The 72,089-nt window shown below is 38.4% G+C and overlaps 3 protein-coding genes across 3 annotated transcripts; all 3 read left to right on the top strand.

The window, feature by feature from the left end:
• Positions 1–17,996: 17,996 nt before the first annotated feature.
• LOC147523301 (uncharacterized) lies at positions 17,997–18,683 on the top strand. The gene has a single exon (XM_086570437.1). It carries the CDS (start codon positions 17,997–17,999, stop codon positions 18,681–18,683), a length of 687 nt encoding a protein of 228 aa, XP_086426563.1.
• A 1,623-nt stretch (positions 18,684–20,306) lies between these two features.
• Positions 20,307–20,957, top strand: LOC147523300 (uncharacterized). The gene has a single exon (XM_086570425.1). The coding sequence runs from the start codon at positions 20,307–20,309 to the stop codon at positions 20,955–20,957; it is 651 nt and encodes a 216-aa protein (XP_086426551.1).
• Positions 20,958–53,988: 33,031 nt separating this feature from the next.
• On the top strand, positions 53,989–54,591 carry LOC147523299 (uncharacterized). Its single transcript, XM_086570406.1, has one exon. It carries the CDS (start codon positions 53,989–53,991, stop codon positions 54,589–54,591), a length of 603 nt encoding a protein of 200 aa, XP_086426532.1.
• The last annotated feature ends 17,498 nt before the right edge of the window (positions 54,592–72,089 follow it).

The raw sequence follows: 72,089 nt of genomic DNA, 5'->3' as shown, positions 1-72,089 counted from the left end.
ATCATGAATATTTTTAAAAATCTACATATCAATATTCCTTTTCTAAGTGCAATTAAACAAATACCTTCATATGCTAAATTTATAAAAGACCTAGTGAAGAAGAAAACAAATATTCCTAAGGACACTTTTATTGTACAAAGTTGTTCATCCTTTCTACAGAACAAAGCCGTAGTAAAACATAAGGACCCTGGTAGTCCTACAATTACGTGTAGAATAGGAGACGACTACACTGATCAAGCATTATTGGATTCAGGTGCTAGTGTGAATTTGTTACCTTACTCAGTTTATAAATAGCTAGGGTTAAAAAACTTGAAACCAACAAATGTTAGACTACAGTTAATGATAGATCTATTAAGATTCCACGAGGAGTAATAGAGGATGTGATTATCAAGGTCTCTAATTTTTATTACCCCGTTGATTTTATAGTTCTTGACATTTTACCTACAAATGGAAACCAAATTCCTATCATCTTGGGTAGACCATTCTTAGCTACAGTAGAAGCTTTAATTAATTGTAGGAATGGGAACATGTCTATCACTTTCAGGAATATGAGAGTAAATGTAAACATATTTACACTATTTAGAAACCCTGACGATGATACGGAAAAGATGGATGATCTATGTGTAGTACACACAATAACTAATAAATGTTTTAGAAACACTCACCACAAAGATCCATTTTTATCATGTGTATCACAATTAGGCACAAATTATAACAAGGATAGTGTTATACACCAGACTAATGCATTGCTAGATGCAACCCATCCACTAGACACTGGCCAACCTCATGAAAAAATATAAGACATTCGAGCATCTTTATGTCAAGCTACTTTTAATCGTAGATGCATCAAAGATTTAATTAAGATGGCTCGCCCTCTACTAAAATGTATAGGCCACGCATGGAAAAGAAGAAAGATAAAAAGAGCAAAAATTGGATTACAAACACGTTTTAAGTCTAGGGAATCGACTATAAAAGACCCACAAATTTATAAAATTACCTAAGCTAGTTAGGGGGTAACCTTAAGTTTCCCCCGCGGTTACCGGGCGACATTAAACGAAGCTTATGGGAGGCAAACCCAAGTAGTTTAAATAGATAGTAGCTCATGACAAGGAAATCGAAAAAAAAAAATAATAAAATAAAATAGATGCGTGCACTGAACTTTTGTCTTTGAAAATATAAAGCTAAAGAATTCGGTGAGTTGATGATTCTTTAGCTTTTTATATATCTAACTGTGAGTAGTTTTCTCTAAATCCAATTCAAACAATGATAGAGGATTATGGAAGTCCCAATATAACCAGGATAACTAACCCAATTCATGCAAGGAAAAAGAGGGAGAGTGCGATAGATTTTGGAATTTGAGTTCAAATAGGAGTTAGAATTTGTCCAGCGTCAGGAAGCTGTAGCTTTACGATTAGGACTAGTAGAGACGTGGAGCACTTCTAAAACTTCCCCTATAAAGCTATATTTTGTAACGTCTCCTGAATTCATTACTTCAACACTTTTTACATCTCTGTATTCTCTATCTCATCACCATAAAAAGTTCAGGGAAGGAGCTTGAAGTATCAAGAGTACGGAGAATTAATCTATTTTTAGTCATTATGGTATAGTATTGGGAAAAGGGTACGCAGAAATTAATTTTATTTCCTACATACTATCATGGGATTAGTTGTTTTTAATTTCTTAGAATATTAATAATTATATATTGAGTGATATTTTTATGCATGAGTATTAAATTTATATGAGTTTAGACCTGCTATGTTGTGTGTATGTGTTATTGTGTGCTACTTAGACTAAGACTAGTACTACATGAATTGCTCAACTGAAGTAGAATCCTTGTATGCTTCGAACACAATTCCTAGTAAAAATACCCATATAAGTTCAATTTGGGCCTAAAAACTAAAGCAAAGCCAAACCGAACCAAAGAAGGGTCGATATATCATTCTATCTTCTGCTCATCTTCTACCTCTAGCATAAAACACCACCACCATAACTCATCACCTCCGTCTCCTACCTACAGCCGCACCCTTACCGCTCCCTCATCGTCATCACCACTCCACCTGACCAAAAAAGCTATAGCCACGAGTTCTAGCCTGACCTCGGGGTTCAAATCAGCAAGGTCTGCCCCAAATCAATGCACTCTATACCAGTTTCTATTACTCACCACTCACTACATCCTCACCCCCATTCAATAGAAATAAGGTTCTGATCTTTTGTAAATGTGAGAGATAGGAAAACATGAGGTGGTGTCAGGTGGTTTCGGTTGTAAGGAATGGTAAATTATTGGTATTTGGTTTAAGCTTGAGAGAGAGATTGGAGAGAAAGAAGATTTCAAATTTGACGACTTATTAGCCAACATTTTTTCTCTTTAACGATCAAATGGCTTAAGTGTTCACCGTCTCTTTGGTTCTATTGTGGTTCTTTTCTTTGTATTCGGTTTGAATTCGGTTTTCTATCTGTTTAAAGTTGTAAAAACGATCATGTGATAAAGAATTGGTATTTGGTTAGGTTGAGCGAAACAGGAGAGAAACAGTCCTAAATTATGAACTTAATAACTTTCCGATTGATCAGGCGCTTAAGTATTCAGTCTTAAATTTCACCATTGTGGTTCTGTTGTACAAACAGTTGCACATGGCAGTTAAATGAAAAATTCATACATAACTCTGTTAAGGAGAGTTGTTTGATAACAATGCCATAAACGAATTTTTTTTAAACAAGAATGCGAAAATCGGGGTTGGGACTGTCTCTTTTATTCTAAGGGTAATAAGTATCATGAACGTTTTGTTCGACGTTTTTACGACTGCATAATCGATTACGAGTGGCCTGGGAAAATGGAGTTGAATTGGGACAATGAATCTGAGCCTATTATCATAACTGATTTTCTAGTAAAGAAATTTGGACTCTCGCAGTTCTGCATTTTCTTAATAATTATTTTTGATCACTCGTGCATATGGAGGTAAAATAGAAAACTTATCTGAGAGAGATTTCCTTGTGAGTGTATGAAATGGTGAGATTTGAAGTCAAAATACTAATCAAAAGGTGAGGTAGTTTATTATTTAATTAGTATTGTTAGCTTTGAACACTTCTCTAGTATACCACATATTTGCTAAGAGACTAGCAAAATGCTAGTTGGGGGTTGTGAGAAGTACTCAAAAGTAATGATTTATAACCCTAATTATGTGTATGTTAGTCTCCATTTTATATTTAAATATTCTAATATGATGCAATTTAAGTTTTTGTAGGTCAAAGAACCTAAATATGAAATATGGAGGGAAAAGAAGTCAAACAAGTCAAAAAAGAGTCACTGGGAATTACAACTAAAGGCCTAGGGCAAAAACGTCATATTTGTCTCCATAAGTGTCAAGCCTAATGGGACTCTAAAAGAGGATAATAATTGAGTTAGAAGAGTCTTCAATCTGATCTCAAAGCTTTAATTTCAACTTCATAGAAAGATGAGATCAACATGGAAAAGAAGTCAGAGTTTCACAAGAATTAGGAAACTGAAAGCTGTCAGAAGCTGCAGCTTGGGAAATAGCCTGCAGGGCAAAGTGAGCCACGTCCAACTTTGGTCCAACCGAATTTAACTTTTCAAGGATTGCTTCTAGAAAGATTACAGAGAGTTTGACACCAAATAAACATAGGATTCGGATCTCTATCCAGACGAGCATGTAAGCCAATATATAAGGCACAAAAACCTCAGTTTACATGATCTAGGAAATTTAGTGTTTTGCATCTTAGATCTAGAATTAAGAGAGAAGAAAGTTCAGATCTTTTCACCATTAATAGTTATAAAGATTATTCATTTTCATATTGTGTTCATAGCATAGTATGAGGGGCTAATCTCCCTTCTCTTGGGAGGGAGATGAGGCTTTTTAAATTATGTTTTTTTAGTTTAGTTCTTCTTCTATCATGTTTTAGTTTAAATCCCTCATTGAGTTTCTTCTTATTCATCCATTGATCTAACGCTCCTGTGGAGGTTAGGAGGTCTTAGGGTAATTCATGATTGTGTAGAGCCAAATACCACAAACCCTAGATTCTTTTCTTTTAGTTTTTAGTGTTCTAGTGTGATGATTGGATTCTTTATGTCACCTCAATTAGTTGTATGGTTAATGCCACATGTGGATTTTCCATGGCACCTAGAGTTGTATATTGAATGTCACTTAAAGCACAATTTGGTTAGATAGAAGATATCATTAGAGATTGAAGAAGTATTTAATGGAAAGATAAAAAGTATGTTGAAAGCCACATATTATCATCATGGTTATGAGCATAAGGTTTGTAGGTATGGTGAGTTTCTATTGGTGATTTATATTAAGCATAATGGGTAGATCTATTAGACTAATTCTATGATTTTGGTGGATTCATCTCTTCCAAGATATTCTCTCTCTTGATTCATATTCATATATTTAATTTAGTTTAGTTTATGCATAGTTTAAATCTCAAATCAAATCAACCATATATTAATTATTACTTAGCCACATCTTTTACTAGCATCCATTAGAGTAATTTAGATTAGAAATTTCTATCATCATCACTTAATTATTTAGAGTAGGATTGATACCTTGCTAGCCACTATACTAATCAATATTTAATAGGCTAAGTAAGATTTGCAAAAGATACGTAACACAAACAAGGACATATAAATAATTACGTGTTGCGAGCTTTTTCAGTTGCTATTTTGGTTTCTTTCACATTACTAAGAAGAAAACCCCCATCTACGGTGTTTCGCTATCTGTTCGGTCGAGTGGCTCCTGTTTCCTTTCTTTCACAAAGAGATATGAGTGACCTACTGAAATAGAATGCTACTTATATATGCACCCTCTACCACGAGTTATGGAGCTTAAGAAATCTTACTAGCCCCCTTCCCTTGGCTGGTCCCATCACCTGAAATTGCGTTGCTCCCAGATGAGAAGAAGAAAGCCCAAGGAACTGCCATTAATATGAATGAGAAGGAGCAGTGTTTACCATGTGCCAAGTTTTATTAGAATATGTCATTATTAGAATATGTCATATATGTAAAGTCCCACGTTTTTATAAGTATGGACATCCATATATAGTAGTTTCCATTCTCATGTTTTGGGTTACTTCACACCCAAAATAGGTTAGTATAAATATGTAACTCTCAGATAACTCAATCACTTTAAACCCTCATCAATTTCTCTCTCTCTCTATCAATCTATATTATTCTCCATTGTTCTTCTTCTTGGTTTCTCTCAATATATCAATGTCATAACTCTCCTAGCATCACCACTAAAATGTAATTTAACAAGTTTCACTTAATTCATATAGCATGTGGGAAAATTGGAATACATCTTTTCCTTTATTACTTTAGTGATAGAACAGGTAGCCCTGCAACTAGTTTCACGATCAAAGTTGATGCCAATTTAATCAGAACTTCGCTACCACTACCACATTATAAGAATCTTTTTCTTTCTATTTTTGAGTCCATCCCATGAATTTGGAGTGAGAAATTTATTTACAAAATGAGCGTCCTAACTCCTCAAATCCTAATGAGGTAAGATTGGGTTGGGTGCTGGATAACACAAAGTTGCTGCATATAGGAAGAGAGAGACCGGGATTCGTTCTTCTCAGCCAAAAAAGCGAAACACCATAGATGGGGTTTTTCTTCTTAGTAATCGGGCTCGCTACGTCGACATACTAAATTGACATACGCATTCTAAAAGCATATTTGCATATTGAACTAATGGCTAATTTTTGGTAGAGATGACCTACCTACTATAGATAGTATCTCCACAAAAAATCACCTCAATCGGATATGTCTAGTCTTGTCAAAAGAGTGTTAAAATTCTGGACCGTCAGATAAATTTCTAATTTGAACTCAATTTTTGGTAGGGTTTGAAATATTCAAAGGAGCTGATTTTTTGTGGAGATGATCTCCATGTTATAGAGATCACATCCCCAGAAAACTAGTTTTTAGTTCATTATGTAGATATGTAGGACTGCGTATGTCAATTTTGTATGTCAACATAACGAGCCTGTATATATATATATATATATATATCGGGCCGGCTACATTGACATACATAATTGACATACGCAATCCTACCTACCTACACAATGAGGAGAGCTGATTTTATATATATATATATATATATATATATATATATATATATATATATATATAAAGCTCTACCCTCTTCAATTGAGGAAGCGTTTCTAGAGTGTCCACATATCAAGGCTAATTACGAAAAATCAGGAGGAAAAAATTGTGAAAACTAAGAGTCTCACGAAATTAAAAATAAAACCCAAAACCTATTTCTTCTCCGCTCACTCATTCACTCATGGAAATCAACAATATTTCTTTAACTTTACAATAGAGCCCGTGTTAGAAGTAATTATTAAGCCAGATTCTTTCAGTGATAATGCGGTTCATTGTGCATGATAACGTGGTTAAAGACCATACGTTTCATGAGATGTAATAAGTTGCATTAGTGTAGGAGTTAAACATTAATGGGGATGTTGCAATAAGCAACATATAAATAAGGAATGTAATCACATTTCTAATCATCAAATGAATTAAACAATTCTTTCTTTCACCATTAGTAATCATTATTTGTTAGTTTGCATTTAAGAGAATAAGTTTCTTCTCTTGATCATTTGTCATCATTTTGTTGTCTAGTTACCCTTGTCGATAACATAGTGGTATTGGAGCCTTGTTAAGATAAAGGGCTAATTCCAACAACAATATGTTACAACCCCAACTCCCAAAGTTAGTGAGAAGAATTATAGTCAGTGGAGCATACAAATGAAGGGCTTATATGTGTCTCAAGATTTGTGGGAAATTGTCGAGTCTGGTTTTGTAGAGCCAGAGAGTCAAGCAAATCTCACGTAAAAGAACTCATTGAGTTGAAAGAAAGGCGAAAGAAAGACAAAAAGGCATTGTTATTTATCTACCAAGTTGTGGATGAAGTTATCTTCGAAAGAATCTCAGCTGCTACATCGTCAAAGCAAGCATGGGATATTCTTCATACTTCCTACAAAGGTGAGGAGAAAGTGAAAATGGCAAGACTACAAACTCTGCGTGGCGAGTTTGATATGTTGCAGATGAAGGAGTCTAAATCAGTTGAAGATTACTTCAACCATGTAATCTCTCTTGTTAATCAATTGAGATTAAATGGAGAAAATATTGAAGATCAAAGGGTTTCTGAAAAAATCCTTAGAAGCATGACCTGCAAGTATGAATACATTATGGTGGCGATAGAAGAATCTAAAGACTTGTCTACCTTGTCTTTGGATGGTCTTATTGGCTCTTTTCAATCTCGTGAGTTACAATTGAAGCAGTTTGACTCTTTTCCAGTTGAGCAAGCATTTCAATCACAAACTTCTTTTAGAGGGAGTTCTAGAGGAAGAAAAGGAGGATATAATCGTGGAAGAGGAAGGAGTTCTCATCAGAGTCATGAAAAAGGAGAACGAGAATCTTATTCTCAAGGCAGTACAAACAATTCTCATGGTAATACAAGAAACTACAGTCCTACGAGAGGACGAGGTAATAGAGGAAAAGGAATAGGACAATGCTATTCTCTAGTTGATGTCCAATGCTACAATTGAAATCGGTATGGACATACCAAGGCGTATTGCAAAGAGAATATGGAGGATGAAGGAAAAATTGAGTCCGATTTCATGCATCGAGCAGAGAAGGTGATGATATGGTTTTCGTTGCTCGCAAACCAAGTGGAGATGTTCGAGCTAACATTTGGTATCTTGACAGTGGTTACAGTAACCACATGACTAGAAACAAAGACGTGTTTGTCAATTTTGACAACATAGTCCAGTCTGAAGTTAGAATTGGTGATGATCGAAAGCTCTTAGCGAAAGGTTGTGGAGATGTTCTCTATCATGTTCTCTTTCTCTCTAAGAAAGGAGAACAGAAGAGAATATCAAATGTTCTCTATGTCCCAGAGTTGAATCACAATCTACTTAGTGTTGGCCAGCTCATTCGAAAGGGCCATGAAGTTCTTTTCAAGGGTAATCGGTGTGAAATTAGAAACAGGAACAACTATCTAATTACTAGGCTACAGATGTCCCAAAACAATATGTTCGCCTTGAACATTCAATATGATTCTTATTTGGTATGCTTAAGTGCGCTCATGAAGAACCCTTCGTGGCTATGGCATCTTCGATTTGGACACTTGAGTTTCAGCACTTTGTCATTAATGAACACAAAACATATGGTGAGAGGTATGCCTATGATTGATCGACAGTCGCAAGTATGTGAAGGATGTGTACTTGGAAAGCATCACAGAGGTTCTTTTCCTAAAGGGAAAGCCTGGCGAGTGTCTCATTTGCTAGAGCTAGTACACACTAATTTGTGTGGACCCATGAATATAATATCCTTAGTAGGTAACCGCTACTTTCTTACTTTAATTGATGACTACAGTAGAAAGATTTGGGTATACTTTCTCAAACAGAAATCTGAAGCATTTGGGTACTTCAAGACTTTTAAGGCTTTGGTTGAAAAGCAAAGTGGTTTCATGCTAAAGACTTTGCATTCCGATCAAGGTGGGGAGTTTACTTCAAATGAGTTTGAAGATTTTTGAAAGAAAACGGCATTCATCATCAAGTCACTGCTCGGTATACCCCACAACAAAATGGAGTGGTGGAACAGAAAAACATGACGATTATGGAACATGCTAGGAGTATGTTAAAAGCTAAGAGGATGCCTATTAAGTTTTGGGCTAAAGCTGTTGCATGTGTTATCTATCTCTTGAATCGCGGCCCATCAAAAAACATTCAAGATATGACTCCTCAAGAAGCTTGAAGTGGTTTCAAGCCATGTGTTAGCCACATGAGAATTTTTGGCAGCATTGCCTACTCTCACATTCCAGATGAGGTAAGGAAAAAGTTGGATGACAAGTCAGAGAAATGCATCCTAGTTGGATATAGTGAGAAGGCCAAAGCATACTAATTATTCAACCCAGTGACAAACAAAATTATTGTTAGTCAAGATGTGACATTCAGTGAAGAAGAATCATGGAGCTGGAAGGAAGGTGAAAAGCATAATGCAATTTTGCTTGATGTGGAGCCAGAAAAGCAAAGAGAAGCTATGACTCCTCAACCATTTACAAGTCCTCCATCTTCACCTTCATTATCTCCAGCGTCATCATCTTCGTCATCAGATGATGAGTGTCTTGAAAATATAGAGGAGGAGGGAGAAGAAAATATGCCAAGGAAGACTAACCGTCCACATCAGCCGTCTAAAAGGTATCCGTCAAGTGAATACGTTAAAATTACTTATGGTGGTATGAACTTTGCTTTGTTCGTAGATACCAATCCAATTACTTTTGAGGAGGCCAGAAAAGATGAAAGGTGGATTAAGGTTATGGACCAAGAGATTGAGTCCATTGAGAAAAACAAGACTTGGGAGTTAGTTAAACTTCCATAAGGCAAGAAGACCATTGGCGTGAAGTGGGTCTACAAGACCAAGTTGAATACGGATGTTAGTGTTGAAAAGTATAAAGCTCGATTGGTAGCCAAGGGTTACAAGCATAAGCAAGGAATTGACTACAATGAAGTATTTGCCCCCGTTGCGCATTTTGATATGATCCATATGGTGTTAGCACTAGCCACTCAGAATCAGTGGAAAGTCTATCAGATGGATGTGAACTCAGCATTTTTGCATGGTGTTTTGCATGAAGAAGTTTATGTTGATCAACCTCCTGGTTATGTGAAGAAAAATGAAGAAGTTAAGGTGTGCCGACTGAAGAAAGCCTTGTACGGCTAAATCAAGCACCAAGGTCCTAGTATAGTGAAATCGACAAGTATTTTCAGGAGAATGGGTTTCTCAAATGCCCATATGAACACACTCTCTACACCAAGAAGAATTCACAGGGTGAGATTCTCATTGCATGCATATATGTTGATGATTTGGTCTTTACTGGTGATGGTGTTCTCATGTTTGAAGATTTCAAAAAGTCCATGATGCAAAAGTTTGAGATGACAGACTTGGGCTTACTTCATTTCTTTCTCGGAATTGAAGTAGAACATAAGGAAGATGGTATTACTGTTTCTCAGAAGAAATATGTAATGGAACTGCTGGAAAGGTTTAGAATGGAGAATGCTACACCAATTAGCACTCCAATTGAAGCCGGTTTGAAGCTGAGTAAAAGTGATGGAAAGTTAATGGTGAATCCAACATTTTATCAAAGTCTTGTCAAAGGTCTTATGTATCTGACCACAACTAGACCAGATCTCACATATTCAGTAAGCTTTCTTAGCCAATTCATGGAGGCCCCTAGAGATGTTCATTGGGAGTTTGGAAAAAGAATTGTGAGGTATGTGAAAGGAACAGTAAATCATGGTCTCCATTATTTCAGTGTTGAAAATCCAAAGTTGGTTAGATATTGTGATAGTGATTGGGCTGGAAATGTTGACGATTGCAAGAGAACATCCAGGTATGTCTTTAACATCGGATCTAGTGTTGTTTCGTGGTCTTCAAAGAAGCAACAAGTTGTGGCACTCTCTACAGCCGAGTCTGAGTATATTGCTCTTGCTTCAGCCGGTTGTCAAGCAAACTGGCTAAGATGGATTCTGGAGGAAGTGAACCTGAAGCAAGCAGAAGCTACGGAAATATTGTGCGACAACAAAGCTACTATTTCCCTCTCCAAGAATCCAATGTTTCATGCAAGAAGTAAGCACATAAGGATGATGTGGTTCTTTTAGTGATTATTAAGCCAGATTCTTTGAGAAGTAATTATTAAGCCATATTCTTTTAGTGATGATGCGGTTCATTTGTGCATGGTATCGTGGTTAAAGACCATACGTTTCATGAGATGTAATAAGTTGCATTAATGTAGGAGTTAAACATTAATGGGGATGTTGCAATAAGCAACATATAAATAGGGAATGTAATCACATTTCTAATCATCGAATGAATTAAACAATTCTTTCTTTCACCATTAGTAATCATTATTTGTTAGTTTGCATTTAAGAGAACAAGTTTCTTCTCTTGATCATTTGTCATCATTTTGTTGTCTAGTTACCCTTGTCGGTAACACCCAATATATCCAATTGATTATGCTCGCGCTCATGATAGGAATTCAGTTTATAGCATGAGGTTCCTTATCTAAAAGCAATTCCTACTTTCAGGTAGTAGTGATCGAATCGGTATCTTGAACTGTAAGCTCTGCTTTCTCGATAATGTGTGTAGATTATGTCAAAGTCAGGGCAAAAGTCTAAGTTGATGATGAAGCCGAGACATCTTCCCAGAGAGATTGGAAATTCATCCTACTATCTATAATATAAGACAATAGGCGAGACGTCCGGACCATTCACGAATTTGATTGATAGGACGGGGAACTAAAGGTACGGATCCCCAAGGTATCTAGACAATGTGATGCAACAAGAGGTAGACAAAATAAATATTAGACAGTCTACTAAGGTAAATCTTTTCTTATAAGTATAACTCCCCCAAGTAAGGATAGATAGTGAAACCTTGAGGTTTAGGACTCACTTTGAACTTCCTTCCCTCTAGATAGATAGGTCAAATCCTTCCTCCATTCTTTTTCCTTATTTATTCAATTTTGTGTAAGCCAAGCTTTTGCTATTTATTTTTTCACAATTGTGATTAATGCTTCCCGGATCGGATGCTTGAAATTCCAGATTTATGGCTTGCTCCAGAATGCTTATTTCCCCAGGTACCATCTGACTCAAGGTTTAGCCCAAAAAAAGAGGGAAGGAGGGATTATTTTTGTTCTAGACTGACATCATCTTTGTTTTTGTCTTAGGAGGTCATTTTTGTTGAACATCATTCCATCCCGCAAGAGAGCCACCCTTAACCATATTTTGAAACACATAAAAAAAATTACTTCTGGGACCATGATATGCACCACCAGGGGTTGTTTTTTCGAAAGGAGTTTAACTCCTAGTTCTTCCAGCAACAATAGTTCTTGAAGCTTCAAGCAATGAAACAACCTCTGGCAACCATGGTTGATATTTCAAAGTTAACACCAACATATATACAGATTCATTATTGTAAGTTCTTGCATCCTCTTACAAACTTGATGAGTTCTTCCTTGCTCTTACAATTTTTTTTTTCTTTGCTCATTAGTTTTGGGATATCTGTTTTGACGCCAACTGGCTTTAAATAAATAATTGGGGTTTATCCCATCTAGTGGATAGTTGATTTCTCTAATTAGTGGATACATTTAGATGATGACAATTAGGTTACATTATGTTCAACAAGATTATTGAATAACAACATGTTAGCAAGTTGTACGTTACAATGTACGGTTTTATTTTTTCCCAAACTCATTAAGTTATTTTCTGCTCATTCAACTAGTTTTTTCATGAAAAATGACTATACCTAGGTAGTTTCTCTATACCTAGTAAATTGGTTGAGTAGTTCATATTTGTTTTTACCATTTTTTAGTTTATGGGTTCTTTTTTTTTACCCAAATGTCTATCTGTGAGATCTTCTCAGTGTAGAACTTTAAAAGAAATTAGGCCCATAGAAACGAAGCATTCAATATTTCAAATTAGATAGACTTAATAATAGTACTATAACATATGATCTCCAAGTTATGTCAATGTAACTACATGATAATGCATCCTTTTTGTGAGTGGATTTAGACGTAGTAGGATAAGTTTGCTATTTGATGTAATTGCACTCTAAATGTGGTGATTATTATTATTATGACAACATTTTGGTTAATCGTGGCTCTTTTTTATTTTGTGTAGCATGATTATTTATCGATCAAGAAGATTGATTAATCTACTTAATAGTTGTTCTTATGTCTCCGTGATGGAATTGGAAGTGTGGACAAGCTAAGGGCAAGAAAACAACTCATGTTGGTGGCACCAATTTTTTTTTTTTTTTTTTTTTTTTCAAATGAAAATTTTATTAATAATGAGAACAAGTTTTACAAATAATTAGGATAGGCGTGCAACAAGTTTTATTACTAATGAGAAGAAGTTTTTGTTTTTTTGTTCTTTTTTTCCCCATCTTCACTGAAAAGTGAAAATTTGTTTCTTCATATTGAATAAATAAAGAGAAGAAAACACACATCTCTCTCATGTGCTCCTGCCTTCTTCACGTTAAGGTATATCTCTATTTTGCGTTAGGAAATCAAAATAATATTTTGTGGGAATTTTGTGGGATTAAGGTTTGTTTTGATGTTGAGGTTTTTTCATCCCCTAAGCTAGCCTTACATGCTATTTTGTACTCATTTTCTATCTTCAATGGATCCATCTATTTTGCATTTGGGATTCAATGGTAATAAATTTTTAATGTTTTACGACTATTGTATGCTTGTATTGCTCTTACTGTCATCAGCTACACAAGTGACAAGAAAGGAAGTACTGCTGTGTTTTTGTACACCCAAGACTTGAAGTTGTTAGCTATCATAGTCGGGCCTGCAATGGAGTTAACTAATAACACATGTGAAATGCTCGGCATCCTGAGAATTATATAGGATGCCAAGTTTATCCAAGAGTGTCTAGGATCGTAAAGTCCTCCCTCAATTCTAGTTGGCACGGACAACAAAAGATGTGCTGAATTTGTGAACGGATTAGCAAAAGAAAATAATTCTAAACACTAGAGAAACATAGAGAGGAATAGATTGCTTATCAACGAGTATATTGGGGGGTTTTTCATGTTGTTCAAGTTAGGAGTGCTGAAGTTTGGCAAGCAAATTAATTATCTATGTAAAAACTATAGAGTTTTTTTAGATGGTGATGTACATAGATGGATATAGGGGGGTGCGTGTGGGGGCAGTCGCACCCCTTGAGATTAGAAAAACTCCACTACCACATAACTAATTGCCTAGAAAAATCTTCAAACTATAATGACTCCCCCTTCCCCTCCAATATATTTTTAACAAACTTCCACTACCGCACTCCCAAAAATTTCACAACTATAGTGAGAATATAATTAACAAAACAAATAGTATGAAAAAAAAAACTAATAAAAAATATTCCAATAAGCCAACGTTTTTTTTATTTCTCTTTTTGCCCTTACAAAATTATCATTTATTATTTATTTTGAGTCCAAAACCATTAAAGTGGGACAAATGTATCTATAAATGTTTGATGGGTTAATGAGACTAAAACAAATACCCAAATACCCAAAACCCTTCCCCAACAGAAGTCTCAGGTTCCCAACACAAAACAAATAAAAAACATCTTCTAATTCAACTGACACTTTACCTTCTGCCTCTGCTATACTAACCTAGAAGTGCCACATTGAGACAAATACATCTTTGAGATTGCAAAATAAGTACACAATGCGACAGTTTGAATCAACAATGGATTTAGGCAATGATGTGTAAGGCATGCATGTGGGACGCAAATAGCCTAGGAGATTCAAGCTTAGAAAGATCGGGAATTTGGTTTTTTGCATATAATTGGAGTTCAAGAAAAGGTGCAAAGAGATTGAAGTAGTTCCTTGCACTCATAAATTGATTCTCCTTTATTCTCTGCTAAGTCTATTTCTCTGCTAAGTCTATTGCTTGAATTTTAGATGTAGTGATAAGCACCCAAAAGTGTATTATGAAACCCCGTTGAGACATATAAATTTGGTTAACTATGTGTTTAATAATCATGAAATAAATATGTTTTCATACTTTTGCAGGTATTCCCAGTAAACATGGAAATATGGTTTAAACCTGCAATAAAGCACGAGGAACGACATATATATATATGAATTCTTTTCAAATCTGCGATAGAAGCATCAAACTTCCGAAGCTCCTACCTCTTGAACCAGGACTCCGAATGCGACAAGTGAGCTGCTCAGACAATCAGGGCGATGAACTCTACGCACAGGCGGGAAGTTGTAAAATTGCCCAAAGACCGGACCGCCACTGGACTACAGATAGGACCCACTTTGTGGGCCCACAAGATTGGATGAGTCATCAATCATGGAGCATGCCAAGACAAAAATGACAAATTATTGGTGCAAAGTTGACACTTTGCATGTAATTAATTAGATTATGTGTTAATAGTGAAAAAAAAGGCAAGGTGTCACTTTGTTTTAATGTGGTGGATAAAAATGAAGTAAATGTGGTTTGATGTTTCACATGGGAGGAAATGAAATGTCTCTCAAATGGAGAAGAAAACAAAACAAGGGGGGGACACTCCATTTACTCCCTTGACTTATTTTCCTTACCTTGTATTATTTTAGTTCCTTAGCCATTTTTAGTTTTTAGTTTTTGTTTTTGTAAGAAAGCTTGTAATAGTTTTTAATGGAGAAAACCTTAGTTTTCTTCTAGAAAATAAAAAGCAAGTGAGTTTAATTGGTTTTTCTTCTTCTTCTTTCTCTCTCTTTTTGTTCTTCTAGCTTGTAATTCATCATCCCAAGGATCATGAGCTAACTTCTCTTTTGGGGAGTTAATCCATCTCATGTGAGGGAGAATATTTGTGGTTGGCTTGGCGGGGTTGTTAGGAAGAACAACTAGACACGCATCTTATCCCAAAATGATAGTTGGTGTAGTGTCTAGTTAGGAATCAAAGTAATGAGCTTAGAGATAAGTCATTGCTTGGTTCCACTTGCTAGCATGTATGAACTCTTTAATGAGCCATACATGCTAGGGATCAAGTTTTCTTCCATTAGGGCTTGTCTATGAGTCTAGGAAGAATCAAATGAACTTGTTCAAATCAACAACTAAATGTTATTTTCACATGAGGAGGATTAGCTCTCCACCTTTTCTTTAGTAAATTGAATTTTGTATTAATTGCATGATTTCAAATCTTAATGTTTTTTCTTTAATGTTGTATAGGAAATAAACCTAGCAGTAGTAGGAAACTTACTCACTAGTTCCCTAAGAGTAACAACCAATTTGTAGCTGTCCTGGACTTTAGGTTGGTTCAATCCTTATTCAAACTTTACTTAAAACGAAGATCGCGTGAGTAAGGAACTTTGAGTTCGCTTGCGATCAAATTAGAGAGTCAAATCTCTAACGAGTAAAAAAAGCTAATATCAAAATGGGTTGCTGCCATTCTAAAGACCCAAGGACTGTGCTTGCAAACCTGGAATTGCTCAAGGGGAAACCCCCACTCATCCTTTTTCATATATTTCTTTTTCTTATGTTTTCTTCGTTTTTTTTTTTAAAAAAAATTCCCGCATTTTTGCTACTGATAAACATTCTGGTTTTGGTTGAACTAACAGGTTCCAAATGCTAGGACCTGGAAACTAGGCTACAACAATCACTAAGCTTTACCGCGGAAACATTTGGTCCATTTGTGCACGTTTCTTTTATTTGGTGGACTTGCGGGAAGCTTGCAGGTTCCAAATTTTAAATATTTTTGCATGCTTCACATGTATGTAGTTATTATGTTGTAGTTAATGGACTATATTTTGCGTATTAGGTTAGTAATATGTGTAGCGACCCAGTTTATGAGGGCCGAGGGTCTGGCGGGTAATGGAGCCAGGAAGAGGACGGGGTGTGGGACGACGAACATGCTATTTAAGACCGTGGACATGGAAGCCAAGTATGGAGGCCGAGAACCGAGGACCCGATGAATGAGAGATGGCGCTTGAAGGCTAGCTGACATGGAATTGAACCATCTGGACACGTGCCTAGCAGAAATAAGGGCGAAACCCTAACGTCGTACGGGAACTTAACACATGGAAATCCATAGACCGCAAGATGAATGGACAGATGGAGGGCCCAAGGGAGAGTAGGGGAATTATAAATAGAATAGTAGAGGAGGAGAAGAGATAGGTCACAACATTTGGCGCCGTCTGTGGGGAGAGAAAAGAAAGAGAGAGTGAAAAATAGTGAGATGGCAACAAAAAGAAGAGTGGGGCGACCAAAAAAGGCGACAGTCGCCGAGACGGACGTGGAGTCAATAAGGAACGAAGGGGAGGAGCAGGATAGGGAAGAGACAGTAATGTCTGGAGCTGAGAAAACAAGGTTGTTGCATGAGGAAATATCGAGGTTGAGGGAGAGAGAAACAATAGAGGAGTCGGAAAGGGAGTTATCTAGAGTAGGGAAAAAGGAGGAAGGGGGAACTGATGCGGAAGAACAAACGGGGGTGGGGCTCACTAAGGAACAAGTCAAGGAAATGATAGCCAGCGATCTGAAGGCTAGCTTGGGACAGACCAAGGGAGTAGGAGGTACGGCGAGTCAGGTGGTGGCGGGGTTGAATCGCAACCCACTGGCAGATTTGATATGGAAGTCGGAAGTGCCGAAGAGGTTCAACCAGCCAAGGTTTGAGAGGTATGATGGAATGGGAGACCCAGCTGACCACATTCATCATTTCCGGCAGCAGATGTCGTTGTGGTAGGAGCCGCGGTACGACGGACTAAGATGTATGATGTTCCCGGCAAGCTTAAAAGGGGGAGCATCCGATTAGTATTACAGGTTACCTTCTAAGAGTATTAATAACTTTCAGGAGTTGGAGCAGGCGTTCATTGATCACTTCATACACCAAAAGAAGCATGTGGTGGACATCGCGGCCTTGTTCAACGTAAGGCAGAGGTCTGCGGAGTCAGTGAGAGATTTCTTGTGTAGATTCAAGGCGGAGACTTTGAAAGTGGAGAATCTAGACGAAAGGATGGTGGTGATAGCTTTCGAGAGAGGGTTGCTCCGGGAACAAGGGTACATGAGTCGGTAGCAAAGAATGAGATAGCAACACTATAGGACTTGTATCCGAGGGTGGAAAAGTACATCGTCTGAGGACACCATGCGAAGGAGGTGAGAAGGCCGGGGAAAGGCGGTGTTATCGTTGGACAAAGCCGGAGGGCGCCGGCAATATGAACCCTCCGACAAAGGGGCAGCTGGTATTTATCGAAGGGGCCGCCCGGAGGGGCGAGAGAAGAGGCTAGGAGGGAGAGTCGAGACAAAAAGCCCTATCGCGAGGAAGAGCAAGTGCCACTGAATAAGTCGTTGAGTGAAATATTACCGTTGATTCAGAATTTGCAGGGGTATGAGGGTCCGCAAACCAAGCCAGTGGAGGTACAAGGCAGACCTTATTGTGCTTATCATCAAATACACAATCATGAGACGAACGGCTGCTATGCGTTAAGGTGGTTAATTCAAAGGATGATAGGAAAGGGATTATTGAAGGAGTTTGTAGCGAAAGGGGAAAAAGGGGAGCAGGCGCCTACCCAGGGGAGGATACTGGGAACGATCAACGTGATCTTCAATGGAGAGATATTGAGCCACAATGCACACCGCGACAGAATAAGGCGAGCGGCAAGTGTACAGCAAGTACATGAGACAGCAGGGCAGTCGCGGGCGGATTACTGGGTCGCGAAAGGAAGGAAGAGTATAACGTTCACCGACGCGGACCTCCGAGCCATCGACTCCCCGCATGAGGACGCGTTGGTGGTCACGGTGACTATGGGAAATTACATAGTAAAGAGGGTGTTGGTGGACTGCGGCAGTGCTGTGGATTTACTATTTAGAGGGGCAATGGAAGAAATGAAGATAGAAAGGAAGCAGCTGAAACCCTCACCAACAAATTTGTATGGGTTCAACGGGAGCATGATGGAACCCTTGGGGGAGCTCTTGCTCCTAGTGACTGCGGGACCTGTTACGGTGTTTTCAAGGTTCAAGGTGGTGGATGCCGACTCGCAGCACAACGCCATCCTAGGGAGGAGGTGGATTCACGAGATGAAAGCAGTTCCCTCCACTTACTACCAAGTGATTCGGTTCCCTACCCCTGCCGGGGTACAAAGGTCCGCGGGGATCAGGTGTCGGCAAAAAATAGCCACCAGAGTACAATGAAGAGATTGATCCGCGGGTCAGAGGAAGAGACCTCGCGGTCCAGGAAGAGGCAGGCATAGCAATTACAGTGCCCCGTCGGGGAGGGATCGGCGGAGTTAATAGAAGGAACGAAGACCTTGGATGAGTTAGAGGTAGTAAACTTGGGGGAGAACGGTGAAGAGAAGTTCACATCAGTGGGGTCCAGTCTATCTGAGGAATGGAAGAGCAAATTAGTACGGTTCTTGTCTGCTAACCAAGATGTGTTTGCCTGGATGATCGAGGAAGTCACTGGATTGGACCCGGAGTTCGCATGTCATAAGTTACATATGAGGGGGGACACGAAACCAGTAAGACAGAAGATGCGAGGGATTAGACCGAGGTACGCCGAAGGAATTCGCGAGGAGGTCGCGAGGTTGAAAGGGGCAGGTATAATACAAGAGGTGTCATTTACCGACTGGTTGTCAAATGTGGTAGCGGTACCTAAGAAGAATGGCAAGGTGCGGATAAAGCGCCGACTTCACGGACGTGAATTCAAAATGTCCCAAAGATAGCTACCCCATGCCGAGAGTAGACGAGCTGGTAGATACTGCGCAGGGTTTAAAGTGTTTTCTTTCATGGACGCGTCAATGGGATATAACCAGGTGGCCATGTATGGGCCAGATCAGGAAAAGACAGCCTTCGTGGTGGAAGGTGGGACATACCGTTACACAAGAATGCCGTTTGGATTGAAGGACACCGGGGCCACATTTCAGTGGCTTGGGGAGAAAATGTTCGAAAGCAAGATCCGAAAGGGGATTGAGATTTACATAGACGACATGGTGGAAAAGAGCATGTCGGAGGAAGAGCATCTAGAGGGTTTGAAAGAGACATTTAAAATACTGCGGTTATACAATTTAAAACTTAATCCAGAGAAATGTACGTTCGGCGTCACTACGGGGAAGTTCCTAGGATACATAGTTACTCACCGGGGAATAGAAGCCAACCCCAAGCAGATAAGGGCCCTAGTGGAGATGTCGTCGCCTCAGGATGTCAAGGAGGTGCAAAGACTTACGGGAAGGGTCGCGGCTTTGAATAGATTCATCTCGAAGTCATCAGATAAGTGTAGGCCGTTGTATCGGTTGCTGAGAAACACGTGGGATTTCGAATGGACCCCGGAGTGCGAGAAGGCGTTCCAAGAGTTAAAGGGTTATTTAGGTAAGGCCCCTATGCTGTCGCGACCGGAACAGGGGGAGAAGTTGTACTTATATTTGGGGGTCACGGAGTACGCCATTAGCTCGGTACTAGTCAGAATTGTGGGTAAATTGGAAAAGCCGGTGTACTTCCAAAGTAAAACACTGCTGGAAGCCGAGACCAGATATAGTAGAATAGAGAAATATGCCTTGGCATTGGTGTTCTCGGCCCCGGTTGAAAAACCGAGGCGACTTTTGGTGGTGACAAATTTGCCGCTAAAGCAAGCAGTGGTGGTGAAACAAATTTGCACGCGATACGATTAAATGAAGCATTGAAAGTCGGAGGAAGTCGGGGAAGGATGCTTGAAATGGGCCGAAAGGATCATGGAACAGGATTGGTTGGACCCACGGAAAGGAATGGATGGAGATAGAATTAACCATGAAGGCTGGGGTTCGCGGAAAACATCAAATAACCATGGGCCGGGTTGCGGCATCAAATAAAGAGGAGGAAGTAATAAAAGTAATAGTGGGCATGAGAATGGTAGAAGAGGTGGGGGTGAAAGAATTGACAGTGTATTCCAACTCAAATTTGGTAGTGTGTCAGGCAAACGGAGGGTTTGTAGCGCGGTGCCCACGCATGGCAAGATATTTGGAAGTGCTGCAAAAGAGGGCTGCCGGGTTTGCGAAGGTTAAGTTCATACACTTGGGACGCGGTGAAAACAGACATGCCGATGCCCTAGCATACGTGGCGGCCGCAATCCCTAAATCGGAAGAGAGGGTGATAAAGGTAAAGCGATTGGAGAAACCTAGTACAGAGGAGGGGGAAGAAAGAGTGGCGGAGATATGTCAGGCAGAGGAGGAAGAAGGGGGATGGATTATACCCATCAAGAGTTTTTTGTCGGGGGACGTAGTGAAAGATAAAGGGGAGAAAAGGAGACTGGAGCAGACGTCTCGGAGATACGTGCTCATAGAGGGGGAGCTATATCGAAGGAATTTCAGTGGGCCTTTGTTAAAGTGTCTCGGGCCGAAGTTAGCCATAGAAGTGCTAGCGGAGTTGCATGGGGGAGACTGCGGAAGTCACTCAGCGGGCAGAACAACAGCGCACAAATTGATATCACAGGGCTAGCTTTTGGCCACACATGAAAAGGGATGCCGTGGACTATGCTAAACGATGTGAGAAGTGCCAGAAGTTCGCTCAGATGATCTTTGCACCAGCGGAACCATTACATAGTGTGTCAAGTCCGTAGCCTTTTGTGATGTAGGCAATGGATATAGTGGGTCCGCTGCCCATGGCTACCGGCAAAAGGAGATTCATGTTGGCGGCCACAAATTATTTCACCAAATGGATTGAGGCAGTGGCCCTACAACAGGTCAAGGAAACTCATGTGATCAAGTTCTTGTGGGAGAATATCATCTGTAGATTTGGGTTGCCATATAATATCATAGCAGACAATGGAACCCAGTTCACCGGGTCCAAGGTGAAGGCGTTCTTGCAAGCATACAAGGTGAAGCAGGGGTTCTCAGCCCTATACAATCCAGAAGGCAATGGGCAGGCAGAGCCTTCCAACAAGGCCATTATGAACAATCTCAAAAAGAAGCTAGAGGATAAGAAAGGAGTGTGGGCAGATGAGCTGAGTCATGTTCTATGGGCATACAGGACCATGCCTCGAACATCAACGAGGGAAACTCCCTTCTCTTTGGCTTACAGGGTAGAGGTCGTGATTCCCACGGAAATGGTAGCAGCCACAACGAGGACAAGGGCGGTGGAGACGGGGCTGAACGAGGGCATACTGGCAGCGGATATGGCTTTAGCAGAAGAGAGAAGAGATGAGGCGCGAATCAGACTAGAGGAATATCACCGCAGCCCTCAGAGACGTTATAACAAGATAGTGAAGCCGCGACAGTTCAGGGTAGGGGATGCCGTATTGTGACGGGTGACGCAGAGTACCAAGAGAGAGAATGACGGAAAGCTCGGGCCGAACTGGGAGGGGCCCTATACAGTGGTCGACGTAGGAGGAGCTGGTACTTACAAGCTAAGAACAGCGGAAGGAAAAGTGCTAGAAAAGCCATGGAATGTGAGAATGTTAAAAAAGTTTCATGTTTGAATATAACGAAAGTCCAGAATGATACACTGGAGCTATTTGTAAATATATAATACAATGGCACTTTTGAAGGAGTAAATTTCACCATCCTACATAAACTGCAACAGTCAGGCTAAACACAGGTGAGGGCAAGAGACGCCCGAGGACGAGAGGTCCACCTCAAGATAGAGCCGCGGATCTGGGAGAGCTGTCCGCGGAAGAAAGGCATACGCTGCACCGGGGGCAAAGAGAGAAGCCCAGCGGTAGGCGAAGCCACTCCAAAAGAGGCTGCGGTGGGGAGGAGCCTTCCGTGGTCGAATGGTTCAAATCGGGTCCACGGCAGGTCGAGCTGCCCCGATGGAACTTGGAGTCAACGAGTGACTCCGAAGGGAAGAAAGACATTCCCGAGCGAGGGACGGGGATCACACATGGGGAAGAAGAGAGAAGGCCCCAGCGTAGATAATGACGAAGTGAGAAGGAATAGAGACAAGAAATGACGAACAGCAGCATGCCAGACAAAGCAGCAATTAAAACTAAGAGATCATACATGTAATCGGAAAGAGTGAAACAGTTTCTAATCACACCAACATACAAGTGAAAGGGAAAGAACAAACAAGATTAGTGGCACACTTAGTTGGAAGAGTAAGTTACAAAATAACTAATACAATAACAGACAGCCAACGTGGGGCTAGTCTAAATTCTGCACCAGATCTTCGGCAAGAGGAGCATGGTCGAGAGCACTCGAGTCGGGGCCCGGGGAGGCCGGCCCAAAACAGAATCTTCAGGCAGCGGATCGAGGAGGGCAACGTCAACTGACCCCGAAACAAGCGGCTCTGCGGCAATGGGGACCGCGTCTGCTGGATCTTCCGACATGGGAGAGGGGGGCCTTTCGGGGAGGAGTCGGCCTTCTTTGAGTAAACGCACATGTTCCTCAGCAAGCTTCTTGGCCACCCGTTTGTCAGCTTGAGCCTTGAAGCTTATCCGCAGCTACTCCATGTCCTGAGTGTGTTGCAGAAGGAGAGCGGCCGTATTCTCCTTATGTTGGAGGACAAGGGCGTCCCGTTGTTTGCTTAGGCGGTCGTTCACTCCGTCCATGAAGGCCTGGTGGGAAGCTTCAGCGGTCCTCAGTTCATCCTCAGCTCGGAGTTTGGCCATGTCCGCGGCCGACAAATCAGCTTGGAGGCGCTCACAGGTGGCCCTTAGTCCATCAGGGCCGCCGACCTCCTTCTCCAAGGATTCCACAGAACTCAGGGAAAAGAAGAGGCCGCGGATCATATAGGCCATGTCCAGGCTCACCTAGCAAGGGAAGAGCAGTCAAAATAAGGGGCAAAGCAAAAAGTGTAAAGTGGGCAAGAGAGACATACCTTCTCCCAGCCGGCATACAAAGAGGTGCGATGTTGTTCAAAGGTCCCAGAATCAGCATAAGCTAAGTCGCGGGGAAGATGGGAGCCGTAGAACATGGCTGAGGCCACAGCAGGGTTTTCTAGAGCAAAATCCTCTACATTGACCGAGCGGCCGCGCACCTTGAAGTGGGGGCGGAAAGTTTCTGGAGTCGCAGACCAGGGAGAGAGCGAGCGGATTCTTTGCCGGGCCGCTGTGGATGTGGAGAGGGCGGAGGAGCCGCAGAAAGGCTTGCGGTAGGAGAAGACCTGCGGCGCTTATGGGGGGGCTCTTCAGAGGAGAGATCCGCGGACGTGTGGGGGACAGCAGAGGCCGGACAGCCATGGAAGGAGGGACTTGATCCATGTCATCTAAGTCATTTGCCAAACAATTTTGATCTTGGAGACGCCCATGGGGAGGTGATGAGTCGGCTGGAGGGGAATTGGGGGGAATATATTGATCGTCCCAGTCAGTAAGGGAACGGAAGGAAGGAGATGTATATTGGCGGGGCCGAGAAGGAAGGTGTGCGGTGGACCTTCTGACTATCTCCTCTAGAGCCCGAGCCCGGGCCTGAGACTTGGTGGTTTTACGAGTGAAACCGCGGCGGCGAGGTTTACTTTGGGAAGGATGGGAGGCGGATAGTGAGGACGGTGAAGGACGAGGCTTTCGTTCTTTTGGGGGCGGAGGACGATAAAAGGGAGCTGAATATTTACCCAAGGTGTGCAGAGAGGGGTCAGTCAGTAAGGGGGTTCCATGAGAGGGATCTATGCCGAGGACTTCCGCTTGAGAAGAGCCCAGATTGCGGATTTGTTCAAAGATTGCAGACTTCAGGCCGACGTAAAATCGGGATTTGGAGTCGGACTTCCAACCTGCACAGGAGAGAAGTAGAGATAAGGAGTGAGTCCGCAACATAGTCAACATAAGAAAGAGAGGCAGTAAAGCGAACTCACCACGAGGCATGAAGGTGAGATGGTTGAGAGTCACTTCAGATGGAACCTCCGCGGACAAGAAATTACCAGAGACATACAGGGGGTAGTGATGCAAAGTTTTGTCCGAGGTGGTGAGTTTGAGAATGAAGGACTGTTTACCGAGACGGACACAGAAAGAGTGGTACCCAACGCTCACATCTTTGGTACTTTTGCGTATGTAATAGTGAGAAATTATGTCGCGGAGGACTATTCGGGGCTCGTGGTGGAGGTTATAATAGTTCGCGGCATACATGATACGCCAAAAATTGTCGATACCCTGGCAAGGGGGAATGTTGAAGTGGTTACATACTTCGACATCTAGTCGAGATAGCGGTAGTCGCAAGCCAGAGACAATTTGGCCGACTGTGACCACGAGGCATCCAGGTTTGGGGGGAACTAGATGAGGGAAGTGAGTCACGTCGGGCATGTGCTCGAGGAGAATGTCGTCTGGGATGCCATAGCCAACCCTAATCGCTTCTAGATTAGGTCGACGGGAGCGTGGGGGAGGCGGTGGAAGTTTGAAAGGCCGCCCAGTGGTGGAGGGGGTGGCGGTGGGATCAGCGAGGAGAAGACTCTCCGCATGACCACTAATGAGTCGGACCGGACCGTCGGATTGGGAATCCGACATGGGAGGGAGCTAAGGAATATGAACGGTTTACGAAAAGAAATGCGAAAATTAAAGAGAAAAGATTACCAACCTGGTGCACCAATCCAGCAGCAGAGGCAAACGTTTAAGCAGGCGAAGTGTGTAGAGTGGAGGAGTGGGAGGAAAACTAGAAAGGGGAAGGAGTTGACTGTAAAAAGGGGCGAGAGTAGAGTGGAAGGAAAGTGGAAGGTTCAAAAATGGCGTCTGGTAAGGAAGAAGTAGAAGGGTGAGAAAGAAATGAGAAGGAAAGAAGGAGTAAGTAGAAGTTGAAGCGTGGAGGGGGTAAAAGGGGAAAGGAATAGGATCGAAAACCAAGGGGCCGTCAGTTGAACCAGAGGAAAGGTGACACGTGGGGGAGCAAGAAACGAGGCGACCCGAACCAAGCACGCGGGTGACACGTGCGTCAGTAATAGAAAGGTGTGCAGCAGAAGTTACGGAAAAAGGCAAATGATTTGAGTTCTCGAGCTCACGAACATTCGGGAGGTTCGCGAACTCGAGAGGGGGCATTGTAGCGACCCAGTTTATGAGGGTCGAGGGTCTGGCGGGTAATGGAGCCAGGAAGAGGACGGGGTGTGGGACGACGGACATGCTATTTAAGACCGTGGACATGGAAGCCAAGTATGGAGGCCGAGAACCGAGGACCGACAGCGGAGAGCCGCGGCGCGGAAGGCTAGCTGACATGGAATTGAACCATCTAGACACATGCCTAGCAGGAGTAAGGGCGAAACCTTAACGTCGTACGGGAACTTAACACATGGCAATCCATAGACCGCAAGATGAATGGACAGATGGAGGGCCCAAGGGAGAGTAGGGGAATTATAAATAGAATAGTAGAGGAGGAGAAGAGATAGGTCACAACAATATGCATGAATCATGTGAATACGCCTGTGAATATATATATGTGGTTAACTGGTCATGAATTACATATTAATATATATATACATACAAATGGAACTGTTTTGCATGTTTATATATATATATATATATATATATATATATATATATATATATATATATATATATATATATATATATATATATGTCACATGTTTAGCATATATATTACCGAATGAGTGATTATTTGCATGTTAGCATCTATAACTTAGGAGTTATACATAGTAATTAGGATGTTTTTGGTATTTTGGCCATAACTTTGGCTATGGTTCTCTGAATCACGCTGCGTGTGAGCTCAATTCGGAAATATCTCGACGGCGCGCACGCTGTCACCACCAAGCAAACACCAAGCTTTGCTCGGTGGAGGTCATTTTCGAGGTCAAAATCAACTGTTTTCCCCTCCAAAATCATCATTTTTGAAAATGGTGTTGTTTTAATAAATCGATTTTGTCAAGAAAAAGGAGAACATTCCAACGAGGGTTAAAATCTGAGTTGGGTAAGTTGTTTCTAAACCCTACGAGGTAAAACTGCTCTCTATATGACACTCGCAATCTCAATGAGCATTGTCGAAATCGAATTATTATGCAATACAAGAGTCGTATTTTAGTTTATGTATAATACTTTGCATGTTTAGTTTTGTCGTATTATTCTGCGTATGTATACTATATTCGCATGCTAATGTATTTAGATACGTATGAGTGATTCAAATTTGCCTGTTACTGTTGATATACGTTTACGTAATATCGATTTACAAATTAGCGTACATATACGTATTACTGATGTATATTTGCCTGTACGTATGGAAGTATTTATCGATGACACAAGCTTGCCTATTCGTATAGCTATACGTATGAGTAGAGTATCTTCACATGCTACTGCACCTAGTATTGTATGAGTAGATCGTATTTGCATGTTTGTATTTTAACCCTTGCATAAATCTTAAAAAATAATTAATTAATTAATTAATTAAATAAATAATTAAAAAAATTAAAAAATTAAAAAATTAAAAAATTAAAAAAAAAATATTAAATTAAAATTAATACTGCCTTTGCATAAATTTTAATTCCATAAATCTTAATCATATTCCAATGGTGTCTAGGAAACTTGAAAGATTGAGGTTACTTAATTAGAACCGTGCTTGCACGGAAAGCCTCCCTCATATCTCTCTTGTGACCTAGGCCGTTGGTTTATGCACACGTATTCCTAGCTTCACTTCGCACGTTAGCTAGCGGTTTAGGCATATGTTGTTTCAACTCTAATGCTTTAAGATAATAATAAAATTCGAGTCCTACTAAATTCTTTACGTCGGTTAGATCTAATTTTATGTTTGCATGAGATTAAGGTCCGGTTCCACTAAAGAAATTGAACATACCTATCGTCGAAAAAAATACAATAAGCAATTGCGTAAGTTCTCACCTAAAAATTGTTCTTCTTCCTCGCTAATTACCTCCATCACAATCCTTCGCCGCCATCAACTTCGTCATTATGGCGACGATCCTCCACCCAGAGAGAAGCCCCTCTCGGACTTCTATCTTGCATTACAAGAAGGACCTTCTTCCCCAAGATCAAACTTGAGGACATTGTCGGTGATTTTTGTATCCCACCAAACGTTTTCAGTTTGTTACCTATATATCATGGTTTGGAGCACGAAAAACCTTACAATCATCTTCGTGAGGTTTCAACAAGTGGCAACAACATTTCACCATCCAGCCAGATTCTAAGGAACAACTCTTGCTTCATTTGTTTCCATTCACTTTTAGCGGAAAAAGCGTCAATCGGCTAGCGGGACAACAGACCCACGATCCATAGATACATGGAATAGACTAGTTCAAGCTTTCATGCTTCAGTTTTACACTCGAGAAAAAACAACCGAAATGCTTGAGAAAATTCAATTCTTTTCGTCAAAATCCTCATGAATCCTTTTTACGTAAGCATGGAGTCGTTTTATCGATCTTACGTTAGAATGTCCTCATCACCAACTAGACAAAGTTGTCCTTGTTGTTCATTCATTCTTTAATGGTCTTTTTGATTGATCATCAAAAGAAACTCTTGATATAATGAGCGGTGGTTGCTTCATGGACAAAGGAGCCGAAGCTTATACTTTTCTTGAAAAACAAGCGAAAAAAGGTACACACTGGGGTAACACTGAGTCGTCTCGGTCATCAAAGGACAATGTTACAAAGGCCACATCTATTTTTGAGGTAAAACCCGATCCCGAAATAAAAAATTTGATAGAATCCCTAACTAAAAAAGTAGATGCCCTTGTAGTTCAAGTAAACGATCAACTACCAAAACCAGTCATGAACGTTGACACTGCCCCATGTGTCCTTTGTTTTAGTCCTGACCATCCTGATGCATATTGTCCCTTGTTATATGCTTCCCCTACTAAACAATTGGAGGAGGCATGTCCATTCAACATTCCCAATGCACCGTGGAGACAACATCCGAATTTCGCTTGGCGCCAAAATAACCAACAAATAGGGGCTCCTCCAGGTTTCGCTATTCCACCTGTTCGACCTACCAACAATTTTATTCCATACCGCCAAGGAAATAATCAACAATACCAACAAGGTCAATTTCAAAATAATTCCAATGCTAACTATCAAACCAATCGCAGCCTTGTTCCAACTAATCTAGATCCCAACTTTAATCAACAACTTCTCAGCAATAATCATGAACTACTACCTGTTGCACAACCTGCGCAACCCGTTTTGGATAGGTCAAACGAGACTTTCTTAGCCTACATGAACCAACAGTCTCAAATTTTAACGTCTATCCAACAATCACTTCAACAATTGGCGCAAGAAAAGAGTCAGAAAGGCGTGTTTTCTGGACAAGCAGTTCCAAACCCTAAACCAGCAAACACAGCCTTTGAACTTACTAATGCACCTGGTACAAGCACCTCCAATCAAGGTGAGGTGCATGCAATCACTACTCTACAATCCGGAAAAAGGTAGACAATCAATCACGTTATGCGGATGATCAACCAAAGAATCGAAGGTTCCAATGAACCTATTTCTAATAATGAACCTACGGACGATTCACCGGATCAAACAAAGTCAACATCTCGAATTTAGGAAATAAGCAAGAAGTCCCCTTTTCCAAATTCGGTCCTAAGGCACCGTTTCCTCGCGACGCTTTGGCAAAGAATAAACCCGATGAGAACTTTTGCTGAAATTTGAGAGACTTTTAAAAATTTGACGATCAACTTGCCTTTTTCGATGCCTTAAAACTATTACCAAAATATGCAAAATTTCTGAAAGATATGTGCACCAAAAAAGGAGAACTAATGTTCCTCAACAAGCGTTCCTCACCGAGCGGTTTCCATCCATCCGCGAAACACAATGGTATAGTCAAATACAAAGACCACGGTAGACCAACGGTTCCATGCACCTTAGGTAACAAATATACGGCCATCTTTGGCTTACTACTAGACCTAGGAGCTAGTGTGAACTTACTTCCATATTACTTATTTAAACAACTAGGTCTTCATGAGCTCAAACCTACCACCATGACTCTACAATTAGCCGATCGTTCCATAAAGTATCCAAAAGGAATTGTGGAAAAGCGCCATCGTAAAAGTCCAAGACTTCTTCTATCGTGTAGACTTTGTTATTTTGGATCTGAAGTTGCATGTGATTCCATTCCTATCATCTTAGGGCGTCCGTTCCTAGCAATCGCTAATACTCTTATTAACCTGTAGGGATGGTTCAATAACCATGTCCTTCGAAAAAAATCTATCGGTAGAGGTAAATGTGTTCAAATTGATGAAACAAATTCCAAAGCCCCGCCATTGATGGTGAGGTGAATAAGGTTGACAAAGATTTCATAAAAGTATTTAACAAACTCGTTTCCGGAAGATGAAGTGTACCAATTTCTTTCATTTAGCTTAATCCGAAGTTTGAGGACGATGATTATACACAAGAAGTAAATGAGTTATTAGAGTCAATACCATTATTTGACCCTACGACCGTAATGTCCAAGAACTTAGATGAACATCAATCACATTTCTCGCATGGATGATGACTTTCCTCAAGAATCTTTAATACCCACCCCACCCCCGATTTAAAACCTCTTCCTTCGAATTAAAATCGCATGCTTGATCCAAATGGTCGTCACCCGGTTATCATTTCTTCACAATTAACCGACGATCGAAAAGCTCATTTAATTAATGTCATTCAACAACATAGTTACGCTATTGGATGGTCCCTCGATGACATTAAAGGCATTGCACCTCATCGCGTGTGCACCCATCGCGATACACCTTGAAGAAAATGCTAAGACGTCGGCGTGAACCGCAGCGTCGTAACTAAACCCTACCATGAAAGATGTGGTACGAGAGGAAGTTTTAAAATTACTCGATGCGGGTATTATTTACCCTATCTCTGATAGTGTTTGGGTAAGTCCAATGCACGTTGTTCCCAAGAAATCTGGCATTACAGATGTAAGAAATGATAAAGATGAATGCATTTCCGCTCGTATCCTAGTAAAATGGCGAATATGCATTGATTATCACAAACTTAATGCCGTCACTCGTAAGGATCACTTTCCACTCCCATTCATCGATCAGATGCTCGAACGTTTAGCTGGTCATGTATATTACTGTTTTCTTGATGGTTATTCAGGTTATTTTCAGATAGTCATAGACCCTGCTGATCAAGACAAGACCACGTTCACCTGTTCATTTGGTACATTTGCATATAAACGAATGCCTTTCGGCCTTTGTAATGCACCTGGAACTTTCCAACGTTGTATGCTTCACATTTTCAGTGATATGGTTGAACGTTTTATGGAAGTGTTCATGGACGACTTCTCCATATATGGAGATTCTTTCGATAGTTGTCTATCAAATCTTGAAAAAGTCTTTACACATTGTGAAGAGAAAAACCTTGTTCTTAATTGGGAAAAATGTCATTTCATGGTGACAAAAGGAATAGTTTTGGGACATATCATTTCAAAGGACGGAATCGAAGTCGATAAAGCTAAGATAGAAAAAATTGCTTCACTTCCTATACCAAAATCAGTTCGAGACATTCGCGCATTTTTAGGACACGCAGGTTTCTATAAGAGATTTATTCAAGATTTCTCAAAGGTTGCTCGACCTTTAACCAATCTCCTGCTTAAAGATGCTATTTTTTATTTCAGTTTCAATTGCAAACAAGCCTTTGAAATTTTAAAAAACGCATTAACTACCGCTCCCATAATTCAACCACCTGATTGGTCTAAACCTTTTGAATTAATGTGTGACGCGAGCGACTATGCTATTGGAGTTGTACTAGGGCAACGCCAAGAAGATAAGCCAGTTGTCATTTACTATGCGAGTAAAACCCTTAATGAAGCTCAACGTAACTATACCACCACTGAGAAAGAGTTTCTCGCCGTTGTATATGCTTTGGATAAGTTTTGTCCTTACCTAGTGGGTTCTCCAACTATTGTCTACACTGACCATGCGGCACTTCGTTATCTATTAGCGAAAAAATATGCAAAGGTTGATCCGATGGATTCTCCTTTTGCAAGAGTTTACTCTAGAAATTAAAGATAAAAAAGGTTGCGAAAATGTGGTTTGCGGACCATTTATCACGACTTTGTCGATTGATGTTGATAATCGATACGAACCTATCCGTGATTCTTTTCCGGATGAACACTTGTACTCTATTTTTTCGCCTCCTTGGTACGACATAGTAAATTACTTAGTTACCGAAGAAGTCCCTTCATCTTGGTCTCGTAATGACCGGAAAAAGTTCTTATCCATGTGATATTTTATTTACGGGATGATCCCTACCTCTTCAAGTATTGTTCCGACCAACTAATCCGCCGTTGCATCCCCGATTGGGAACACAATGATGTGTTATCCTTCTGTCATGAACAATCTTGTGGTGGTCATTTTAGTGGTAAGAAAACTGCGGCCAAGGTCCTACAATGTGGATTCTATTGGACAACACTATTTAAAGATGCACATGAACATTGCAAAGCATGCAATCACTGCCAGCAGCTAGGACGCATTACTCAACGCAATATGATGCCCTTAAATCCCATTTTAATTGTGGAAATCTTTGATGTATGGGGCATCGACTTCATGGGTCCATTTCCAAATTCACATGGCTTCCTATACATACTAGTAACAGTTGACTACATGTCAAAATGGATTGAGGCATTGGCATGTCGTGCTAACGATCATAAAATGGTCATTTTGTTCGTAAAAGAAAATATTTTCTCTCGATTTGGTGTTCTAAAAGCTATAATTAGTGATGGGGAAAACATTTCGCAATAAAATTTTTGAATCATTAGTAAAGAAATATGGAGTCACGACAAAGTGGCAACTCAGTATCATCCTCAAACCCGATTGGTCAAGTAGAAGTCTCTAATAGAGAGATCAAATCCATTTTGGAAAAACTGTCAATCCATCTAGAAAAGACTGGTCTCTACGATTATCGATGTCTTGTGGGCATACGTAAGCGGCTTTTAAGACACCTATAGGGATGTCTCCTTATCGCCTCGTTTTTGGAAAACCTTGTCATCTGCCGGTTGAACTTGAGCACCGTGATCTATGGGCCATCAAAAGCCTCAATTATAATACTAACGCGGCAGGCGCGAAGAGAAAATTGCAGTTAAATGAGCATGAGGAAATTCGGAGTGATGCCTATGATCTCTCGAAATCCTATAAAGCCAACATGAAAAGAGTGCATGACAAGCACATATTGAGAAAAGAATTCAAAGTGGGTCAAAAAGTTTTGTTGTACAATTCAAGATTACACATTTTTCCAAAAAATTAAAGACTCGATGGTCTAGTCCTTTCACAGTCTCTGCTGTCACCCCTTATGGGGCAATTTCTTTGAAAAACGTAAATGATGACAGCGAATTTCAAGTAAATGGCCAACGCCTTAAACATTATCATGAGTTGCGCTCTCCAGATGTCGAAGAGACTCTTCTCAATGACCCAGTCTACATAGACTAATAGATTTGATGGTGTACTTCTTTCCATGTGTTTAAACAGAGAAAGTACGCCATTTGGGTAGCCGGACCCTCTTCTATTTTCTTTTCTACAAATCCCTAGAGTGTGTGGTTGCAAGCGCCGGAGCCATAGTCCACAAAAACTCTACTTCAGAACTGAGTATAAATGTCTTCTGATAATCGAGCAAACGTGCCTCCTGGAAAACAATGGGTACCAAAAATTTCAACTCCTTCTTTCTCCTCCCTTTTCTATTCTCTTCCTCGCGAACTCCAACTCATCATTTGGTCCAAATCTCATCCATCTCGAATAGGTAATGGTTGTAGTACTTTTGCTCGAAAGCGATGGGCGAAAAGGATTGGGTGGTGTATGAACTGTCAAACTCCTTTCTGTCCAGGTCTTGATCTTCTATCCGAGATGAGCCGGTATAAGGTATATTATTGTCTGACACCAGCTCAGCAGGATAAACTTTGTCGTCGTCCCGTTGTTCCCACAGGTTGGGATTCGTCTTGAGGATCTGACGTTAAAAGACTCAACATGTATATACTCGTTTTTCCCTTAGCACCAACCATGGTGCCCAAAGAAAGTCGTGATATGCAACATCGGACATTTCCTAGTTCGTGCGGGCAATGGATTCCACCAGGCCAACCCCGATCGGTTTTCTATGTGACTGTATCAAGGGGCGGTTTGAGGCTATACCATATGTACTAAGGGTAATATTATTACTAGACCATTGCGACATTGGTCGGGGGATACCGCCTGAACCCTAGGCCCCTATAACATAAAGGTTAAGCCCATCACCGGCAAGATTGGGTTAGCCTTGTCGAGCCGACATGAAAGTTGCCTGAGTTAAGCTGTTGTGATGTGTTGTTTTATTTGAATTTCCGGTGTTGTTGACACGTTCCTTTTATCTTGTACATTTGTATATAAAAGTGTAAATTGGTAAAAAAAATAAATAAATAAATAAATAATTGAGTTTGAATGTGATTATGTCATATTCCAGTGGATGGAATTTTTAATGCCGATCGTTTTGATATCTCATTGGTTCAATTTGGAGTTAAACCGAATCGAAATTCCAAGTTTGAAATTTCGGAACAATTCGAGACATAAGAGGAATTTCTGGAAATCATTTGGGCTTGGGCAAAAATATTGGACCTAACCCAAAATAATGGATTCCTACTATATTAGTTGTCCCTTGATGCATTGGGCCTACTCTCAAAGCCCAACGGTCAGAACCAAACGGACTGATTCCAACGGTCAGATGCCCAACGGTCGAAATCAAGTTATAAATACAACTCTCCTTTTCCACTTTCACTCATTCCCTTCTCTCCCTCTTCACAAATTCTTTTTCACAAATTCTCAATTTCTTGAACATAATGAATCAAATAGAGCGATGGTAAAAGGAGCAACGTGAATGGGCTATCACAATATTCGTGATAACAGTGTTTATCATTATTCTCTTGTCACTCATGCATAACATGATCCAGAACATCTAGATCTATGTAACCGTCTCTTTTTCTGATTTTCATTTTGTATATTAGTATGGTGTGTTAAATAATTCTCACACATTTGTACGGGTTACGTATTAAATAGAGAAGTTCCGTATTAAATATTTGTGTATATTAGTTGTCTTTTCCTCTCTAAAAAAAATAAAAAAATAAAATAATAAATAATAAATAATAAATAATAAATAATAAAAATAATAAAAAATAATAATAAGTAAATAAATAAACAAACCATAACAACGAAAGGCCATCCAAAACTCACCAAAATAATTAATGGATACACATGGTGTTCAGAGAAAATCGCAAGACGCTACAAGGTGCACGATAACACTTGTCACACATGTATTTCGATTATTCTATCCATATTCTATTACCGAAGTTATGATCATCATTTTCAAATTACGTGTAAGTCTAACTACCCTGTGAAACTTTCCTCCTTATTTTCTAACATTAAACCATCTCATTAATTGTATTTGAATATCTGATATGACAAAGACTTACTGTGATCCCCTATGATGTTGTTCATAATCACATGGGTCATTAACTACACTTGGACTCCAGATTGGTACAGACTCATAGATTGGCTGTAAATCTCTTCTTTTTCAGCCATTCTTATTCAAACAATTTTCCCTATCCTTCCCTCAGTAATACTACTAATGGATCAACCACGAAAAATAACAGCAGAGAAAGACTACACGAAAACTTTCAAGATGGCGGTTTTCTCCTTATTTTGACACCGAAATCATACGTCCGCGGATGGGGCCTCTTCTATATCATTCAAGATTTGGTTATTCCCGAGAATTTGTTTTGATGTTCTACCAATTTAGCGGATCTGAAAATGGAAAATTCTACTTCAATGCCTATGGACAACGCTCGAATTGACTAAGGAAATGATCTCCAACATACTTCAAATCCCGGTGAATACCTGGGGGTCCCTTTTTCAAGAGTCATCATTTGATTCCGCCAAAACTTTACTACGAGCTACCGTATCTCATGAAGTCGAAAATACACATCACATTGTTCTTCAACGCTCTTTGAAACATAATCAACGTGTTGTGCTCCACTGGTTGGGACACAATGTGGTAGGTACATCACACCAATCAGAAGTCACAAAGCCTCAACTTCACCTACTTTGGATTTTGCAGACTCAAAGAGATGACTTTTGTCTAATCCAACACCTCTGGAACATAATCACCAAGAAAACAAGAAGGTCAGCACCCCTACCCACTTTAGTAACGCAGATTATGATGCGTTGGGGTTATCTAGTAATTTCTCCAGAGACACCCCTTCAAAGAGCACAAATAAAAGTATTACAAACAGATTACTCCGTTGGTTTTTGGACTCCTGATACTCTGATAGAGGAACAGAACGACCCAAGCTCAAATTCTGACCATTTATTTGATGAAAATGCCATGCTGAACATTATTAATCCCATGGAAGGCATTAAACTTCTTCATCAGGGTTTGAGGGAACTACACGCTCGTTAGAATATCATCATCACAACTCTTCAGGATTTCCAAGATCGTCAAGTAACGCATGATGTTGAACAGGAGGAGATCTTGGAAATTCATTCTCAGTCATTGCAAAATCACGCTCTCCTAATGGAAAATCAAAACGTACTCTTTGCCGACCAAGGGGACATTCAGATGCAACTTCGCCAACAAATGGAAGAACTAAACAACCGGTGCGCGATATCGTCTCCAAGATCAACATAACAATCCATAATTTTCTAATATTACTAAGTCAATAAATAAATACTGTGTATATGTTATTACATTTTTCGCGTTGTATTATGAATTTTGTCTTACTTTTGTGTCTTCTTTTTGTATGAAATGTTTAATAGGATTGTCATCATTTGCGGTGTGACTAATATAATTTAACATGTGCTTACAGGAGGGTCTATTCTCTTACATACTCATTTATCCATCCAGTTTGCCTTTGTCGTTACCTATTCCTTTACTTCATCCACTATGGCATCTTCATCAAACATGGTACCTCCCAAACTCATTCCTGAGCAATCCTTTCAGTCTATGATGGATTATAATACCTATGGCCATCTCTTCCGTGACTACATTACAAACATCGGATGGTCTTCCCTAATTCTTCAACCTGACCAAACTTATTCTCCGAGTTTGGCTGCATACTTTTATGCTAATATGGAAGACACACCAGTTTTCAACCATGCGCATGGTTTCTACTTAGACGGGTTCACAATCCAAGTTGGTGACACACCTCATATCTTTTCTGAACAACAACTTGTACTAACTTTGGATCTTCCATTTCACAAACCTGTTGCATCATGGCATTACATCTATCATAATTCTTACCGTTCCTTTCAGTGGCAAGCATTTCGTGAAACTTACGGTGATGGTCTTGAGATTAAACGAGAAGGAAATGGCCATGTGGCATGGCGTGACGTCACCATTCCCTTGGCAAGCATGACCATGAACATGGGGACTGCGATGTTATTTGTACTCCTGAACATTATGGGAGATTGGCATTTTTCTACTGCCAATGAGGCTGCTTGTGTTGTATTCGGTGCCCTAGCTCAAGGTCATACATTATTTAACATCATAGGTTGTGTTATCTCCAACCTAAAACAAGCTCGCACTTTTCAGGATCAGTATATACTCTTACCGGTCACCGCTTGCCGAATCATGAAGACACATTTCCCACAGTTTGCAGCTACTTTTCATGACTGGGTCAAGGTAGATTCTATGTGCCCAAAAAAACGTAATCATTAGTTCATTGAGGTTTAGGCAATGGAAGCGTCATTTCGGTACACTGAGGCATGTTCGTTGTTACCGAAGGATGAAACTATGAAGACATATTTGAGGAAAGCCGAAACGAAGAATGGGCAGAAATTTGGCGGACTATTATCTTTTGGGCGATTCTAAGAAAATGCATTTCCTTCAAGAGGGCGCTTGAACTTCACATCTATTTGGATGGTAAACTTGAGTTTGCCATTGTACATATATCTAGCTAAACCTTATGTTTGGTGTGCTATTGTTTTTCATGTTTCGTATGCTATTGTTTTTTATTTCGTGTGCTATGTTTAGTGTGCTATTGAACATTTTCTTGTTCTTTCGAATAATATATTATGTTCTCCAACCTTTACGTTTCCAAAGACAATCTAGCTCTAATTTTGCTCACGGTTCTCAGGTACTTTCTCTCTTTAATTATTGATGCTTCGAGGACTAAGCATCATTTAATTGGGGGTGCTTTAACCCTGTAGCAAATATTAGGCAAATTGTAACCTGTATATAGTTTTTATTTCATTATTAATAATTGTACTTAGTGACAAAGTCTTGTTTCCTTTTCAATGATGAAAATTGTCTAGAAATCTCACATTAGTATCCGAATTAGGATTTGTTTTTTAAGAAACTTAGGATAATATGTATGCAATAGTTTATACATCTTTTCATGAACATTCATGTATCCGAGTATCATTGATTGTACATAGCAGTAAGTTTCTGGAACCAACGGTTAGTTACTTAAACTATAAATCCTGTGAGAATCTAACCAAAAACCTTGACATGAGTGATTTGTGTGTGATGACACAGAGGAGTAGTTTTCCCGATTAGAGAAAATCACGATCTACTTACTTGATCACCCACCAACCCTAAAGCAGAATTTAGGCCATCTTTGGATCGACATGCAAAAAAATTCTTACCTGTTACAAATTTTACCGCTAGTCACTCCAATCGAACCTTTCATTAAACCTTTCAAAAAAAAAAAAAAAAAAATCCTTACCCATCTATTAAACCAAATAAAAGAACCTACCTAAGTGATGAGTATGAGAAATAGGATGAAATGTGGAAAGAATAAAGAGAAAGACTTGTCCCAAATAAAAGTCAGTTACTTGCTTTAGGAAAGAAAAATAGAATCATGTTCTTAAGCCAGTTTGAAAAAAAAAAAAAAAAAAAAAAAAAATCATTAGAGGCTTAAGAACAAGGTTGGAAAAACTCAGTTAGAAAAAGGAAAAAAAAACAAAGATTTCTCTAGTGTAAATATATGAAGACCCTATTCTCTCATACTCGTAAATTTTAATTATCCATTTCCATTTTCTTGTACACTATCACCTAAGCCCCACAATACCTAATAAAGACCTCTAGCTCAATTAGGAGTAGGGTGGTGTGATAATAAGTAGTAGAGCGTGATTGATTGACATCGGCTCCCTCGACTGTCATTGAGATGTGAGGAAACGCGGTGCCCCACTTGCATTACTCTGGAGTTAACAAAACCCTGAGTGGAAAAATTTGAGTGAAATTGTGTTTTGACACATACACGCGGAGAACCCATTTAGGTACACTCTCCAAAGGATTGAAACAACCCCGCTAGTACATTTCAATGAAAAGTTCACTGCATGCATGATCATATGTAGATGTTTTAATTATTGAATACATATTAACTTGAGTTTCAAAGAAATCAATCCTTGTTCCTGCTAAGGAGATGTATGGATATCGAGATTAATTTAGGAAACGAAGTTTACGTCACCGAAGTCGTTGTAGTATAAATGAAGTTTGTGAGTATCTTCTCTGGAAAACTCTCACGAGGCTATAACTCGTCCACTAAGGAATTTCTAGTGGTTTAAGGCTTTGTTGCATATGGTCAATGCAATCGCACTCTGCGAAACGAGAATTAGTTAGGACTACACATTTTTGGCCACTTATCTGTTTTAATGTCTCTTCTTTGCTTGAGGACAAGCAAAGTGCTGTTTGGGGGTAATGTGATAAGCACCCAAAAGTGTATTATGAAACCCCGTTGAGACATATAAATTTGGTTAACTATGTGTTTAATAATCATAAAATAAATATATTTTCATACTTTTGCAGGTATTCGCAGTAAACATAGAAATATGGTTTAAGCCCCAATAAAGCACGAGGAACGACATATATATGAATTCTTCCAAACCGCATACGAGAAGCATCAAACTTCGAAGCTCCTACCTCTTGAACCGGGACTCGAATCGACAAGTGAGTCGTTCTTTCGGACAATCGAGGCGATGAACTCTACGATAGGCGGGGAAGTTGTAAAATTGCCCAAAGACCGGACCTCCATCGACTACACATAGGACCCACTACGCAGGCCCACAAGATTGGATGAGTCATCAATCATGGAGCATGTCAAGACAAAATGACAAATTATTGGTGCAAAGTTGACACCTTGCATGTAATTAATTAGATTAGGTGTTAATAGTGAAAAAAAAAGGCAAGGTGTCACTTTGTTTTAATGTGGTGGATAAAAATGAAGTAAATGTGGTTTGATGTTTCACATGGGAGGAAATGAGATGTTTCTCAAATGGAGAAGAAAAAAAACAAGGGGGGACACTCCATTTACTCCCTTGACTTATTTTCCTTACCTTGCATTATTTTAGTTCCTTAGCCATTTTTAGTTTTAGTTTTAGTTTTTGTAAGAAAGCTTGTAATAGTTTTTAATGGAGGAAACTTTAGTTTTCTTCTAGAAAATAAAAAAGCAAGTGAGTTTAATTGGTTTTTTTTCTTCTTCTTTCTCTCTCTTTGTTCTTCTAGCTTGTAATTCATCATCCCAAGGATCATGAGCTAACTTCTCTTTTGGGGAGTTAATCCATCTCATGTGAGGGAGAATATTTGTGGTTGGCTTGGCGGGGTTGTTAGGAAGAACAACTAGACACGCATCCTATCCCAAAATGATAGTTGGTGTAGTGTCTAGTTAGGAATCAAAGTAATGAGCTTAGAGATAAGTCATTGCTTGGTTCCATTTGCTAGCATGTATGAACTCTTTAATGAGCCATACATCTTTAGGGATCAAGTTTTCTTCCATTAGGGCTTGTCTATGAGTCTAGGAAGAATCAAATGAACACTGCTCAAATCAACAACTAAATGTTATTTTCACATGAGGAGGATTAGCTCTCCACCTTTTCTTTAGTAAATTGAATTTTGTATTAATTGTATGATTTCAAATCTTAATGTTTTTTCTTTAATGTTGTATAGGAAAAAACCTAGCAGTAGTAGTAAACTTACTCACTAGTTCCCTAAGAGTAACAACCAATTTGTAGCTGTCCTGGACTTTAGGTTGGTTCGAATCCTTATTCCAACTTTACGAAACGAAAATCGTGAGTAAGGAATTTTGAGTTCGCTTTCGCATCAAATTAGAGAGTCAAATCTCTAACTTAGTAAAAAAAAACTAATATCATGTAGCCATGAAACAGTTTTGTACTTCTTATCTAATTTGATGCAATTAGAGGGCTATATATCTACGAGCTATATAGATGCTCATAGGACATCTATATGTAGTGCTCAAAAACTTAAGGATTTCGTATTAACATTTACTCTAGGTTTCTAGCAGTCTAGCGTATTCGTTTCTCATGTGCATTTGACAGTTTCTATACATTCCCGTATACGATAGTTAAACATTTTCGGTTTTTCGGTTTGTCTTACATTTTCAAAGAAAATATATGTGACCAGTAGCTTCTTGTGGTCGCAGTATATAGTATTAGTAGGGAACCGACAATAACGGTAACGGAATCCATTTCCTTTGGACAATAATGGTAACAGAATCCATTTACTGTGTTTATGATAGAAAATGAGGACAATGAGTCGACACTCACAATAATGTCTTAGCCTATGCCCACAGACCACAGTGCTCATGGTCTTTTTCACAGACGGATCGAAGGCTTTGTTTTTTTTTTCTTTTTGTTTGGGGGTTGGGGGGGAAGACCCTTAACTATTAGGCTGAGTGCAATGGTCGTTCATTCCTGCAAAATTAGTGGAGTGGGGCATCGTAATTACTGGTGCTTTTGTTAGCATGTTTTCACTTTTCAGTATAGTTTTTCATTTTTGCAGTTTGCAAACTATGGATAGACAGATATAATGAAGACCGACTTCAGCACTTCAGCACTTCAGCCTCACTCTCCAACCATAATTAGTAGGAGTGCACTTTTTTTTGATGATGCGATTTCTAGATCCTACACGACAAGGATACTTGTGTTCCCATATCTGTATTTAAAAAAAAAAAATCAGACTTGGAAAATAAAAGGTTTTACAAAAGGCACCACACACTAACCACAAAACAAATTGGTCCTAAAATTAGAAATGAAAACAATATTCTCTTAAAATAATTTATTAATAATCAAAACATAATTTTTCTTTTACGAAATTTTACAATATTCAAAATCAAATAAGAAAGATTTATTTTGTTTCCGAATTTGACAAAAATACTTGTGTTCCGATATCCGAAATTTTGGTATCCACCATTTTTGTACGTCTTTCTCGCTCTTTCATTTTTTCTATTTATCTTATATATAATGCAAAAACCTGAATTCCTCGATTAGACCCCATATTACCAGTTTTAGACCAAACATTTTAATCACAGGGGTACCCGAAAGTTTCACCCCCTAAATTTTTGGGCAGTACTACTTACAGGGATACTATTGTAAATACACATTTCCATCGACTTAAAGAAATAAAAAAAAACTACCTCACGAAACAGAGCGCCGTTTCGGGCTTCTTTCCCGTTTACAATGACAAAAAAGGAAGAAGCAGTTTGTCTTCTCCATTCAATTCTTAGGCTTATCCCCTCTCTGTAGGCCCCCAATTTCTAAGTCTTTCTCTGCGGAAACTGCGGTGTACGTTTATTGAGTTATGTTATTCCTTTCTCTTTTCCCCTCTCACAATTTCCTACAATCAATTCTAATTTTTGGATCCATTGCCTTTGCCAATACCATTGCAGAGGTAATATAAGCCGCATTTGGTTCGCCAATAACCATGGAAAAGTTTAGATTTTTTATCCCACATTCGTGGTATTCCTATATTATTAAATGCATCTTGGCCAATAACTAAACGCTATGAGATTAAGAGGCCGTTAGTAATTTATATCAGTTCCTTACCCAACTTCTTAGCTTAAACAAGTTACTGTCCTATTCTAATATTGGTTGCAATTAGTTTTTTGGTATTAGTTTTGTTGTGCTTTGAATTCGTTCTCATAAAGGTTTGGCTTTCTTATTAACAGAGTACCGGAGAACAAGAAATAAGCAAAAGCAATCGTCGACAAGAACAGAGAAGGACCTATCAATACATTGCCGATGATCAAGTACAAAGCACAAATTTTCTCACCTTATCAATATTCAGTTTAACAACAAATTCAAGGGTATACTGCCCATGCCAAGACTGAATCAATAGATGATTAAGAAAGAAAAATGAGTAAGTAGTGACTACTTAGATTGTGGCAACTTTAATTGACAATCAGAGAAGGACAAACGACTCTATTATCTATAATCCCATTTTTAATATTCATCACATGCGTTGTACTCTGGTTTACATGTAAATTACAGGGTTCTTAATGTACATGATGCCTTTATTGAATCATCTGAATTTATTATAGTTTCTAACAATTTTATTGATCGATAGTTTCTGATATGCAGATTTCTCAAGATGGAATCTTGGTTCAAAATTGATTTGTTGTGGATTTACTGTGTCAAAATTTTGAGAGCTTCTTTGTAAAACAAAACATTATCAGGTACACTTTTTGAACCCAATTAATTTATTTGCTCTCCATTGTTATTGTGGCATATAAATTTTTACCTATTAATTTTATTCGAGAAAATGTCATTGCGACTTTAACATACGCTTTTGTAAAACCAAAGTCACCCCCTTACATACGCTTCATGGTGAGCTATGTTTTTCCCCCATCATTATATCCCCATATTGCTATAAATGATTGTTCATTTTTTTTGGAGATTCTTTTTCCCTACAATGTTCACATACTATTTCATGATTCCTTTCCCCCTCGCTTATGTCAATCATGTTAAGAATAGATTGAGCAAATACGCTATGTGATTACTCTGTCTTCAATGATTATTTTACACTTTTAGATTCATGGGAATCATTGAAGTACAACTGTTGTACCGTGTCCTAGATGATTAGGATCTTAGCAAAAGGGAATGCCATGAGAGATATTTCGTAGTATTGGAACCGGCCAACAATATATCTTGGGGTTAGCCACCTACCCCTGCATTGCCAACCTTGCATAACATGGGGTTCTTTTGGAAGAGAAAAAAAATTGATGAGGCCGTGCACTTTCACAAACTCAGGTAGCAGATTTTAGGTTTTTTTTTTTTTTTTTTTTAGTCAATTATGATTTAATCAAGAAATATTGAAATAAGAAGGCTGAGTGACATCCCCTAAATATTTGTCTCGATTTTAGGAGACAGACAATATGAGCTGTTAATTAATGGGTTAGCACCATGTCGGGCACAAAATCATTGTGTTTTTCATATGAAGTCATATGGAGTTCTATTTTTTTTTATTTTTTATTTTAGTCATTTCTTAAAATATGAAAACATTGCTGGAACTAATTATTCTTCTTATCCAACCTTTCACCAATATCTTCACCTTTACTATGGAAAGAAAACCTTCTCATTCATAGGAAGTTTTTAGGTATGCATGCCACTTTATAATGTACAAAAGTACTAATGTGATGTTACGAAAGCTTCGTTGTTAAACTCACTTATCTGATGAAGAGTATTATGGTCACTTGCATCACTTGCGTAACTGATCAAAGACGACACTAATAAGGTAATAGAGTAATAGTAGTTATTGGAATATTTGTTTGGTTTAAATATTTTAGATCATGTTGGTATGGATTTTTGTAATTAACTACTCGAGTAAAAAATGCAGGTTCCATGATGATGGTTTAATGAACAGAAAAGAATGACTGACCAACAACCAACAAAGACAAAGACAAAGGACCAAAAAGAAAAATGAGATTAGTTTTGTGACTCATCCTCGCTACCTAAGGGACTATCACCTTCTACAAGTAGGATTTATGCACAATTTAATAATTAAGGTACTTATCTTGGATTTTTAGCAATTTTGTTGTATATAGTTTTGTCAACTTAGATACTCATAGCTGAAACTTTATTGCGATTTGGCATGCATACAATCCGGCCACAATTATATTTATTAACTACATTTAGAATGCATGCAAAACTGTAAATGTACAAAAGTTTGCATTAGAACTTATGTTTAGAAGACTGCCACTGTTTTAGAATTAGAAGGCCCCTCAACCAAGTAACACCATCTTGGTCAAAATATTAATTAAGACTTTGTATTTATTGCCATAGATTTTGAATTCCATCACAATCTAATTTTATACTTTGATTCTTTTAGATGTTTACACAAGTGCACAAAGTAAATATTTGCTCCATTTGAGTACACCTCTATTAGATGTTTACACAAGTATTACAAAGTAAATGTTTGCTCCATTTGAGTACACCTAAACAACAAATAAAGCCACATTCGTATATATATCCCACTAGAATAACAAGAAATTACTTTTGTAACTCATCTATATGTGTATGTAAATAGACTTTTCTTTAATGGGGTATGCTACAAGTAGGACCTATGCATAGTTTAAGGTAATCTTAGATTCTTGGCCATTTCTACGGATTTTTATTTTCTACAACATACATGCCTTAAGCTTTCCATTCTTATGATGTAAGACATTTAAACCGCCACATTCAGCAGGAGACAATGAACCGATGATCTATAACATATTAACCCCAAGGCAGCATTTGTAAACACCCAAGGAATTAACCTAAAATTCTCTGTTTCAGTTAGGCAAAAAAATTTATAGATAGGTCCATATGGGTCACATCCGACGTCTATGAGAGTCTCAAATGCTAGCATCATCTTCGTGAGAACGCCAACATTAAGTTTTTTTTTTCCTCTGCAGGGCTATGCCAAATTCTTTTTCATAACTAAACATATTAAGCATTAAACAGTAGTTTATTTGTAAGAGTGCCATTCAGAACTTGCTTGAGCATGCAAATCTTTGTTTGTATTTTCTAAAGCATTGCTTATGCTCAAAATTTTCTTGAGTGTAAATGATTGATGAGCTAGGAAATAACATGCCATCCCCACTCTTTTCCCAAATAATTATCTTTGTAACACGTGCAACGCACGTGCCCGTTTACTAGTTGAATTAATGCATTAACATGTTTAAAAAGGTTTGTTGAATGAAAGTGTTAAAAGGTTTAAGTTGTTTACTGAATTAAAATATTAACAGATTCAAAATGATAAATCAATGAATGTATTGACTAAATAAAGATGGTTGCCCTAAAAGAGAATCTAATTATATGACTTAAATTTCGATTTCCTTCCAAATTTTGCTGATTCTAAAATGTTCTGCCGTGGATTAAGTACGTTTTGCGTGAAAAGGAATATGTATTGTGGCCAATCCGATCAATGAATTTAAGTATGTATTTTGGATTTATCTTTTGCTATATATATAACAAATCTTGAATGGATCTTCTAAGTCCTAATTGGAGTGATTATTAAATCGGGGTGGGGTCACATTTGTTTCAACTGAAAACTCAATAATTTAGACAAGGGCGCTTCCATGATCCAATCAACTGAAATACTTGGTCTAGAGGACCAATTTTGAGCCAAAATCACGGTAGAGGACAACCTATTTTAGAAACCACTCACAAAACCAAATTTCATGTTTTAATCACTTACGGATCCAGTCTTTTAATTAAAATAACCCTCAAGGACAAAATAAATTAGCCCGGTTTTAATTTTTTATTTTATTTTCCCTTTTACCCTTATGTGAATAAAACAAAACTACGAGAGAGAAAACCCAAAAGGCTAAAACTCATTCTTCTCCAACCAACCAGACCCTTTTTAGACGATAATAACACCTCCTTGCGAAGAATAACCATTTTTATACGATAATATCAATGGCTAATTATCAAACAAAGCTAGAGATGGCGGCACCAGACTAATTATCAAACAAAATAGTGTTCATAGCTCCAATAGGTATGAACACTCATTGTTCATAGCCAATATTCATAATTGGGGTATGAACAATCAATGTGCATAGCTAATGTGAATAACTTATTCAAATTTGGGTAAAAGTGATATCCAAAGGTGATGGTGGTTCGATTCCACCAAGATCCTCTAAAATTTTAATGTTAATCAAATAATGATTGTTCATTTTTTACTGTTAAACATGTATTGTTCATACCTACTTTAAGTATGAACACGTATTGTTCATATTTGTTTTGGAAATAAACATTTATTGTTTATATCTACTTTGGGTTCATATTTTTTGTTGATATGAACACGTATTTTTCATATCTGTTTTGGGTATGAACAATCAATGTTCATATATATTTTGGATATGAACATTTATTGTTCATATATGTTTTGGGTATGAACAATCAATATTCATATCTGTTTTGGGTTTATGTTTTTTTTAAGTAGGTATGAACAATCAATGTTCATATATGTTTTGGGTATGAACAATCAATGTTCATGTCTGTTTGGGTATAAACATTTATTGTTCATATATGTTTTAGGTATGAACAATCAATGTTCATATCTGTTTTGAGTTCATGTTTTTTTTGGGTATGAACACGGATTATTCATACCTAAAGAATGTATAAGAAGGTATGAACAATCAATATTCATATCTGTTTTGAGTGTGAACATTTATTGTTCATATCTGTTTTGTTCATACCTATTGTTCATAGCTAATGTTCATAATTTGGGGTATGAACAATTATTGTTCATATCTGTTTTGGGTTCATGTTTTCATAGCCACAATCAATGTTCATAGCTGATGTTCAGCATGGGTAGGTATAAACAATCAATGTTCATACCTATTGTGGGTATGAACAATCAATGTTCATACATGGATAGGTATGAACAATGCTTGTTCATAGCTTAAATAGGTATGAACACTCATTGTTCATAGCTAATGTTCATAATTGGGGGTATGAACAATCAATGTTCATAGCTATTGTTCATACCTATTGTGGGTATGAACAATCAATGTTCATAACCGGGTTGTTTCAGTTGGGTCGGGCCATTTATTTTTTTTCTTCAGGAGTATACTTGACTTTTCATCTACCCGAGCCATTCTTATTTCGCGTCAAGGGTAAACTTGAACTTTCATCCACCCGGTCCTTGTGAGTGATTACAAAAATAACGTGTCCTCTAGAGTTTCTCTTTCGGCCGATTTGTTCTCTAGGGTCGCTCCCTGTTTTATATCTGGGCAGTGGGCACACATTGTATGTGGCATGTGGGACAAATAGAAAGTTAACACTTGTCAAAAGTTCACTCACATTATTAACCATGCTTAACAAAGATAATCAGATTTAATTGGAAACTAATAATTGTATAATCTATTTAACTTGCTGAATTTAGGAAACAAAATAAATAGAATTGAAAGTTTTGATCGAAGGTTTTGAGTTCAAATGTTAAAATTGAGCCATCTTCTTGTTGAGAAATACACCTCATAATGTTCCTGTTCGGGCTGTTAAGTTCCTACTATTTCATCTTCGCTATAAAACGATAAACATGTGCCTGACTACTACGTTCATGAAATTAAACACCATGGAACACATTTTTGTAAAATACGTTCACTTTCATATAGTTAGCCAATCATCACGGAGCAGTTCAAACGAATCTTAGCTAGTTTTGATTTCCTTCTTTTCTTCTTATTATTATTCTTTTCTTTTTCTTTTGGTTTATTTTTTTATTGAATTCGTCCCACATGCCCACATATAAAATTCACTAATTAAAATACAAGGTGCTTTGTGGAAATACATACATGTACAAGATGTGGAATTGGCCGGGGGCTTCATACATGGGATCGATCAGAATGGCCTTTGCTGGTGGAGGACGCCTCAGTTTAATTTCAACCAGCCTACCAGAAATTGAATGTTATACATGCAGGTTTGAAGGAATATTTGGGCATATATGCAACAACTCTCTATCGTCACAAGGGCTACTTATGTACACATCAGTGCTTACTACTAACCCAGATACTGTTTTGCGTGGATGCCTATGCCCTATTGATACTTCTTCCTAGATTAGGAAATATATGTTAAAACCTTGCACTGTAATTGATTATGACAATTATGAGCAGCTATAGAGCATTCTAGATTCAGCCAGATGATTCCAAGATGAGTCGGTCCAGAAGACAAGCATACAGTGAAATTCAGCTTAAGATAGAACGATATCCAAGATTTAGCAGCCTAAGGTACAGCTTTGGCAAGTTTAAATCTATGCTTGATTGCGTCGAAAAAACTTCATGTGTAAATTAATCTCAGTATATATCTTGCCTTGTTGTAGAGAATTCCACATAAGAAAAACTCTCCAGTAAAACTTCATGTAAATTCTGGAGGTTGGTAAAACTTTGGTCAGGTATGCACTTGGTTGCGCTTGATATATTTTCGATAGTAAGAGCTTCATCAAACAAAATTTATGGCGGAAGAAAGTGTTTGAAGAGTAGCATCTCTGTACGTTGTTTTGGAAACCACCTACAAAGTTGCATCGAGTGATGAGAAGGCTTCCTTCACTAGCTAAGTTGCGTTGGGCTTGGCCATTTGTTCGAGTTAGTTAAATCTGCCTAATAAGATTTATGTTTTACATGTTTAAGCCCGTCATTGGGTTGGATTGGGTTGGGTTGGGCATTTTTGAGAGCAAGGACACTTAGGTTGGGCTTAGTATCGAACCTGGATTTCTGGCCATGATCTTCTCTCAACCATTGTCACCAAGTTTGGTGTTTTAATAAAAAAAACTCATTTAAAACCCGTTAAATTGATGATAAGATATCTTATATCAGTTTAGAACTCAAGTTTTTCAAAAAATCGTGTGTGTTTTAAACGTGTTTTAAACTTAAAAAACGTATTTATCACGAGATTTTGAAAATTTCCTGTTTAAAACTTTATTATGCCTTTTTTTTTTATCTAAAAGAAAATTCGAGAAGAAAAAAGGGTTGTGGAGTTTATCTTTTTGAAGAGTGCGATAGATTGACTGATTGAGACATCTTTATTAAGTTCTATTTTGCTTTGGACTATTCATACTTGTTATTTGTAGTATTTGATTATGCCATTATGGTTTGTAATTAGTAAATTTAGTAGTATCTTATTTAGGGTCGTGTTTTGGTACTGAATTTAAAACTTATATTATTTGGATGAGTAATTGATAACTTGATACTTTAATATATTTGAATTTTCTTTCATTTGTATTATTATTATTATTTTAATTTTCTTTATCCATTTTTTTCTTACTCTTATATAAAATCAAACTCCTTATCTATCATGTGAAATAATAATATTGAAACGAGACGTGCACGAGTTCTTTCACTATTATCGCTGATTTGTCGCAATTATCTCATTGTTAATTTCTTTCACCATTATCATTTTTTATTCAAGTTTGTTTAATACCGTTTTAGTTGTCTATCATTGATGACTTATACTACTTTAATTTGTTTAAGTTGATTTGTCATGTTTAGATAGCTTCCTATAAAGCTTGAAGAATTTGGGAATTTATTTTTTTTTTAAATGTGACCAATGTCCATAAAATACATTTATTGAAAATCATTTATTAAACTTGCAGTTAGCGTTGAAGTTTATTTGATGAAATTTATAAAATATAAAGGAGAATAAATATTTAGAAATATATTAATAGTCTTATCTTTAAAATAGGAGTGAAATCATTCACCATTAGAATTTGTCATTAATTGAATTCTTGAAAACCGACAACTTTAGTTTAGTTAGTTAAAATATTTAAAATTAAATTTTCATTATTAGTTTAAATTAACTCGATAAAGAAAATCCAAAAATTGTTTTAAAACATACCTAGTTAGTTATTGGTTCATTACTTCTCCTCTCAAATTTTCTTCATTTCAAGATTGGGTTCGATTCTAACTTGCCACGGTTGTTTTAATTGTCGCAGATTTGAAAATTATATTTATTGATTTGCAAGCTCTAAACGACAAAAATTTGTCCAAATCAATTATTTTGTGTAATAAGCTGGTTGTTTTAATTGTTGCAGATTTGAAAATTATATTTATTGATTTGCAAGCTCTAAACGACAAAAATTTGTCCAAATCAATTATTTTGTGTAATAAGCTGCTATAGTGTATGGACGACAAAATTCTTCTGTTTTGTACTTAATTATCTTACGTACAAACCAGGGAGGGAGCTATGAAGGGGGGGGGGGGGGGTTATGTCTCTATCCTTGCATACAACACAATTTTTATCTCCTGTTTTAATTTTTTTTCTAAAACGTGACAATAACACAACTTTTGCCATTCTTCTGGTTTGTATGTATCCCAACACAAATTCCTGGCTTCGCCCCCATGATTGCATGAGTTATAGCTTGCAAAAGACTGATGTGCTGTGCCTTTAAATTCTGCGTGCCAGTGCAGAATACGAAATTACAATTCTTTTTTGCACGCAAGTAGGAATTTTATATCAAAAAGAATAAAAGAAAATTAAAAAGGATTTAGGAACTACGCCCAAAAGACATGCTATGTGTTGAGTATTAAAAAGGATTTAGGAACTACGCCCAAAAGACATGCTATGTGTTGAATATTAAAAAGGATTTTGAATATTAAAAAGGATTTAGGAACTATGCCCAAAAGACATGCTATGTGTTGCCTCCTATTAGACAAAAATCCCAACTGACACAACACTAGAACTAAAAAATTGCATAATACGAGATTGGAATTTATATTTGTATGTAAATATGTCATTTTTTTTGGTACCAAGAATATGTGATCTTGATATTTTACTAGATCTGCTTCTTCTCAATGATAGAATTAGGAGATTGAATTCGTAGTTGCTGTGTGGGGGTTGTTCTCATCATAGGGGACAAACCTAATTTCTAAAGTTCCCAATCACCTGGGATTGAACCGCGTGTCCATGAAATATGCATATTCAAACCCATTCTATATCAAAGCAACTAGTGGTTCAGCTATTGCCTGACGTGAGGAAACACTCATTCAGCACTTCATTTTGAATTTTTCTACATGAATCTTAAGCCCAAGTGCCTAACAATATTACGTCGGTGACCCAATAAACATAGTATATGCTTAGCTAGATTGTATAAATCCAGCTCATTTATGTCGGAAAATTACATGGACTTGGTGGGTAGAGAATTCTTATCCTTATCCATCGTTTCTTTTATTTTCTTCTTCCATACACGATCTAACTAACAAACTTTTATATTAGAAACATTATAGTTCATATACGATATGGTGTCTCAGACATATTGCCGTTAGGTTAGCAATATGAATCAGTAAGTAGCTCAATGCCTCAATCTACAACAAGAATGTGGTAGAGCCGTAGAGCACATAGTACAAAATATCAAGATATGGGTATTTATCGATATTCAATTTCTGGATATGTATCGTAGATATATTTTTCTCTTTGGGGATATTTGATATTATTTCACATACAAATATCGTAGATATATCTAAAATATTGATAAATATCGTAGATATTGTAGATATTTCTTGATATATCATGATACATTATTTATATTTATTTGAAATATAATAGTAAATATTAAATAAAATTGTTATATATACAAAATATCGTCAAATATCTCCAAATATCTTAAATATCGTTGAAATATTGTTGATATTTGCAGTCGTATATATCTCTGAATATATCGTGATATTTATATATCTTTTTCTGAAATATGGATAGATATCTCCAAATATCGCGATATATTGGGATATTTTGTACTATGGTCATAGTTCGGAATTTCAGGATTCTCGAAATTTCAACAAATCTAAAAACCGAAATTCATTAAATTTCGACCCCTATCACATTCGGAATTTCAGATATTTCGACTCTATCTTTGAAATTCTGTTTTTTGAAAACCAAAATTGCGGACCGAATTCCAAAATTTCGATTCGAATCCTGAACTATGACTATGGTAGAGCACTCATATGATGATCGACTGCACTCGATTGGTTTGAATTTTCGCAATTCTATGAGCAGAATACGGTATAGCACTTGTGTCATGCACAACAGCACAATTCAATCTCCTAATTCCTCTTAGAAAGAAAGATAAAAGTATGTCAATGAAAGAACACCATTTGCAATATCCAATTTTCTTTTGATGAATAACAAGTTTATATATATATGGCAAATGTAAGCATGTAACACTTTTATTGTAACTAGCTACAATGTTGTTACTTATTGTCTTAGAAGCTAATTTTCTTTTGAGGAATATATAACAAGCATCTGACTGATATTGTAACAAGTTTATATCACCTGTATACATGCTCATGCTGAATGTGTTTTTAGGATTTTTCTTGTAGAGAATGGTAAAGACAAAGTTTTGCCCATCTGTGTCCTGACATTTATTTTGAATATAACGAACAAGCTAGGCATTTTTAGAAGATTCATAAGCCTGAGCCGCTTAGCTTTTCTTTGGTGATATTGTCCAATTTGTCAATCATTTGCTGTGTGAGGTGGTTCTTCCAGTCTCCAACCTTACCTTTCCTGAAATAAACATTGTGTTTTGCATTCCCTAGATGTAGGGCATCGTCTTTCCCTGTCTTGTTCCCTTGTAAATTGCTCACATTCTCAAAACTGCACAACCTTGACACCTCATCTATTTCCCCTCCCCTCTTCCTCTTCTTTTTGAAATTTGATGAGAAAGGTTATCCCAAAAACTCTGCCAATCTCTTCAAAAGGGAATAATTGGTGTCCTCTTTCATTTCTTCGTACTTGAGAAACAACACATGATTAGGCCTTTCTAGTCTCACTTTCCAGTATTCAAGTACATGATCCCAAAATGGTCCAAAAGGTGATGTATGTCCCATGGCAAAACAAAAGAACAGCATCTTCCAACTCAACTGGTCCTTGACCTCCTTCTGCTATACTATTATATTCAAGAAGTGCCACATTGAAATAAACACATCCTTGGGATTTCGACATAAGAGCATCTCTAGGTGGACGTATCCGTAGTCGCATTCTTCAAATTTGAAGAAATGCGTCGGAATTTCCCGGAATTCCAACTCTAGGTGGTCGCATTCGTGGTCGCATCACCTGCTTGTTCGCATTCTTGTTCGCAAATTTGGCAATTTGGATGCGGATGCGGAGCGACAATAGTAATGTCGCGCGCCATTACTAATGTCGCGCAACTCTTTATTGACTTTGACCACAACCCGGTGGCGCCATTACAGCTGTCGTGGCGCCCGATGTAGTAGTGGGCCACTCCTAATGTCGCGTGCTCCAACGGGCAAAAACGATTTCGATTTCTACCTTCTATATCTACACTCATCTCCTTCTTCATTTTTACACACACTCAACTCAAACATTTGTATTCAAACAACTCAACCATTTTACATCAATCCTTAACAAACAACACACACATTCGCGAAAAAATGGATCATGAAGTATATGAGATATTTCCGGCCGGTCTTCATCTTCATCTTCATCGTGCGTCTTCTTCTTCATCTCTCCTCGGTGGAAGACTTCGGTAGATAGTCTTGATGAAGAATTTGTTAACGTCATGCCCCTTTATGAAACACACTTTGGTGTACTTGCACAAGCACAAGTACATGCTCGAAGGCACCACATGGTGGTTCAAAGAAAGGTCGAAAAATTAAACATAGAAAATATGCTCGACTTTGGAAATCTTGAAGAACAATTACTGGCCGATCGATCGTCTGTCTTTTTCGAAGAGGATTTCAAACGGGCTTTCGTGTATGAAAAATCTTTATTTCTTCACATCTTCAACGATATTTGGACTCATTTTAAGTTTTTCAGCCTAAAGTTAACAATGCCGTAAACACGGTATAGATCCCTCGGTCAAGGTGGGTGCAGCTTTGCGTATTCTTGGTTATGGCGGATGTCCGATCAACTTGACGATCAATTATACATTTTCGAGCAAAATGGAAACCGGCGTTGAAGCATTTACGTGATGCAATTATCAAATTATGCGGTTCGATCTACTGCGAAGGCCAAATATTGCAGATACAGAACGCTTGCTTGCACATTCTGCCACACGTGGATGGCCGGGTATGTTGGGAAGCATTGATTGTATGCATTGGGAATGGCATAATTGTCCAACTGGATGGCAAGGTGCTTACAGTGGTTGTTCTGGAAAACCATATGTTATTCTCGAAGCTGTTGCAACCGAAGACCTGTGGATATGGCATTCTTTCTTTGGGATGCCAGGATCACACAATGACATCAACGTGTTGGACAACTCGCCGGTATTTGAGCACGTGATCAATGGTACTTCTCCACCTATTTCTTTTGATGTAAATCAGCATAACTATAATATGGGTTATTATTTAGCTGATGGTATCTATCCTAACTATGCGGCATTTATACAAACAATTTCAAACCCTAATGCTCTTAAGACGAAGTGGTTCGCAACGATGCAAGAAGCTGCAAGAAAAGATATTGAAAGAGCTTTTGGGGTTTTGCAAGCTAAATTTAGTATTTTGGCAAAAGCTTGCAAATTATGGCATGTGGAGACAATGGACCGTTATGAGAGCATGTATCATATTGCACAATATGGTAATCGGAGCTAAGAATAAAAATTATGAAATGAGGAGGTACATTCCTGATCCAGAAGGGCAACCACAGATTCCACCTACTCGGGAACACTACATTGAAGGGACTCTACGAGTTCAATCAAAGACTATGCATGATAGACTTAAAAGCGACCTTGTCGAGCATCTATGGAGCATTAGGGTGACCGACATTGATTGTTGTAATCTTTTATTTATTTATTATATAATTAGAGTAACTCTAGTAGTATGTAATAAGGGTGATATGTAATAGTTATCTTTTATTTATTTATTTTTATTTTATGTGTTTGCAATCATGTATTAGTTGTCGTTCTATTAATAAAAATTGTAATTCATTTGCTAAATCAAATGAAGTAAATTCTAAATCACACAACATAATAATAACCACACAACATATCACACAACATAATAATAATCACACAACATAACAAAATGATCAAATGAACAATTCTAAATCACACAACATAATAATAATCGTTATACAACAACCTCCTAGACTATCCTACATACGCCTCCTCTGCCGTGAACTCCTCCTCGACTGTCCTTGTGCTGAACTCTCCGTCTGTCCATGTTGTGATGAACTCACCCTTGTGCGATCAATCTGAGCCTGTAACTCATCAATCTGGCGTTGCAAATCGTCATAATCCACATGAGCACGGGAAAGAAGTCTCTCTCTCAACATCGTGAAGCGAATACCGAGGGCTATGAAGCCATCATTTACACGAATGCTTGTCTCATATCTCATGCGTAGGTCATCACGAAATAATTATTCATTAATAATTTTGACATTTTCATAATAAACCAAAATAATAAAACAAAACCAATAAAAATAATTACGAGAGATAGATGTCCAAGGTCGGGGCTCTAACCATACGACGCGAGTGGCATCAATAGAAGAAATGGGTCGGTAAATCGCCCGCCACTCGGATCGCTTCTCAAACTAAAACCCAAGGCCACTCGACGGAGGGGATCAGTCTTTGGAACAAATGTATTACACCAGTCCGGTGAAAAGCGTCGGCCGGCCGGTGGCCAATCTGAATTCACGCCTAACACCCAAATTGCTAACCGTATGAATGTTTGCATGTCGACCTACAGCTGGGAGCAAATGACCAATAGACACCCCTGAACCGATAACGGTAGTACGCGCTCATAAGTCTGCAATGTAACTAGGTCGAGCCTCAGAACCAAGTCCAATGCACGTTACTCTCGATGACTTGCTCTAAGGTCATGTCCTTAGCCTCGATACATGGGTAGGCGGATCGGAGGGATACCAAAGTATGGTGTGTCGCTGCGTAACATCTATCCCCTAAATACCACTCCATATCACTCCCACAAGTGAATACCATCCTCCTATGAGAAATGAACAATGCATATCTACGGTCATTCGGCCCGATGTGCACGGATGTCCTCCAAGGCCTCCAAACAATAGAAGCACGCGGTGCTAAGCTCGATCCGGGTTCGGACGAAGTTATGTTATGACTGATTTCATCGGGTCGACGCTTCGACAAGGTCCGTGCCAAGCCCCGAGCCTAGGGCCTCATCGGTATACTCAGTGAGGATAGGATTTGCAAAGACACGAAAATACTCATAAAACCATACCTCTAAGAGAATGACAAACCCTCCCATCCGAGGACTCATCGACAACACCAAGTATGTCGAGGCCTTCTATCTAAAAACAAAACAAATGACAGATATGGCTCCACCAAAATCAATACCGCCTAACTCATGCAAGTGCTCAAAGTTAGCTAGATATCCCAAATTAATCGTGGAATGACCGTAAGAAAAAAAGACACCCATCAAATACATACGAAAAGCTCTTACATACTCATCAACATGTGTTTGACCATCATCGAATCAAGTGACAAATAATCTATCAAAACTGCAATCTCGAATCAAGTAGTCAACGGTGTAATGTATGCAGCCTTGATACCAAAATTAACACCAAAGATCGTCATATGACTCCTCGGTTCGGACAAGGGAAGAAAGTCATCATTTGGGGTAACAACTCACGGAATTGATTGCTACATCTCAACGGATTACCTAATCCTATACTCAAACCGGATATCATGCAAAAATCTAATGGAGTGAAACCCAACTCTCCCCGAGGGAAGTGAAAAGTATGTGTACTATCCCACCATCTCTCAACTAAACCATTAATAACTCCCTGAATAATGTCGGTCTTTATTATAAGGGATGTCAACTAGATGAGCAAAGGGAGTCGCTAAAATTGCATCTCTAACATGGTCAAGTGCACCGACTTTCTTAATATCATCCCACCCGTCCTAAGCACGTGGAGTGCACCGAACCCGATACATAACACACATCTCGATGTAACGCAAAATGAAACTAAAATTAAAAAAAATAAAAATAAAAATATCGTATTGAACTACTAAAATTAACTACTACTACTACTAATTTATGAAATTAAAATACATACCGTTGTTCAAGAACAACTCTTGAGACATGCCTATCATGAAATCTCTTAGACAGGCCTAAGATGGCTGAAATCAATAGCTTCCGCAGAAATTCAAAATCGATTTGCCGATATTGAAGCAAAGAATGGATCGTCGACCTCGGCTCCTTGATTTCCGACTCAGGAAGTGGTTGGTTCATCATCTAGATCACCACTTGGGATTATCCCAAACGATGCACTTCGTTTTTCTTCTTCCTCATCTCCACCACTCCATCGTGTTTGGTTATTATAGACGGATTAAATTCGTTTGGAACTCATTTTTTCCTACTAACTAGAGTGGTCGAGTTGAAAAAATTTGTAAAATGACAAAAGTCCAACTGTCGCGCGACATTAAATAAAAACGCAAAGACGCGACATTAGTAAGCGCCTAGCGATTACCATTGTCGCTACGACAAAGTGATCTTGGGCTAGCGCCGATTACTAATGTCGCGCAGGTGGGTCCCCAATGAATTTTGCGACCACGAATTTGCGACCACCTAGAGTTGGTCGAAATTTGATAGCAAATTCTGTGGTAGCATTCTTCAAATTTGAAGAGTATGCTACCACCACCTAGAGATGCTCTAAGTACACAACTCGACAATTTAAATCAGTAATGTATTTAGGCAATGATAAATTCTGATGTAATTAACCATGTTGATATTAATAAACTAACAATGATTATCAAAATAAAATGAGCGCGATTCACAATAGCAAAAGAAAGCCTTGAGCAAAATAGAACCCGATTTTAGGGAGGTTAATTACAATAAATAGACTGTCTTCATGCTTTGAAAATGTTGTTGAAACTTGAAAGGACACTACGGCCGCTAAAATTTATCACGGTACCAATGTTGGTACCGATATAGAGAACATAGTTTCTAGTCCGTCCACTTGGAAGTGTATGAAATATTTCATTCCACTCTGAACCGGGTCCTCTCTCTCTCCTAAGTCCGTTTCCTTGAATTTGAGGTGTAGCCATGAAACAGTTTTTATTGTAATCTAGTTTGATTCAATCAAAGAGCTATCTTGAGGCGAGGCTCATAAGACATTTAAATAGTGATAAGCTTCGAATTTAACGATTTGCTAATGTAGAGACATCTACAGATGGCGTGATAACGTTTAGGGGGTTTGACATTTGTTTGTACATTCACTTTCCCGCATCGAAGTTTTCGTTTTGAAATCACCGGTGTTGCATAGATGACTAGATGAGTACCGCCCGATAATTATCTGTTGGAAAACAGTGCCGACTTCATCTAAGTATATAGGCGTCGCCATAATATGTCTTGGTGAAGTGGCGACGCATCTCTAGACTTCATCACAGAGTTGCTCCAAAATGGCGAACATTAGTAATTGGAAGTTGATCCTTCACAAGGAGCGCACGCCCGATAATATGCCTTGGTGAAAGAGGCCACACCCCCTAGTCTCTACACATCTAAAGTTCCAGTTTCTCACATATATTTCAATATGACTTGGAATTTCAGTGATTCCAGTAACTATATAAAAGAAGTTAGGCTTATTTTGACCTAACAACTTCAAGAAAAAAAAATATAGATGAGTGAGAACACTTGTCAAGTGAGTGATTGAGTGATTCATTCTTTGTGAGTGATTGAGAACTCCTCTTGTAATTTTCTTGTTCATTTAGTAAAATCATCGATCTCGTCGTGTGGATGTAGGCATATTGTCAAAACACTTTAAATCCTTGTGTTGTGGTGTGTGTTCTTTACTACATCTTTTTACTTATTATGTTTTGCTAGTTGATAGAGATATTGGGTTGTGTTTGGGGTATTGTTAAGAACACTTGTCTTGATTAAAGGTCACACCTTTGTGGTTGATCTTGTTGTTGAACACTTGTTTTCGCATTATGTTGGACACAACAATTGGTTTCAGAGCTTGGGTTGAGACCTAGGGAGAGCTTTGAGTTTGAGTTTTTGAGTAAATCCTAAGGTGCTCAAATTTGTGAAGACAAAGTGTTTGATAAAATTTCCAAGTGAAATTTTCTTGTGAGTTACTGGTTGTGATTTGTAGAAATGGCCCCAAGATGTTAAATGTAAGATTTGAAGTAGATAAATTTAATGGGAAAAACAACGAACTTTGGGATTTGGCAAGTCCAAGTGAAAGACATCCTCATCCAACAAGGTTTACATAAAGTTTTAAAGAAGATTAAAGCAAAGTCAGCGGATATGATCGATGATGATTAGGAAGAGTTCAACCTATAAGTTTGTCATCAATCCGTTTGTGTCTTGCTAATGAATTGAAGTTATGTACAATGTAATGAGTGAGAATACCGCCGCCGGTATTTAGCTAAAGTTAGAATCAATGTATATGACCAAGAACATGACGAACAAGATGTACCTTAAGAAGTGTCTTGATAGGTATATGATGGTGGATAGTTCAACGATGCAAGAGCACGTTAGTGAGTTCTGTCGACACCTTTCAGATTTTTTGAATATTGGCATGAAGATGGATGACAAAGATCAAGCGGCATGTTTACTATTTTTTTTGCCCAAAAGTTATGAGCATTTAATGACTATATTTATGAATAGAGAAGATGTTGATCTTGACGAAGTTCAAAGTGTATTTCTTTCTTATGAGTTGATGAAAAATACATGAGTAGATAATAGTACATGGTATTGATGTTGCACAAGGGTTAGTGGCATGAGGAAGGTCGCAAGATAAAGCCTTTACAAACAATGAGAGGTTTAGGTCTACGTCAAAGAAGTTGTTGAAATATGTGAAGTGCTACAATTGCAATATATGAAAAGGGACATTACGCGAGTGATTGTCCTAAACCGAAGAAAAATAACAAGAAGAATAGTAAAAAGAAAGGTAAGGTTAATGATGAGGTAAGTTATGCTTCGAGCTCTGAAGTGGAAGATGTAAGTCTTTCGGTGTCTACACAAGATGACCACATGACCGATCGTTGGATTTTTTATTCCGGGTGTTCCTACCATATGTGCCCGAATAGAAAATGGTTTACTTCTTATGAGAGCATTGATGGCAGTTCCATTTTGATAGGTAATGACCATGCGTGTAAGATGGTTGGGATTATAACTATACGGGTCAAGATGCATGATGGTATTGTGAGGATTCTAAATAATGTGAGACATGTTCCCAAGCTAAAGAAAAATCGTATTTCTCTTGGTACCTTGGATTCCAAAGGCCACAAGTTTGTGGTAGAATGTGGAGTCCTAAAGATTGTTAGTGGCTCTCTAGTTGTTATGAAGGATCAAAGACACGAAACCTTAGCTTGTATACTTTGATGGGTAGTACAATGACAGACAATGTAGTAGTGAGTACATGTAGTGATGATTCTTAGTGCACTAAGATATGACATATGCGTCTAGGGTATATGAGTGAAAGGGATTTGTCTAAGTTGTGCAAACTGAAGGACTTGAAGAAGCCAACGTACTATGGGATTATGTGAGCATTGTATCTATGGAAAACAGTGTAGAGTCAAGTTCAGTTCAAATAAGCACACGACTACATACATCCTTGATTATGTGCATACGGATGTGTAGGGACCCTCCAAAGTGGCTTCTAAAGGAGGTAACCATTATTATGTCTCATTCATTGATAATCATACTTGTTATGGGTAGGTGTATATGATGAAAACTAAAGATGGAGTGTTTGAGATATTTAAGAAGTGGAAAGCAAGGGTTGAAAATCGCACAAAAGAGAAAGTGAAGACTTTGAGGTCTGACAACGGTATTGAGTATATTAATGGTCTTTTCCAAGAGTTTTGTACGCAACATGGTATTGCTAGACACTGGACAGTGAGGGACAAACCTCAGCAAAATGACATGGCAGAGAGGATGAATAAAACATTGTTTGAAAGATAGAGATGTTTGTTGTTAAATACTATTCTCGGTAGAGAGTACTATTGGGCAAATATAGTGTCCATGGCGTGTTACTTGTATAATAGGTCAGCGGTTTCGACAATAAATTGCAATACACCTTATGAGGTGTGGTAAGGAAAACCAGCTGATTACAATATTTTGTGTGTGTTAGTACCACGTGAGGGAAAACAAGCTTGATCTTAGAGCTAAGAAGGCAATATTTTTCGGCTTCGCAAATGGGGTAAAGGGATACAAATTGTGGTGTCTTGAAGACAACAAGTTCTTGGTCAGTAGAGAACCGAAGAAAGCTGGATAGAGTGATGATTCTATGGAAACTCAGGCTACTGAGCTTGAGTTATCTGATGTAGCAGATGATTGGTTGGTTCATGCTAATGTACAAAATCATAGAACCCCACAACAATAGGAAGAAGAGCATGATCATCGGCAACTTGATTTGGCAAGCATTAGGCCAAAGAGACAAGGTAAGGAAGTGCATAAGTATGGGCATGATAAGTCGGTGAAATATTATGATAAAGTGGATTCAGTAGCATATGCACTGAATAGTGAAGGTGATGAGCCAGATAGCTTCAAGAAAATAGTTAGAGATGCTCATTACAGAGATTGATTGGAAGCTATGTAAGAAGAGATGGAATCTCTTGATAGGAATCACACATGGGACCTTGTTTTGTTGCCGAAGGGCAAGAGGGATATTGGTAGCAAATGGGTGTTCCGAAAGAAAGAGGTCCTTCCTAAGTCGAGTGGTACTGGGTATAAGCTAGGCAAGAGTGGTAACAAAGGGTTTCTCACAAAATGAAGGTGTTGATTACAATGAGATTTTCTCACTGGTGGTCAAGCATACTTATATTCGTGTGTTATTGAATTTGGTAGTTCACTTCGACTTGGAGTTAGAGAAACTTGATGTGAAAATCATTTTCTTGCAGAGATACTTGGAGGAAAAAATATATATGAGACAACCGGAAGGTTTTGTTGTTGCTAAGAAAGAAAATCATGTGTACAAGCTAAATAGGTCATTGTATGGTTTAAAATAATCGTCACGGCAATAGTACAAGCGCTTTGACACGTTCATGATGAAGCATAAGTATACCAGTAAAAGTATGATTGTTGTGTTTACTTTCGTAGACTTCGTGGTGATGACTTTATTTATCTTTTGTTTTATGTGGATGACATGCTTATTACTTCCAAAAGCATGGTTTATGCGCCGTATTTTTTAAAATACGTTTTATCTATTTATTAATTAATTAAATTAATTATTTTCAAAATTCGTCGGATTGGATTCGGGGATACGGGCCCGGTTTTGGGCCCGAAGTCGAAGTCATTGGGCTTGGGTTTGGGACCCAAGTATATAAACACATTGTTCGGAAAATAGGGTTGTGAGAATAATAAAATAATGAAAATGGAAATGAGCTTGAAGCTCGTTTCTTGGAGGTGGAGTTTAACGAATCGGGAATTTAGGAGGATTCGCCGAGATTCCGCTCATACAGTGATTAGCTATTTTGCTATTTCACCGGATTTGTAGTTTACATATATCGGTGTATACTGTTTCGGTTTTTTATATAGTGTTCATTATCCTGTTGTATTGGACTTCGTGCCATTTGTTTTATTAAACTTTGTTAAATTTTGGATGTTGTAATTAAACTGTCGAAACTTTGTTAAATTGGGTAAACTGTTCAAACTCTGGAGGTTTTTAATGGCGGCGCTGATAACTCGCCAGTAAACCTCTATGTGTGGACTGTCATTGTTGTTTGTTGTATGGTTTGAAGATGCGTTTTCGCGTTTTGGGTTGATGGTGAGTTGGTGTTGTCGGGTTCGGAGATCGGTGGTTAAACTGCCGGGTTTTGAAATCGAGGGTTTACGGTCGAGTTGTATGAGAAGATTGTAGTGTTGGATGGACTGTGGGGTGAAGGTAAAGGTGGTATTATTATTTGGTTTGGGGTGAGTTCGAAGCTTGACAGTCCATTAATGGCGGCGAGATCGCCCAGGCTAGGAGTAATATCGATTTTTTATTTTTGTCTTGATGTTGTGACTTTCGTTTGATTTTTGATGGGATGATGTTTGGTGGTAGTGGGGATGCTAATGGTGCTGTTGAAAGCTCCAAGAAACCATTAATGGCGGCAGTAAAATTTCTAGATCTAGTTTTGGGTGAGGTTTGGATTTAACAATTTGGGGTTTTTGCTTTCATTAATGTTGTTGGGTTTGTTATGGGGATTAAAACCGCCTGATCAAAAGGGGTGGTCGATTAGTGCTTGGTGGTGGCCGGATTTGGTGGTGGTGGAGAACTGTTGGAGGAAGGAGATGACCGGCTGGGCTTGGGCCTGGGTCGGTTTCTCTTGGGCTTGTTTGTTTGGTTGGGCCAAGTTCTAATTTTATGTGGGCCGAAATCTAATTTAAGTGGTTGGGCCTTTTTTCTATTTGTTTTGTAATTTTTGGATCAGTTTAATTAAGTTTAGTTTGGGCCCAGTTTAAGTCAAGTTTTGGGACAGTTTTCTTTGTTTGTTTTCGGGCCGAACTCATTGTTGGCTTTAGAGCCGATTCGGTCCAAAAGTTTTGGGCCCGTTTCTAATATTGTTGGGGCCAGTCCATAGGACTTAAAATAGATCTATATGGGTCTTTCAACTTTTAGACTTTCGGGTTCTAAGGTTTGGGCTCGGCCAGTTGGGTCCGAACCATTACCTTAGTCATGAGCCCACGAGCCATGCACATTGACCTTAGCCATGAACCATGGCTACGACCCTGAACCTGTCGAACATGGAAACGACAGTTTGACTTTGACCATGACCTGTTGACTTTGATTGTTGACATTTGACCGTTGACTGTTGACTTTGACCGTTGACTGTGGAATGTTGACTTTTCCAGTTTTTCACATATTTGATTTGTATGGACAAATATAGTAATAAAATATTGTCGATATTATATAACTTGGATGGTCATTATCTAATTTAGATTTGACGTGAGTAGTGTGTAAAGCATATACCTATTGGGCTTTGATTGTGGACTTTTGACCGCCTAATTGTGCTTTACGCTTTTATGTTGTATATTATAGGGACATATGTAGTAATAAAATGTTGTGAAAGCTGGTATATATTTGGTTGTCATTATCTAAGAAAGATTTGACAGTGATGTTGTGTATTTTTGACACGTGACGATATTGAGATGTTAGGAGACATTATATTCCTAATACGCTATAAAAATGTATGCGTTACGTTTGAAGTAATTGTGACATTATATAATATGTTGGGATATATATATAATGCAATATGTTTGGGAGAAATAAATGTATAAACACTCCATTATTATATATGTGAGATGCTACTATGAGGTAGTATATGATTGGTGAATATATGCCTACGGGATTGTGACTTAGTGCAATAATATATTGGCACGTGAAAGTATGAAAATGGTTATGAGATATATTGAGATATTTCTATATATTGTGGCTTAGTGCAATAAGGCAATTGACCTGCACGTGATATAGTGGATTTATTATGAGTCATTAATGTATGACACTTGAATAAATTACGTAACGAAAATCCTAGAACCTAGCTACCACAACTTCGTGTGATTGGCCCCTCCCGGCGTTTCAGCTTAATCTGAATGGCCTTCGGTAAGTAATGTGATTGGCCCTCCGGCGTTTTGGTAAAGTTTGAATGGCCCTCCGGGCGTAGCCCGAATAGTGGCTTGATTATTCCGTTCACAAAATAGAACGATGATGCCGATATTTTATGCCGAATAGTGGCATTACTTACATAATTGCTTCCGTGTGAGGATTTACGGTGTCGCGCATCCATCCCGGTGGTTTACGCGCGGAGTGGTTCATTATGTAAGGGGAGGCATGTGGATGTACATGTTGATTGGGTAGCGATTGTGGTAGCCAGGGAAACTAGGGTAAGACATAGATCTGACGTGATTTTAGGGACATAAAGAAAGCCTTAAATAATCTAATTATGATAACATGCTTGGTTGGTTATTTGTTTAGTTAGAATCTAAGGCGCCTCGATGGAGGAACTACATGCCTTATTTATTATGTGTATAGTTTGTTGTGTGGTTAGTGGGAAGTTAAGGCGCCTCAGTGGAGGAACTACCTCCCTTAATTATTATTCTTAAGGTTGTTGTACTAGTTGTTGGAAGTTAAAGGTTTCGGTGGAGGAACTAACTGCCGTATGGATTTTGTATATATATGTATATTATATGTTGTATTTTAGGGCTACTCACACCAGCATTGTTTATAATGCTTTGACCGGTTGCATGTTTGTTTATCTGGGTGTGTTCATTCAATGAACATAGTTGATAAGTTTTGACAGGTTTAGTGTTGAAGAAGAGTGGTTCTTTGCTTGTGGTTTCGCGTTAAGCGTTGCATCTCGTGGATTTGTTTTGTTTTCCTTGAGGTGATATAGAATTTCAGTCTAGACAATGTTTTTGTATTTCATTTGCAAATTTTATTAAAGAGTTATTGAAAGGAGAGTTGTAACCTAATCTTATTTGTGAATCTTTGTCATGAAGAAGACTTTTGTTTAAGTTAAAATTTTTATTGGTTTTTATTATCCGCATATTTAAACTGTTTATGGGTTTTTGGGAGTTGAGAGTGCGTCACACCTCGGAGATCGAAGAGTCGGGAACAAATAATGTTTTTCCGAATTCTGTCGAAATTCGGGGTATGACAATGGTGGAGATAGAAAAGTTGAAATCTCATCTTAACTTTGAGTTTGAGATGAAAGACTTGGGTGGAGCCAAAAAGATATTGGGCATGGAGATTGAGAGAGAAAGGAAAAAGCGAAGGCTACTTGTATCTCAGAAGAAATATCTTTAGAAAGTGATTTTTAGATTTGGTATGGAGAATGTGAAGTCCGTTTCTACTCCTTTGAATTGGCGGGGTATTTTAGGTTTTCAGCTAGGTTCTCTCCTAGCTCCGTGGAAGAACAACAACATATGGCTCGAGTTCCTTATGCTAGTGTAGTGGGCAGTTTGATGACTGTTATGGTGTGTACATGCCCAGATATTTCACAGGTAGTTAGTGTTGTGAGTATGTATATGAAAAATCCTAGGAAACAGCATTGGGAGACAATGAAATAGGTCTTGAGGTACTAGAAGAGGTACTTTGAATGTGGGATTAGTTTATGGTGAAGATACTTGTCATGTCAGTGGTTATGTGGACTCAGACTATGCAAGTGATCTAGACAGACGAAGATGTACTGTTAGTTATGTGTTTATGATACATAGTACACCGGTTAGTTGGAGGTCTATACTGCAAGCTACAATAACTCTATCTACTATAGAGGTATAGTATATAGCAATGGCAGAAGCAGTGAAGGAGGCCTTATGGCTTCGAGGTCTTCTAAATTATATGTGTATTGAGTAGGATAGTGTTGTTTTATATTGTGATAGAGTGCTATTCATTTGGCAAATAATCAGGTCCATCATGCTAGGACCAAGCATATTGATGTCCGTTATCACTTTGTGAGAGATGTGGTTGACGATAGTGATGTAGCGCTTGAGAAAGTGGGCACCAAAGATAACCCCACTAATATGTTGACCAAGGTTGTCACCAAAGACATGTTTGATGATAGCCCTTTGTGGGGATGGTCATTCGGGGCGGTTAACGGCGAGTTCGAGATGTAGTTTTTTGGTGGATAGCGTGGATAATGTTCGGCTCGGTTTTATGTGTTAAAACATCACCGAGGTAGATAATGTTGAAAAATAGGTACAGACTTCATATAAGTATAGGGGCGCGTGAGCCAAAATATGTCTTGGTGAAAGGGCACATACCCCCTAGCCTTCATCAACAGAGTTGCTATAGGAAGGGCGAATAGTAGTACTGAAAGTTGATCATTCACAAGGGGCGCACGCCCCTTAGTCTCTACATAGCCAAAGTTCCAATTTCTCACAGATATTTCGACATGACTCGGAATTTCAAAATTCCAGTAACTATATAAAATAAGTTAGGCTTATTAACAACTTCAAGAAAAAGGAAAGAGAGATTAGTGAGAGCACTTGTCAAGTGAGTAACTGAGTGATTCATTCTTTGTGAGTGATTTAGAGCTTTTCTTTTAATTTTCTTGTTCATCTAGTGAAATCTTCGATCTCGTTGTGCGAATATGAACATATTTTCGAACCACCTTAAATTCTTGTATTGTGGTGTGTGTTTTTTACTACATCTCTTTATTTATTTGTGTTTTGCTAATTGATAAAGATATTGGATTGTGTTTGTGTATTTAACACTTGTCTTAATTAAATGTCACACCGTTGTGATTGATCTTGTTGTTGAACACTTGAACATTTGTTTTCGCATTGTGCTGGACACAACATTATATAAGCAGTAGGGGATTGTTATGATAGCCAACTGGAATGGCCGGTTTTCTTAGCTCTGGAATATTTGTGTGATAAAGAAGAGTCACTTGGAAAATGTAATACTGTATTCGATGTAACTATGTGGAGCATTTGATGCCTTGCAGACGCAGAGCTTCAGATCCGAACACGTCCAAACACACAACAACACAAGTTTTGAGCCGCTAACCCAGGTGGTGGTTGCTAGACTGCTAGAACATCCTCAATTTTACGAAATGGACAAACTGGTTGGTAGCTTTTGCACTATCTTATTGCAAATGTATAATCTTTTTCCAACAAATATTATCAACTAACCCCATTGATGGTTCCACCTAGAAAAAAAACAGACACTCTGATGGGATGGTAATGTACTATGATCTAGTGGACCAATAGAAAATGAAGAAACATACCCAGTAATGTGTACTTCTAATATTGAATTAGCCATCAACCTAGGTAAGTTGTCTTCTACATAATGGACTAGAAGTTTACATCCTACAAGCATAGACATCAATTTCTCTGCAACGTCCAAACTTTCTACGAAAATTTTGTTATCAAGTACTTGGCATGAAATATGCATAATATTCTGAGTATGTACCAACACAGATTGAGTTAATAACTTATTAGTAATTTGTACTTACCAAAATATTATTCAATGGTACCCAAACTTTTTTTTGGCCTAATTATAGCATGAACTTCCAGTTTTTAGAATTTAATATTTTTAGACATTAATCTAACCAAAATGTCCCTACTTATTTAATTTCTAATTTGCAATGAAGTATATATTTTTTCATCGTGGACACCTGCCTCCCACCTCCTTTTTTTTTTTTTTTTTTTTTTTTTAAGTAGAAATTTTATTGATAATGAATGATAACTAATTTTATAAATAATTATGACAAGCCAAGCAATTACAACCGCAAGTCCTTTCGAATAGCAAATTATATCCTTTTAAAAACAAACTCGTTAGAAATTTTATCAAAATGTTATCGTTCCACTTTCTCAAGTCTCTCGAAAGAAGCTCAACAGATCGTTGTTCCAAAGAACCCAAAAGGCCGAACCGAATCGGAATAAAACAATCTTTGGTTAGCCCTACAAGTTTCCCCACGCTTCTATCTATCTTCTTGCTACCCTCTTAGAGCATCTTTAGCATAACAACCAAAAACACCAAACCAAAAAAACATCAAGCAACTACGCGGTTTTGCCAAAACCGCGCCATATATGTTACTGTCCATAGCTTTCTGAAGTCTCTTGAGTAGCTCAACAGACTGTTGTTCAAAGAACCCAAAAGTGTCGAAACTGAACGGAATAAAACAATGTTGGTTAGCCCTACAAGTTTCCCCATGCTTCTCTATCTTCTCTGTTGCTACCCTCTTATAGCATCTTTAGTAGAGCAACCAAAAAAATACCAAAATTTTGAACCAAAAAAACACCAAGCAACTTTAGGAGTAACATCAAAAAAACACCAAGCAACTACGCGGTTTTGCCAAAACCGCGCCATATAGCCCACGCGGTTTTGCCAAAACCGCACCACTAAAGCCCAACTGACAGGCCCAAGCCCACGCAGTTTTGGCAAAAACTGGCGGTGTTGTAACATCGCTGCTACTTCTATATATACAGCTCCAAAGTCGCGCGGTTCAGTCACTTTCACCTCTTCTCACAATTATAAAACCCTCTCCTTAGTTAAAAAAAAAACAAAAACCTACCTAAACTCTTAAAATTTGATATGGATCCTTTTGAACCTTTCGATGGTGATGATTGGCAGTACACAGACGACATTGGCGATGAGGAAGAAGAACCTGAGGAAGTAGAATACGGTGGGGGAGAAGACAGTGGGGAATAAGAACTCGAGGATGTCGTGCCGGCTGATAGACATCCCTATGTACTGGAGTATCAGATAAACGACTTCGATTGACAATTTGCACCTGGAGAAGCACTTGATATGGAAGTTGTGTCTTCTACACGTGATACAAAAACACGGTCGAAAGTCGCAGATGGCTAATACTCGTGTAATTAGTTAGTTTTAATTAAATATTTTGAATATTAATTAGTTGAGTTGGACCAATTAATTATTTATCTTATCGCATTATTTTTTTTATATAATATCAAAGATGTTGTTGACTACCGAAGTTAGATCGGCTTTACTTGGTGTTAGAGAGTGGTGGAAGGTTATTAGGAGTTTGGATGAGTTTGTACATATTAGAGATATTATTTTGTATACACCTTTGGGTATTTTGATTGATCTGGATTATAAGAAGTCTGATCGGGCAGTGGTCATAGCTTTAGTAGAAAGATGGTGGAGTAGAACTCACACATTTCATTTTCCTCAGCGGAGTTAGGATTCACACCACTAGACTTCACTATGATTTCTGGGTTGAGTATCGGTATAGGCTAACCGATACCTTTTCATACAAATTATGAGAATATGGATATTATGCTTATGAGTTTTCCTCGTTTGGGTGCGGATGCTTATGATTCTTCTGGGATTAAGTTATCTCATATTAAGAATGCATATATGGAACCCTCTTGCATCCCGATACACGAAGCGAGTTAGCTTTGACCGTTTCACCGGGTAGTGAGGGTGCCGACAAGATATGTTAGGGCTTTTTTTGATGTTTTTATTGGGCATGTTTTGTTTCCCAATGGTCATTCTACTGATATTAACTGGGACATTATGCTTATGTATCCGATTTGCATACTATGAGAGATTATGACTGGATAGCTCAAGATATGCCACATTGATATCGGCGTTAGATAAAGCTTCACAGACATTCGAAAGTAGAAGTCCTCAGATTGCAAGATTCACGGACTTTTAGAGATTTGGTTTTATGAGTACTTTCGATGTTTTTGTCCTAACATAGACATGATTGCCGACACTAAGCCCTAGATTTGCTAGTTGGTCGGCCTCACTTGACTCGTGAATGAGAGGCAGATTAGGAATAATATCTGTATGGCTCGTGCTCAGATTGATATTAGATCATTGTCATCTATTGAGTGGAGACCTTGGCGTTTGTCTACTACCTTTGACGATCCAGTTGTACAATATGCTTGTGTGTTGTCACGTCACAGAGTTGTTTTACCGCGACGGATTTATTAGGGTTTGGTACCGTGGCTAATGATGATGTTGAGGCGATGACCCGACGTTATGGAGTTCCATGTGCTCCCATGCGGATGTTAGTGATGCAAAGTCGTGGGGTAGAATTCAAGTTCATGAAGTTCATGCCGTGGTGGTCCTTGGCCGATCGTCTTCTTTTGTTGTTGAAGGCGATGGCGATCAAGATTATAGATGGTGGAACCGTGTTCCATGGGTCCCTTTGTTGCCTTCTCATTGGTTGGGCTAGCAACTTCGAGTTTGTGGGCTGGAAGGGATGAGACGTGAGCTACGATATTCCTCATCCGCCACGCCACCGCTTACAACCCACAACCTCGAATGCATATCGGCCCGGCTCGTGGTTCCGCCAAGAATCCTCGATGTTTGCCGTGTGTGGACCCGATGAGGAGCCTACTTATATTTCCATTCCGAGGTGCCTCATGCTCGTTTATCGAGTTAGAGCCGCGATATTGATCGAAGATACCATGGTGAGTTTAATTGTTTTATTTATCTTCTTCATTATATATATAATATGTACTCTGCTTTGTATTTTCTTGGATTTTCGGTGAGGTTGGAAAGATATGAGAACCAGGTTCTTATGTTTGATGAGATGAGGACTGCCTGTATCATTATAGCCAAGAAAGAGAGGAGGCATATTCTCGGACATATATCGCAATCCCGGGGCATGATTTATGACGACTCCTCGAAAAGCGATGAGGATATGCGCCAAGTGTACACGCCAAGAACATCGTGGATATGAGGAACTTCAGTGAAGTAGTTAACATCCGTAGTAGACAAAAGATCATCAATCGTGATTAGGAACTTAGAGGAGCGGACTTCGAACGCGTCAAATAGAGAGATAGGAGAGGGATCGAAAGTGGTAAGGGGTAAGAAGAGAGCTAAATAAATTTGATGTAAGATGATAGGTTTTGGATTATTTTGGATATTATATGATTATATCATAATCATATATAGATTTTTGATCGCATAATCATAATCATAGATTTTAGATCGCGCATAATCATAATCATAGGTTTTAATTTCTTTAATTTTTTCGATTTTGAATTACAATTTTAATTTCTTCAATTGCACAATTGTTAATTTCTTAACTTCTATGCACAACTCATAATTTTTCAAGTTCTATGCACCACGTTCTAATTTTGGAAAATGCACACGGTTTTGGCAAAACCGCCATATGAAGCCTGAAGCCCACGCCGGTTTTGCCAAAACCGCGCCATAGAAGCCCATTTAGCAGCCTTCGAAGCCCACGCGGTGTTGGAAACCGCGGCGTGAGTGATTTGATACAGCACCAAACCTGGAACCAAATATTGGTCGATTTGGTGTTTGGTTTGGTATTTTTTTGGTGTTTTCATCAACATGTAGTTCTCCTGAAGTTGAAAAAACACCAAATTCTTGATGCTAGGTTGATATCACTGCTAAAGATGCTCTTAGCAGCTTCTCCCACCTCAAAGTCACTATTTCCCAACCCTACCAACAGAGAAACTCCAGTTACATCAACACATGTATGTTTTCCCTCGGACCAACTGTAAATCAAGACATCTGTATGCCGAAGTGTTGATCTGTCATCATTAGGATCAGTGAGAAAGTTAACAGGAGTCTCTTTTTTCAATTATACCCCAGCCCTCCAAAATGCATTACACAAAATGTCTCTAACATGATCATGTCGGTATTTAAAACCAGAAAAATCTCTACAATGTGTTGCATGGTCTCCAAAAGCATCTAGTCTTTTTTTTTTTTGCATACAGGGCAAAGACCACAGTTAGAGTAC

Source organism: Coptis chinensis, chromosome 1, assembly GCF_015680905.1.
Source record: "Coptis chinensis isolate HL-2020 chromosome 1, ASM1568090v1, whole genome shotgun sequence".
NCBI lineage: Eukaryota > Viridiplantae > Streptophyta > Magnoliopsida > Ranunculales > Ranunculaceae > Coptis > Coptis chinensis.
The sequence above is the reverse complement of the archived record's forward strand: the minus strand, read 5'-3'. Positions and strand labels throughout refer to the sequence as shown.

Excerpts from the sequence above, each read along its gene's own strand:
- LOC147523301 (XM_086570437.1), top strand. The coding sequence starts at position 17,997 with ATGATAGGAAAGGGATTATTGAAGGAGTTTGTAGCGAAAGGGGAAAAA.
- LOC147523300 (XM_086570425.1), top strand. The coding sequence starts at position 20,307 with ATGGGCCGGGTTGCGGCATCAAATAAAGAGGAGGAAGTAATAAAAGTA.
- LOC147523299 (XM_086570406.1), top strand. The coding sequence starts at position 53,989 with ATGCGGTTCGATCTACTGCGAAGGCCAAATATTGCAGATACAGAACGC.